The 69,700-nt window shown below is 53.1% G+C and overlaps 5 protein-coding genes across 5 annotated transcripts; 2 read left to right on the forward strand and 3 right to left on the reverse strand.

The window, feature by feature from the left end:
• Window positions 1-3,533: 3,533 nt before the first annotated feature.
• Window positions 3,534-4,466, reverse strand: LOC136569705 (olfactory receptor 14J1-like). The gene has a single exon (XM_066570066.1). The coding sequence runs from the start codon at window positions 4,464-4,466 to the stop codon at window positions 3,534-3,536; it is 933 nt and encodes a 310-aa protein (XP_066426163.1).
• A 5,874-nt stretch (window positions 4,467-10,340) lies between these two features.
• Window positions 10,341-48,251, reverse strand: LOC136569706 (zinc finger protein 420-like). Its single transcript, XM_066570067.1, has 3 exons — window positions 48,200-48,251; window positions 47,567-48,013; window positions 10,341-11,401 (listed from the first exon to the last, which is right to left on the reverse strand). The coding sequence occupies exons 1-3, from the start codon at window positions 48,249-48,251 to the stop codon at window positions 10,341-10,343; spliced, it is 1,560 nt and encodes a 519-aa protein (XP_066426164.1).
• On the forward strand, window positions 32,875-33,806 carry LOC136569678 (olfactory receptor 14J1-like). The gene is given in 2 exon segments (XM_066570046.1): window positions 32,875-33,667; window positions 33,670-33,806. Coding segments are annotated over 2 exon segments (930 nt in total).
• A 2,926-nt stretch (window positions 48,252-51,177) lies between the features above and the next one.
• LOC136569707 (zinc finger protein 239-like) lies at window positions 51,178-51,837 on the forward strand. Its single transcript, XM_066570068.1, has one exon. The coding sequence runs from the start codon at window positions 51,178-51,180 to the stop codon at window positions 51,835-51,837; it is 660 nt and encodes a 219-aa protein (XP_066426165.1).
• A 13,453-nt stretch (window positions 51,838-65,290) lies between these two features.
• Window positions 65,291-66,223, reverse strand: LOC136569708 (olfactory receptor 14J1-like). Its single transcript, XM_066570069.1, has one exon. It carries the CDS (start codon window positions 66,221-66,223, stop codon window positions 65,291-65,293), a length of 933 nt encoding a protein of 310 aa, XP_066426166.1.
• Window positions 66,224-69,700: the final 3,477 nt, after the last annotated feature.

The following is a 69,700-nucleotide window of genomic DNA, read 5'->3' on the forward strand; positions in this document are numbered from 1 at the left end:
CAGCTGCAGCAGTGGGCAAGCACAGGAGAAGCTCAGCTCCAGCAAGGCAGCCCAGCTCAGGACACACAGGCCAAGTGTGGAGCTGGGAGTGGAGGCTGCTTCAGGCCAGCCTGTGTATCAGGACTTCTTCAGGCCAGGCTGAAGTTGGTTTCATGGGGAGGAGAGGGACGAGGCTGCTTCCAATGGTTTCCATGGCAGCCAGCACTGGTTTGCTTGGTCACAGCTGGGTTCCAGCAGGAAATCTGGCTGACAAGAGCCTGCCTTGCAGGAGAGGAGTTCCTGCAGCCTTTGCTTTCTGACTGATAGGATTGTTCTCATGAAGGAGCAGGCTAGGAGTCATTAAAACCAAAGGTCACAGACAGAGACTATCTAACTAATTAAAGTTAGACAGTGGTGTGTTTATTAACACCGGCGGGAGGCACCAGAGCCGTCCCTAAAAGGTGTGACCGCGCTGTCCAAGGTTCTTTGCCCTCTCTTTATTGCCCAAGATCTTACATACGATACATCTGCACAACCCCAGCACCTCCCATCCGCCCTCTGTATTCAAATGAGGTCATTGGTCCTTCACACCACAAATGTCCTGGGCCCCCTCCCTGCTCTGTCCATGCCACCAAGGGCACAGAGCAGCCTCCTCTCTGGGGCACTTGCCTGTTTTCAATGCCTTGCACAGGCTCTGGGCCCTGCCCCACAAGGCCTGGCCTGAGTCCTGCCCCTGCACGCTCAGCCAGGCTGAGATGGACACTGATGGTTTCTGGGCCAGGCTCTCGGAGCCCAGCCCAGCTCCCTGCAAGCTCTGCCAGCTGCCCTGAGCTCTGGGCAGCACCAAGGGCCTCTCTGAGCCCAGCCCAGCCCAGCCAGCTCTGGCCCCACAGCTCTGCTCAGGCCAGGCTGCTCTGGGCACTGGCCCCACGGCCTCAGCCCCTGCCAAGGCCACAGCAGCAGCTGCAGCTGCCACAGGACTCAGCCCCAGCCATGGGGGAAGGTGCTTGGCCAAGGCCAAAGGAGGCTCCCTGGCTGCCCTGCTCCCCTCAGGCTGAGGTGCTGAGGGCTCTGCAGCCCCTGCTGCCATCCCATCTGCCCAGGGCAGCACAAGAGCCCCGGCCTTGGGGCCCTCAAGACCTGCTCCTGCTCCAGGCCCAGGGCCTATGCCAAAGCTGGGGCAGCCACAAAGCTATGCCCATTTCTGTTCATTGCTGCTCTCATGGGCATGGATCCTCAGCCATTTGGAGGTTGCTGATGAATTTAAATACTCCAGAGGCCTCTTCTTTCTTGAGCTGTTCAGTTCAGGAATTCAGTGAAAAAGGCTAATAAACACGTGTTCAAAACACCTGAACAAGAAAAGCCCGTGGGAATCATTTAAATGTTCAATTCTTCTGTGGTTAATTAAAGAGATTTCAGTAGTTTATTTAATGTGAATATATTGTATTTAAAACAATGCAGAGAGAACTGTTTTGTCCTGTTTTGTTTTCCTTATAGTTTGTATCAGCAATGTCCAATTGATATTGACCTCCAGCAACTTCTAATGCACTCTTAAGAGATATAAAGATCAAGACCCTTCATGGCTGGTAACACATGAAACTTTGTCCCCACCATTTCCCACATCCAACTGCTGGCACTCCTATGGATTAGGAATGGATTAGGAATGGCCAGCAGGAGCAGGGCAGGGATTCTTCCCCTGTGCTCATCATTGGTTGGGCAGCACCTCGAGTGCTGTGTCCAGTTCTTGGCTCCCCAATTTGGGAAGGACATGGAGGGGCTGGAGCATGTCCAGAGAAGGGCAACAAGGCTGGGGAGGGGTCTGGAACACAAGTCCTGTGAGGAGCAGCAGAGGCAGCTGGGGCTGTTTATCCTGGAGAAGAGGAGGCCCAGGGGACACAAGGCAATGTCAGGGCACAGGTTGGACTTGATGACCTCTAAGGCCTTTTCCAACCTTGCTGATTCTGGGATTCTCTGAAACCACCCTTGGAGCAGTTGCAGGAGGAGCCATGGGCCTCCTCTTCAGAAGCTCCAGCAGCCCAGGTCCCTCAGCTTCTCCTGGCAGCCCCAAAGCCCATCCTGTCAGTCCTGCAGAGCCTCTGCAGCTCCTCCTCATTGCACAGAACAGGGAGCCCCAGAGCCAGACAGAGCAGCCCAGATGTGCCCCCCTGGCCTGGGGTGCCTCTGACAAGGGTGCAGCAGCAGGCACTGCAGGAGACTGCAGACAATTCCTGCAGCACTTGTAGGATGATCCTGCTGCCCAAGGGACGTTCCCATGGTGCCAAGTCAGGAACTGCAATGGGGAGTGGGGCCAGAGAGGAAAGGGCAAACCGGGCTGGGCTGTTTGCATGGGAGGGAACAGGGCTGGGCAATAGGAAGAGATTTGTAGCAGGAAGAGTAAAGAAAGCAATGGTGCATCCAAGGAAATGCTGAGGGCAGTTTGGGGGTGGCTGCCAGGCAGCCCTGGCTCTGAGCAACAGCGTCTGCAGTGGCACAGGAAACTCCCAGCTGATGGGAACAAACTTTCTGGCTGACTGCAGAGGCCAGGACAAAGCTGAGTGGTTTCCCTGGTGTCCCCCAGGCCTTGCTGGCCCCAGGGGCTGGTGGCATTTGTGCTCCCTCAAGTTCTTGTCCCCACAGCAACAGCATGGGGGTGTTCCCCCTGCTGTGTGCAATGCAACCAGGGGATGCTGAGCCTGTGCTGCTGTGTCTGTGCCTGCAAGGATGGGGCACCTGTGTGAGCTGGGGGAGAGGCCAGGGCTGCAGAGGGGGGATGTTGTTGGCAGCTGCATGAGGACACTCTGGGACGCTGCCCTGGGCTGTGCAGCGCACTGGGGATGGATCAGCCCCTGCTCTGCTGCTCCTTCCCGTCTGCCCCAGGGCCCTTACAGAGCCCCAGCCATGCTGTTTGCCCCCAGCCTGCCCACGGCCAGCCTGGGGCTGCTCACGGGGGTTTCTGTGCTGAGCATTGGCCTGGCCGTGTTCTTGAGAGAGCCTGGGCAAGGAGCCTGGAGCCCCCAGGGCCTGGCCTGAGGCGTCAGCGCTGCCCCAGCAGTGCCCATGGCCTGTCCCTGCTGCAGCCCTGGCACTGCCACCCCCAGGGCTGTGCCCAGCCCCGAGAGCACTCAGGCCCTGCAGCATCACCAGGGCCACCAGGGCAGCGGGGCAGGGCCACGGCAGCAGCACTGGCAGCACCAAGTGCTGCTGCTGCTGCTGGGCACAGCTGCTGGGCCAGCACTGATCTCCCCCCAGCCCTGCACACAGACATTGCTGCTGCAGCTCCAGAGAAGGCAACAAAAGGGCATCTCTGCAGAAAACTCTGCTGGGAGATCCTTTAGTTCCTCTAAAGCCATTGAGAGCACAGCCCCTCATTGACACATTCTGTGGCCACAGGGAAGGAGGAGAGAAACAAAATTAGAAATGGCACAAAGATTGACATTTCTTTGTTGACAATATGAAAATACTAAAACAAAGGAAAAGAACCTCCAAAATTAAATCAACAAGACTGATCAAAGATGACTTTTATTACAAGTGATTTGCAGAAATTGGCCAACAGTTTAATGCTTCTGAAAGCATCTAGTCGTCAGTCTCCTCACTTCAGCCTTGAGCTCCTGGTTCCTCAGGCTGTAGATGAGGGGGTTCAGGGCTGGAGGCACCACCGAGTACAGAACTGACACCACCAGATCCAGGGATGGGGAGGACAGGGAGGGAGGCTTCAGATAGTAAAATATACCAGTGCTGAGGAACAGAGAGACCACGGCCAGGTGAGGGAGGCAGGTGGAAAAGGCTTTGTGCCGTCCCTGCTCAGAGGGGATCCTCAGCACAGCCCAGATGATCTGCACATAGGAGAAAACAATGAACACAAAACAGCCACAATATAAACAGACAGTAACAGCAAGAAGCCCAAGTTCCCTGAGATAGGATTTGGCACGGGAGAGCTTGAGGATCTGGGGCACTTCACAGAAGAACTGGCCCAGGGCATTACCATGGCACAGGGGCAGGGAAAATGTATTGGCTGTGTGCATGAGAGCAGTGAGAAAGGCACTGGCCCAGGCAGCTGCTGCCATGTGGGCACAAGCTCTGCTGCCCAGGAGAGTCCCGTAGTGCAGGGGTTTGCAGATGGACACGTAGCGGTCGTAGCACATGATGGTCAGGAGATAAAACTCTGATCCAAGGAAGAAGAAAATCAGAAAGACTTGGGCAGCACATGCAGTGTAGGAGATGTCCCTGGTGTCCCAGAGAGAATTGTGCATGGCTTTGGGGACAGTGGTGCAGATGGAGCCCAGGTCAGCGAGGGCCAGGTTGAGCAAGAAGAAGAACATGGGCGTGTGCAGGTGGTGGCCGCAGGCTACGGCGCTGATGATGAGGCCGTTGCCCAGGAGGGCAGCCAGGGAGATGCCTAGCAAGAGGCAGAAGTGCAGGAGCTGCAGCTGCCGCGTGTCTGCCATTGCCAGCAGGAGGAAGTGCCTGATGGAGCTGCTGTTGGACATTTGCTGGGACTGGCCTTGGGGAGCTGTTCATGGAGAAAAGTCAGTGACAGGTTAGGAGGAATTTTTTCCAGCAAAAACAAAGCCTTTTCCCATAGACCCTTCTCGTATAACCCTCTGACACCCTTTTGAATTTCCAGCAAATTTTCCTTCAACTCCAAGGGGGGTGCCCTGGCTGGTGCTGGCTGAGTGGGACATCAGGTTCAGGGCAGCTACACACAGGGTTTTTATAATTCAGCCCTGCTGTACAGATGTGGGAGGAGGACAGGGACCTGTTCTTGTGTTCCACTTTGAAACCTTGTTAATACAGATGGCCCCGTGAGCATGTGCACCCCCACTGCCAGAGAGCAGGAATGGTAAAATCTGTTTAAATCTTCTAGAGATTTTACAGCTCCTCTTCCCCCTCTCTTGCTGACTATTTTCAGATGTCAGAAACTCTCAGCATTTCTGCTGCCCTCAGGGAGAACAGAGTGAGTTCTCTGAGGCAAGGTGGTGAGTGGAGAGTGAGGGGAGGAGGTCTGTCTCCCAGTCCTGTTCCAGGATTCTCTGGGCTTTCATCATTCTTAGACAGAGGATGATCACCCTCCCATGTTTCCTTTAAAAAACATCCTGACACTGCTGAGAGCAGATGGATCCTCCACAGTCCACCAAATGTCCATTCCTTTCTCAAGGTCTCAGCCCCACATTTGTACCCAGGGACACACAGTGCTCATTTCACCAACCCAGCAGCATTTTCCCATCCTAGAACTTCTATGCCTCACCCTCAGGCTTTCAGATAACACAGAGATGTTACAGGACAGGTTTGCATCCTGGAGGGAAGCTCCCAGCTTGAGCTGAAATCTCAGGGAGACTTCCAAGTGTCCTTCTGATGGCATTGGATGAAGGGAGATGCAGCTCCTTCCCTGGCTGCACTGACAGCATTGCCCAGAGCCGGGCACTGAGGACAGCGTCACCCTGAGCCAGCTGTGCCCCTGCCAGAGCCCCCAGGGCTGGGCAGCTGCTCCCAGCCCTGTGCTCTGCAGAGGGAACTGGGCCCGGGGCTGCAGAGCTGCCCCACGGCTCTGCTGCAGCTCTGCCTGCACAGGAGGGGCTGCACGCCTTGGAGCCCCGGCCCTCAGGGCAGAGGCTTGGCTGGGGCACAGGAGGGAGGGGGCTTGTTCACAGGGAGGGGCTGCACTGCAGGGGCTCCTGTGGGCATCTCTAAACTCTCCCTGCCACAGCATTGCTGGGCTTTGTTTTCTCTCATTGCCTGATCTTCTCTCTGCTTCCTGCAGATTTCCCTCCTGCAGGTGTTTCCCTGTGCCTGATCTCTCCCTGCCAGCACTCACAGACCCCAAATCTCTGTGCACTCTCCTTGGCCCTACAGAACCCTGCCTGTTTGCAGGGCACTGGCTGGGGGCAGGTTCTGTTTTCAGCTTGGAGTAAGGACAGCTCAGACTGAGCCTGATGGCTCCAGCAAAGGTGATGCTGCTGCTGTCCATGGGCAGAGTGGCTGAAAGCACATTAGGGATCTCCTGTGAGCCTATTGATCACTAAAAATAAGAGTTCAGATGTCTCAGGCACTTGTCAAAATTAATAATAATAATTTTTAAGCAACCTTTAATATTTATCTCCTCTTGGCTGCCATTCTCCAATAGTAGGAAACTGAATACCTACCTAGTTTTTGGAAATTTCCTCATTTTTGTTAAATTCATTGTTTTGGAAATATTCCATGACTGACCAGAACCCCTCAGCATGTCAGAGCTTCATGAGCATTTCATCTCCCCTGCACCAGAAATACCTAGAGTTGTACTCACAGAGTCTGTAGGCATTGGGATGTTCCAGCTTGAGGAGATGGCTCCAGGAGCTGCAGCTGCATTGTCCTGCAGCCAGAGGTTCCTGTGCCAAGGGCTGGCAGTGACTGTGCCCCAGGCACTTCTCAGCCCCTTCCCAGCCCTGACTGATTGAAGCTCTCTGTGCCTCTGTGTTGTCCTAGGCTGTGTTGTCCTTCTCCAGCTAGATGGTTGATTGTCAATTCTGCCCTTGCCTCATTATTAGCATAGTCTGCTATTAATTGATTTAGTAAACACTTCCATCCCCCTTCCCACAGGGTGTATTCTGTAGTTGAAAACAATATGGTCATAATATATTTTAAATCATAGGGAGTTAAGACATGTGCTGCAAACATGTCCCTCATTAGGCCATTAAAACAAATTAAGTCCTTCCTATGGTCTTTAGCTGCCCTACACAGATCCTTGACTGCAGGAAAGAGTCCCACTGGTTCCACAACACCCCGCAGTGTCACAATGGTCTCCATAGGAAGGAAACAAGTGAACCCCAGTGGTGCAGGGGCAGATGAGAGGCAGCCACCAGAGGCCAAGGCTAGCCAGACTTGACTGTATGGGCAGATTTGTCTGGGAGTAACCCTTGGATATAGAGAATTTTAGACGCAGAATCTCAATTTTGGCCATGGGTGCCTAGACAAGAAAGACAGTTCTTTCCCATAGGAATAAAAGCACGGAGCCCCAGTGCTTCATGGTTAGATGGGAAGTGGCCCTTGACATGTCAAATTCAGTGGGACCTGTCAGACAGCCCCCAGGAGGCCAAACCAGGCAGACCTGTTCCATGTTCCATTGACTTCATGGGTCCCTACACTGTCACAATGGTCTCCTTGATTCCATGAGGTCTGGCAATGTCACCATGGCTTCTTGGTTTCATGAGCCCCAACAGAGTCACAAGGGTCCGTTGGCCCCACTCAGCCCCGCTGTGTCACAATGGCTCCTAATTTCTATGGGCCCCAATGTTTGATCACTGACCCTTGCTTCTCTAGGGCCCCTGAGTTGCACAATGGTCTCCTTGATTCTATGAGGTTCCATAGTGTCCTTGGACCTGCATTGTCACAACTGACCCATGGTTCCATGAGGTTCCGTAGTGTCACCGTGGTCGCTGTCAGAGGCTGGATGAGATCCATGTCCCGAGACACCTTGGGATGCTCGGAATGCCCATGTGGGGCCAGGGCCAGGTCAGGCCTTGGTTTGTGGTGGGACAGAGCCCCGCCCCCAGCCCTGGCCTGGCAGAGCTGTCAATCACACAGCAGGGACGGTACTAACCCAGCTCTGATTGTTTGAGCTGTCAATCAATCAATCAATCACACACAGCTGGTGCCTACCCTGGCTCTGATTGGGTGAGCAACTGGCAGTCCCACCCCATGGGCGGGGCCATGAAGGCCCAGGGGGTTAAAAGCCAGAGCATGAGGCCAGCCCAGGGTCTGGATCCTGCCTTCTGCTGGGGTTCCTCTGTTGGTGGTGCTGAAACCCCAGCAGTTGGTACCCATGTGCGTGTCTTTTTATGGATCTTCTGTCTTCCTCTTGTTCTCTATTTCTTCTCCTTCTAATCCTACTTATGTGGAACATTTTTGGGTAACTTCACATGTTAAAGTTAAAGGATTTTAGGTTAAATGTGTGGGAATCCAGGGTACAAGGAATATTTCTCTGTCTGCTCTGAGGGGTCCTGACTGCTTTTCAACTTCGCCCACAGAGAGAACATCCAAGATTTTGAGATAGATTAGAATTTACCAATGTGTGAAATAGGTAATAGAGAGTAGTGTAGTATGTCCTTTGCGTGAGAAATTTAGGTTTTGGGATTTTTAGTATGGTGTAGATAGGAAGCAAGATGGAGGACTTGGGGTGTAGTCCCTGTCTTCTTTGTCTGCTCCATTTTCTGCAGTGTTGGTGGCAGAGGGTCATTGGTCAAGGAAAGCACAGTGCAGAGGTTATGTGGACAGTCAAGGGATGAGTTATTGGTAAATAAGTAGAAATAATGTATGTTTTAAGAGCTAATGAGATGAGGCAACTTTTACAGACCTTGAAACCATACATTTGGGGGCCATTTTGCCGTGCTTTTCCAGCACGCTGATCCTGGTGTGGAAAGCAATGCCAAACTTTAGATAAGATAACAATAAAAAGAAGCTGAAGACTGAAAAAGTCCCATGCATCTCCTTTTACCTAGGACAGAACTTCTATAGGGGGGTTTCCCCCATCCAGGGAGCCCCCAGAAAGGCCCAACAGAAAACAAATATCAATGACTGGTGCCCTGGTTTGTCAGAAGTTGGCATTTTTTCATAAAGTTGTTTACTGAAGGGTGTTGTCTTAATTGGCCAATCATGTGAAATGTGTTGATTAAATGACCAATGAGATCCACCTGTAGAAAACCAAGATATAAAAGAAGAGGATTAAAAGAACAGGTGGCTTTTAGCCCTTAGCCTTCTGATCTGAGTCTCTGTGATCTCTGACTCAAAGGTGACATTTGGGGATCTGTGGGGGCTATTGGGGATCCTTTCTGTATTTTGTGGCCCAACAGGAGCTTCTCTAATAAACGTTGCCTGAAGCTCCCACTGTGGCCATGACAGGAACCCCTGTGAGTGTCTGGGACATCCTGGCTCTTTGGCAGCCTGGGGACTCCTGGGAAGTCACCGTGGAGCCCCCGTGAGTGCCTGTGACAGATCGGTGCCTTTGCAGCCCAAGGTGCCCTGGGATGTCACCATGGAATGGCTGTGACTGCCTCTGACCACAGGGCTCTTTACCATCCCAGAAAGCCCTGGGAGGTCTCCATGGAGCCCCTGTCTCTGCCTGTGACATTCCAGCTCTGGAACAGCCTGGAGACTCTTGGAAAGATCCCATGGAGCCCCTGTGAGCGCCTGTGACAAATCTGATCCTTAGCAGGCAACCATCACCAGCAACCCTGTTGCTATGGTCAGTTTCCATGGCAACCATCATCAGGCCCCTGTTGCTATGGTCAGTTTCCATGGCAACCATCACCAGACCCCTGTTGCTATGCTCAGTCCCTTGGCAGCTCCATGGAGACCCCATGCCAGGGGTGGTTGCCATGGACACCAGCTCAGGCCTGCAGCCTGGGCCTGTTGCCATGGCAACCATTGGCAGCCCCATCCCCAGGCTGATGGGATCCCAGAAGCACAGAATTGGCTGAGCTGGGTGGGACCCATCAGGATCCTCCAGTCCAACTGCTGGCCCTGCACAGGACACCCCAACAATGCCAGCCTGGGCCTGGCAGTGCTGGCCAAACGCTGCTGCAGCTAAGAGAGCCCTGGAGCTGGGACCCTTCCCTGGGGAGCCTGGCCAGGGCCCCAGCAGCCTCTGGGCAAAAACTTTTTCCTGACATCCAACCTGAGCCTGCCCAGACTCAGCTGCAGCCGTTCCCTCCACTCCTGTCCCTGGGCACCAGAGGGAAGAGGTTCCCACAGCCCCAGCCAGGGACCCGCTCCCAAGGCTGCTGCCATGGCCACCAGGGCTGGCACCAGCTGGGATGCTTGGTTTCCAAGGGCCGGGCTTCAGGAATGGGATTCCCCAATTTCCTGCTCCCGCTAAAACCGCGCTGCCCTCACTGCCCTCCGGCCTCCCGTGGAAAGCGGAAAAGGCAAAGATCCTGGGCTGGGAGAAGAACAATTTATTGGGAAGAGCAACGAGATAAGGAACAAACAGGAACAGAAACAATATTGATAACAGAAGGGATAAGTAAAATTATTTACAGAAAAAACTACAACATCAACAACTAGTTCTTCCTGGCAATGTATTTCCTCCTGCCTGGAAAGGACACCCTTCTCCTCAGGGGGAGAGAGAGAGAGAGAGTCCCTTTCCTGCCCCTGGCAATGACCTGAGGTGAGAACAAATGTAATGACAGGGCCATGGCCAGACCCTCATGTTCTCCAATCCCACATCTTGTCATTGGCAGGGGCAACAAAAGGTACAGGTGTCTTCCCAGCATGGATCACAGGGAACATGGATCACCAGGACTCTGACCAACGTGGGGTCTCCAATGGGGGATAAAGCTGGAGCAGTGCAAGAAGCTCTTCCTGCAGCTGGGGCATTGGCAGGGCTTCTCTTACCTGTGCCTCCGTTGGTGTCTGGTCAAGTGAGAGCTGCTGGTGAAGCTCTTCCCACACTGGGGACACTCGTAGGGTCTCTCCCCCGTGTGGATGCACCGGTGGGTGACGAGGGTGGAGTTGTGCTTGAAGCCCTTCCCGCAGTCAGGGCAGAGGAAGGGCCTGTCATCCGTGTGAATCCGCTGGTGCTGGAGGAGCTGAGAGCTGGTGTGAAACCTCTTCCCACACTCGGGGCACTTGTAGGGCCTCTCCCCTGTGTGGATCATTTGGTGGATGATCATTTGGGTCTTCCTACTAAAGGTCATCCCACATTCCCCACAGTTGTATGGCCTTTCCCCAGTGTGGATCCTCTGGTGGCAGATCAAGAGAGACTTCTGCCTAAAGGTCTTCCCATATTCCCCACATTCATAGGGCCGTTCCCTGGTGTGGGTCTTCTGGTGGGGGATCAGGTTAGAGTTCTGGCTGAAGCTCATCCCACATTCCCCACACTTGCAGGGCTTCTCCCGGGTGTGGATCCGCTGGTGCCTGATGCGCTTGAAGCCCATCCCACAGTCAGGGCAGCGGAAGGGCCTCTCATCCGTGTGAATCCGCTCATGCAGGAGGAGATCAGAGTTGGTGTAAAAGCTTTTCTGACACTCGGGACACTCGTAGGGCCTCTCCCTCTCCCCAGTGTGGATGCGCTGGTGGGTGATGAGGGTGGAGTTGTGCTTGAAGCCCTTCGCAGAGTCAGGGCAGCGGAAGGGCCTCTCCTCTGAGTGAATTCGCTCATGCAGGTGGAGACTGGAGCTGGTGTGAAACCTCTTCTGACACTGGGGACACTCGTAGGGCCTCTCCCCAGTGTGGATGCGTTGGTGGATGATGAGGGCAGAGCTGCAGCTGAAGCCCTTCCCACACTCCCCACACTCGCAGGGCCATTCCCCAGTGTGGATCATCTGGTGGCTGATCAGGGGGCTGCTCTTCCTGAAGCTGTTCCCACACTCCAAGCACTTGTAGGGCTTCTCCCCATTGTGAAGCTGCTCATGGGCCACCAGCTCCGAGCTCTGGCTGAAGCTCTGTCCACCTTCCTGGCTCAGGGTGGGTCTTTCCTCCTCAGAGCACACTGGGCTGGGTTTGGAGCCCCTCCTCCTGTGGGATCTCTGGGGATTTTCCTCCCCATTGGATTCCTGTGCCCTGGAGTCACGCAAAATGGCCTCTTCCATGAGGTCCTGCCCTGGGGATTTGTCCTCCCTGGTCTCCATCCTCAGCTCCTTCCCAGGGGGAGGAAGGACAAGGAGAGGATGGGATTTGCCTCCATGCCACAGGGAAGGGGAAGGAGATCCCCCCAGTGCATCCCTGGCAGGACGAGGTTGACAGCAGGGTTGTCCTGCAGCCGGGGGCCGTGCTGGGCTGGGAGATGGAGCAGGAGAGAGGGGGGAAAGGGGCACTGACTTCCTCCTCACCTGCCTGCGTGTCCCGGGGCTCCTTCCTCCTCCTTGCAGCCTCCTCCTCCATCTGGCAAAGGTTTGGGGATGTGAAATCCTGTTTTGGAGGAAAGCAAGGGATGAGCACATTGAATTTTGTATTGGTTTCAAGGCAAACCTGGGGAGGGTCTAAGCGATAATTACAATTTAAAAAGAAAAGAAGATCAAGGCAATGATACAGAAACACTGCCTTAAACTGAGTCAGGATATAACCTGACACCCTGTTGCTGCTCAGGGTGGTGGCAGCAGTCCCATTAAATGGTGGCTGCAGTCCTGTTGGAGTGATGAACATGATTCTGTCCAAGCAGTGATCCTGTAGAAGGGTCTGCTCTTCCTCTGAAGGTCCAGTGGTGGTTCTGGAGCTCTTGTCCTCTGGGAGCCCAGTAGGCAAGCTGCTCCTGGTGTGGCAAGGCTCAGCTTATATCCAGGTAGGAATGCTTGGATCCTCCCCCTGGGCGGAGCATCCCACAATGGGATGATGGAATTTTATCAGTCCTGCAGTGACACTCAATGGCCCATTCACAGAAGATATCTCCCCTGCAGGGCGTTATCAGGGCTGAGTCATGGAAGAGATCAAGAACACTGCCCCGCCTGTTTATAGCAGTTGATGAAGATGGGGATTGAAAACATGCATTTGGTTCCATCTTACATTGCAGCCTGAAACAGTGGGGGAATCCCTGCTCAGGGGGTGAACACCACCACCCTTACCCAAACTGGCTCAGGTGTAAAACCCCCACCCCGGGAAGGCCACACACACAGGGAACAATGTCACACTTGCCCTGCCCCAGGGGAGGTCTCTGTCCCTGTCACTCCCTTGCTCTCCTCCCTTTTCACTCCCTTGCTCTCCTCCCTTTTCTCTTTCTTTCCATGTCTGTCTCTACCTCACATTTACTGTTTAATAAAATCCAGTTTGTATTTGGTCTTGTTAGCACCTTAATTGAGGCAGAGGCATCTCTCCGAAAATTTTCTTATCCAGATTGCGCGATTATTTTGGCACAGTGAGTTCAGGGCACTGTTGTCTGACCCAGAGTGCCTTTGACTACAGCATGGTTCCCTCCTCTGAGGAGGTTGTGGCTCTTTCAGGAAGAACTCTTGGAAACTCGGACACAGTCCCTCCTTCCTCCTGGGCAACTTATGGGAGAACTGATGAAGAAAAAGGCTGTTGTACATGGCCAGTGAAAAAGAAAATATTTTGTTGTCCTTCCTTGAAAAGTTTCTTAAAATCACTGGAGGAGAGGGAGCAAATGATATCAGACTGACTGATAAAGTTCATTTACTCCAAGGTGAGGAACACAGGGTTGCTAAAAGTCCCCCAAGTAGCCTAGCTCAAGTAGCTAAATTCCCAAATAACTCCAGCCAGGGGTGTCCGGGAGGATTTTTTTGGAGCGTGTTTGGAGCCGGCAGATCCCGGACTCGAGCCCCAGATATCTCCGGGCTCCCTAAGAGGAGCTTTTTCGGAGGCAGAGGAGCCGCGATCGCCCCTCAGGAGGGTCCCAGGGGGTCCACGTGGGGATGGCCCAGTACCGACGGGGCGGGACATTGGTTTTGGGGATCCCCGTGAGAGCCGGGGCTGTGGAATGGGGGACCCCTGGGGCGGGGAGAGGGGAAGGGGCAATACCGGAGCTGGGGCACCCCCGGCAGCCCAGAGATGAGGCAGGGACGGGACCCCCTGACCCTGACAGGGGCGCGTCCTGGGGTGACTTCATGATGCTCGTACCCCATCGGTCCGTTTAGCCCAGAAATGAGTTCTGCACCTTTAAGGCTGGTTCTGAGAGCCAAGGGGAGGAGGAAGAAGCTGCAGTTTGTTTTCAGACACTGCACTCACTCCTCCACATTCCGGCTCCTGGATGGACAGAGGGCCAGACAGAGCTCTCCTTTGCTTTTAGTTAGTTTTTAGCTCGCTGAGGCAGAGAAGTTCCCTAGACTGTTCTTTTTCTTTTTCTTTGGAGCTGTTTAAACCTGCTCTGGACTGAACACCCAGAACACCACCGGCAGCTCCCACCTGTGGCCCACCTGGCCAGACCTGGGCCACGGCATTTCTGGTACTGGAGGGACTGAAAAAAGATTGATAAGAGACTGATAAGAGACTGATAAGAGATTGAGTGAGCCGAGCTACAGCCCACAGAGGGACTTGTGGAGTTTGTCTTCTCTTTTGGAGCAGCAGGAGGTTTTATTGCTTAATATTGCTCAATTTTTGTGCTAGTGAACACTTTGCCTGTTAAATAAAGTTTTTTTCCACTTTTCTCCAAGGAAATATTTTCCCGAACTGGCTGAGGGTGGGGCTGCTGAATCTGCATTCTAGAGGAAACTCCTTTTGGGGTTTTTCAACCAAATTTGTCCTAAACCAGGACAGGCTGGTGGAAAGAAGGGGGAACCCCAAGTGCCTGGATTGAGGGGAGGCTGGAGAGGGGGACCCTGGGACTCCAAAATCTCCCAGAATCCCTAAGCAGGACCCTGGAGAGGGGGAATCCCCAGGATCCCCAGCAGCCCTGAGACGGGGGACCACCAGAAACCCCAGAGGGATGAGATTTGAAATGGGGAACTCCGGGTGGCTTTTTTTATTCACTCTAATTTTTGGACATCAGATGACTTCCAGAGATGGACTTGGGCAAGAGGAATCCCCAACCGAAGGCATTCACACCTTGTTTTTCCCCAAAACAGGATTTTCCCCAAACCTTCCCGCAGTGACATCCCCACTGTCCCGCTCTGGGTGAGCTCAGTCCAAAACCTGACCCTGATCCTGGTCTCAATCTCACTCCATGTTCAGACACACTCACAGTTTTGAATTTAATCCCATCCCAGTGCCAGACTCGTCTAGCCTCAGACCCAATCCCAACCCCAGCCCTAAAGCCAATCCCATGTCTAGCCTTAACCCCAATCCCAGCTCTAATCCAAATCTCAGCCCCAACTCCAAGCCCAGCCCCAATTCCAGCCCCTTCCTAAATCCTCAGCCCCAAACCAAATCCCAGGTTCAGCCCTTCTGGGGGTTTGGGGGTGTCTCTGTCCCTGTGACCCCGATGATGTTTGGGTGGGGTCCCAGCAGGGCTGAGAGGGACAGAGACCCCCCCAGCCTCCCCAGGGGTGAGAAGGTGGCAGAGCCCCCCCAGCCCCGAGCAGCCTCAGCGGTGAGAGGGACACAGAGCCCCTGGTGCCCAGCCCTGCACAGGCATTGCCTGAGGCCAGAGGGATGGAGACCCCCCAAGCATCCCCCAGGGCGAGGGGACAGAGAGCCCCGAGCATCCCCTGGGCTGAGAGGGACAGAGACTGCTCCGAGCACCCCCTGGCACAGGGGTGAGAGGGAGGGAGACCCCCCAGGCATTCCCTGGGGTGAGAATGATGGAGACCCCTGGGGAATGGCCTGGGGTGACAGGGACAGGGACACCCCTGGGGAATGGCCGGGGGTGACAGGGACAGGGACACCCCTGGGGAATGGCCTGGGGTGACAGGGACAGGGACAACCCCCCCAAGCCCCTCCCAAGCATCCCCCAGGATGAAGGCACAGAGACCCTTCAAGCATGCCCTGGACACTGCACAAAATAAACTTGGTAGAAATCCAACTAAACTCTGCATAAAATACTTTGATGAATACTTGATTTTCCCACAACTGACTTGTGATGAAAGTGCAAACAAATCCCAAATATGAATAAACTGACAATCCAAGCAGTGATGTGGCAATTCCAAGTTTCATTGGTTCCCGCACACCTCCAGCTCACCTGCTGGCAGTTTCTGATAAAAGAAAAGTGCAAATTTGGCCCCATACAGATATTATTAAAAGGAAGGGAAAGCTCTGGGTAGCTGTCACAAAAGTGACAGGGATGAAGAGAAAAATGATTCTCACATTTCACAAAGCCCCCAAGCCTGTGAATTTGGGACTTAATTGGGAATTTAGCTACTTGAGCTGGGCTTCTTGTGGGACTTTTAGCAGCCTTGTGTTCCTCACCTTGGAGTGAATGAACCTCGTCAGTCTCGCTGGTAACATTTGCTCCCTTTCCTCCAGTGACTTTAACAAACTTTTCAAGGAAGGACAACAAAATATTTTCTTTACACTCTGGACCCACAACAGCCATTTTCCTCATCAGTATTCCCATAGGTCGCTCAGAGGAAGCTGTGTGCAAGTTTCCAAGAGTTCTTCCAGAAAAAACCACAACCTCCTCAGTGGAGGGAACTATTCTATTGTCAAAGGCCCTTGGAGCCAGAAAATAGTGCCGGAACCCACTCTGTCAAAATATTGTCATAATCTGGTTAAGAAAATTGTGAGAGAGATTCCTCTGCCCCAATTAAGGTGCTAATGAGACCAAATCCAAAGTAGATTTTATTGAACAGTTAATGTGAGGTAGAGAGAGAGATGGAAAGAAAGAGAAAAGGGGGAAGAGCAAGGGAGTGACAGGGACAGAGACCTCCCCTGGGGCAGGGCAAGTGTGACATTGTTCCCTGTGTGTGTGGCCTTCCCGGGGTGGGGGTTTTACACCTGAGCCAGTTTGGGTAAGGGGGGTGGTGTTCACCCCCTGAGCAGGGATTCCCCCACTGTTTCAGGCTGCAATGTAAGATGGAACCAAATGCATGTTTTCAATCCCCATCTTCATCAACTGCTATAAACAGGCGGGGCAGTGTTCTTGATCTCTTCCATGACTCAGCCCTGATAACGCCCTGCAGGGGAGATATCTTCTGTGAATGGGCCATTGAGTGTCACTGCAGGACTGATAAAATTCCATCATCCCATTGTGGGATGCTCCACCCAGGGGGAGGATCCAAGCATTCCTACCTGGATATAAGCTGAGCCTTGCCACACCAGGAGCAGCTTGCCTACTGGATTCCCAGAGGACAAGAGCTCCAGAACCACCACTGGACCTTCAGAGGAAGAACAGACCCTTCTACAGGATCACTGCTTGGACAGAATCACGTTCATCACTCCAACAGGACTGCAGCCACCATTTAATGGGACTGCAGCCACCACCCTGAGCAGCAACAGGGTGTCAGGTTATATCCTGACTCTGTCAGTTTAAGGCCGCGCTTCTGTATCTTAGCCATGATCTAGATTTTCTTATTAAATTGTAATTCTGGTTTAGATTCTCCCCCAGGTTTGCCTTCAAACCAGTACAAAAAACAATGTGTGCACCACTTGTTTTCTTCCCAAAACAGGATTTCCCATCCCCAAACCTTTGTCAGATGGAAGAGGAGGCTGTGAGGAAGAGGAAAGAGCCCAAAGGCACCCAGGCAGGTGAGGAGGAAGTCAGTACCTCTTCCCCCCTCTCTCCTGCTCCATCTCCCAGCCCAGCACAGCCCCCGGCTGCAGGACAACCCTGCTGCCAACCCCATCCTGTAGAGAGCTTTTTGGATAATTGGTTAGCTGAGAAAGGCCATTTCGATGTGATACCGATGGATAAAGATAGAGGAAACAAGCTGGGGGTTATGTAACCAGTGTCCAATCACTGACAAAGGTCATAGTGACCTTCGCTGAAACGGGAAGACAGGGGAGAAAATTGCTTGCCAGAAAATGTAGATATCCTAGGTAGAGAAGCTAGAAGAATGCAAACATAGAAACAAAATAATCATTAGAGCATAGAAGTAGGTGTGGTTGATCTAAGTGTGCTTTAACCAATAATGAGCTCAGCTTTTGCAATATGTATAAGCTTCATTAACACCAATATAAATATGTGTGAGCTTTCAATAAACTTTGGGATTTGTCATCCACGCATAGTGTGTGAGGCATTTCTTCCGCCGTTCACGACAAATGGTGATCCCGGACGTTCTTCTTCAACGGTAGCCACGGTTGAGCGGCGTACAGGGTTCGGGTCCTATCACAGCTGAGGACGGCAAAAGCACCGCTGAAAAAGGGAAAGTGCAGTGCCCCGGGTGACCTCAAAGGAGAGCCTGGCCGAGACATGCTGCCGGAGTCTGGAAGGGCTGCAAGAAGCACGCTGTTATCTTTAACACAGATAAAGAAAGGCAAGCAGTATATGATTTATTTCCTAGCTTTTTATAAAAGCGTAAGGTTAAGGGTATAGATGTGGAGAAAGAGCTTCATGGGTTGTTAGCTCATGAGTATGCACAAAGACTGTTTTAAAATCCTCGCACAGTGCATAGGTTATCAGAGTGCCGTATATTTGGGGATTAGTTGTGGCAGGCAGTCATAGATGATGATAAAGCCGTGAGAAAGTTGGGAAATTTATGGCGGGTCGTGCATGCTGAATTGTTGAAATATCAGGCAGAGGAAAGAGCTGCCCAGCAGGCTAGTGCAGCCCATGAAAGAAACAGAGTTACGGAGACTGGTTTGGCCCCCTTCCTCGCCGACTTCGGTTCCTGCCTCATACGGCGGTCCCTTGCCGGCACCGGCATCTACGTTAAGTGGCGGCTCCCCGCTGACACTAGCTCCTGCTCTAAACAGCAGCTCCCTGCAGCTATCAGTTCCTGCTTCGGGCAGCAGCCCCCCCCGCGCATACTCCAGCAGTGCTGTCCGCGCCGCCTGCTCCGGTGTCGAACCCTACACTTCCTCCGCCTAGTAACGCGCCCATCCCCGGGTCAGAGAGTGACCTAGAAGGGGCCGTTGCACAGCAGCGAAGGGAGGCTCATGCCAGCCCCGGCCCTAAGCGACTTAGCAGCTGCAGCCCGCCGCCTCCCACTCCACTCCGCAGCCGCCCTGACCCCCGAGCTGAGGGGGGGGGCGGCAGGACGGGCCTCCCACCCCCCGTGGGGCAGCGGGCTCCGGGGGGTCCGCCCGGCCCGCGGCTGCCCGGTGCGGTTCTGCTTCCCGGCCACCAGCTCTCTGCGCCCGGACGACACAAATAGCAGCTGTCACCGCTTCAGCTCGACCTGCCTCCAGCCCGCCACCGCCGGGAGCCTGTGGGAGCCTTGCAACTGGGGTTGCCTGGTCCGGTTATGCTGCCAAGGGACTGGCCACTTTTGATTATTGATCTGAAGGACTGCTTCTTTACTATTGCTCTTCATCCTCGAGATACTGCAGCAGATATTGGACTGTGTTACACAAGGCAGTGTTCGGAGACGTGATCTTGATCTCCCTATACAGCTGACAGTTTGGTGTGGACCAAAATTTTTACTGCGTGCACTTACTCAGCATAACAGAAAAACGGGGGAGATATGGGCCTTGGAATGGATATCTCCTCCACTTCAACAACATAAAACCCTTCTTCAGAAAATTGAAATTTTAGCTGATTTGCTCAAAAAGGGTCGTGATAGGACAATGGGGTTGGATTCAATGCCCAAAAAGATCACTAAAGCCCTTATCAGATGCTATAACTGTCTACACAGATGCAGGAAGAAAATCCAAAACTGCGGCAGTGACCTGGCGAGAAGAGGGACAATGGCATCATCACATACTCCAAGCTACTGAGTTGGACACTTTGCAAACGATGGAGCTATTGGCTGTTGTATAGGCCATGATGCATTTCTCTGGACTTCTTAACATTGTAACAGATTCTTTGTATGTTGCAGGCGTGTGTGAGCGAATAGAGGATGCCTCTATAAAAGAGGTTCAGAACAGGAGGTTACATGAACTGTTTATGCAGCTGCAGAGAGCGATTAAGCTAAGAAAGCATTCTTTTTGTGTTATCCATATCAGAAGTCACAAATGGGATATTGGTCTGGGAGAAGGTAACATGCGAGCAGATAAATTAGTCTCAATCACACAAGCAACTCCAATTCCCAAACAAACCATAGCCAGAGAGGCACACTCCATGTTCCATCAGAATGCAAAAGGCCTTTATAGAGAATTTCAGATATCTATGGAGGAGGCACAGGCAATAGTCAAAGCCTGTCCTATATGTAGTCATCATAATGGAGGCTGTGGTTTAGGTCTGGGAGTTAACCCAAGAGGGCTGAGCACAAACGAGACCTGGCAGATGGATGTCACACATGTGGCAGAGTTTGGGAGATTGAAGTATGTACATGTTACCATAGACACTTACAGTCATTTTATATGGGCCACAGTGCATCAAAACAGATAATGGGCCTGCTTACTGTAGCAAAAGAATAAAGCAGTTTCTGCAGATGTGGGGGATAGAACACAGAACAGCCCTCCCCAATTCTCCTACAGGGCAAGCGATCGTGGAGAGAGCAAATGGTACCTTGAAAAGATATCTGAGTAAATATATGGATACCAGAGAGCCACAAGAGAGATTGTTAAAGTGTTTGTTTGTTTTGAACCACCTGTGTGTTTTTGGGGAGAATAAGGTTCCTGCTGTGATTTGTCACTATGTACATGAAACAGATGGTGTAAAGAAAGATGTATGGGTGAGATACAGGGATCCCAAAACAGGACAATGGCAAGGTCCTTCTAAGGTGTTATATTGGGGCCGCGGATATCTTTGTGTTTCTACCCCTACGGGATCTCTGTGGGTACCTGCTAAATGGACCCGAGCAGCTGTGTTTGATGGAAACTTTATATTATTACTTTATTAGTTTTTGCTTCTTTTGTGGACAGTGTAGACCATCAGGCATGGGCCCCACCTCAGCCCAAGACTAACATATGGGTCACCCTGGCAAACTTGACTAAACAGGAGACTATTTGCCTGTCATTATCTTCTCCTGGCAATCCTTTCACAACTTGTTTGGTTGGATTACCAGCAGATCCCTGGCCGTGCCCTTCACATGTACCAACTTGTAAGGTCAGCAATGCTAGGACGAGTGTGGATAATTGGGATCAGTGGATTTCCCACTTTCCTATAGCACCACAGGAACCCCAAGAGTTGGAGTTGTTAGGGTCAGTGATGGCAGATGCATGCATTCATTTTAACCATAGAAGCCTGCTGTCAGTCAAGAACCATTCTAATGTTGTAACTTCCAGCATGGCTGTCTACCGCAATGCATCGGCTTGGTGCAATTATACAACAAAGAGAGTGTCAGTCTCATCCAATGACCCTATTCAATTGCCAGCAGGATATTTCCTGATATGTGGGGACCGTGCTTGGGCCGGTATCCCATCAATGCTGCACGGGGGACCATGTACACTTGGACGGCTATCTCTACTTACACCTAACATGTCCATGATACTAAACATGAGCCGCCGCCATCGTAGAGGCAAACGAATGGCTCATGCATTTCCAGCAGAGTGCCGGGACGATGTAAAGTTCTGGTCCCCAGCGGCCATAATCACAGCATCTTTCTTAGCTCCAGGGGTATCAGCATCACGTGCTCATGCTATTTTAAATAGGTTAGGGTGTTGGTTTGCTAAACAAACAAATGCAACTTCTTTAGCAATTTCTAGTCTTTTGCTTGATGTAGACTCTATTCGCCATGCGACACTTCAAAACAGAGCTGCTATCGATTTTCTTTTACTTGCACAAGGCCATGGCTGTGATGAATTTGAGGGCATGTGTTGCATGAATCTTTCTGATCATGCACAGTCTGTTCACTCACAGCTCTCTGAGTTATGGAGGTTAACTGGGAATTTACAGGTAGAATCAGGCCTTGGTATTGATGGATGGCTCAAATCTTTAAGCTTAGGGTCATGGTTACGCTCTGTTGTTAAGGTTGGCATTGTAGTAGCTATTGTAGCTTTGTTGTTAATACTAATTTTGCCATATTTTTGTATATGCTTACAGAATATGGTGCGAAAGATGATAACTACCGCATTTAATCAAACCATGCTTGTTCAACAGAAAAACGGGGGAAATGTGGAGAGCTTTTTGGATAATTGGTTAGCTGAGAAAGGACATTTCGATGTGATACCGATGGATAAGGATAGAGGAAACAAGCTGGGGGTTATGTAACCAGTGTCCAATCACTGACAAAGGTCATAGTGACCTTCGCTGAAACGGGAAGACAGGGGAGAAAATTGCTTGCCAGAAAATGTAGATATCCTAGGTAGAGAAGCTAGAAGAATGCAAACATAGAAACAAAATAATCATTAGAGCATAGAAGTAGGTGTGGTTGATCTAAGTGTGCTTTAACCAATAATGAGCTCAGCTTTTGCAATATGTATAAGCTTCATTAACACCAATATAAATATGTGTGAGCTTTCAATAAACTTTGGGATTTGTCATCCACGCATAGTGTGTGAGGCATTTCTTCCGCCGTTCACGACACCATCCTGCCGGGGACGCACTGGGGGGATCTCCTTCCCCTTCCCTCTGGGACGGAGGCAAATCCCATCCTCTCCTTGTCCTTCCTCCCCCAGGGAAGAAGCTGAGGATGGAGACCAGGAAGGACAAATCCCCAATGCAGAACCTCATGGAAGAGGCTGTTTTGAGTGGCTCCACACTGCAGAATTCCAACAGGGAGGACAAGTCCCAGAGATCCCACAGGGGAATGGGCTCCAAACCCAGCCCAGGGGGCTCTGAGGAGGAAAGACCCACCCTGGGCCTGCAGCTCCGCCCTCATCATCCACCAACGCATCCACACTGGGGAGAGGCCCTACGAGTGTCCCCAGTGTCAAAAGAGGTTTCACACCAGCTCCAGTCTCTACCTGCATGAGTGAATTCACTCAGAGGAGAGGCCCTTCCACTGCCCTGACTGTGGGAAGGGCTTCAAGCAGAAATCCCACCTCACCAGGCACCAGCGCGTCCACACTGGGGAGAGGCTCTACGAGTCTCCCAATTTTCAGAAGAGGTTTCCCACCAGCTTTCAGCTCCTCCAACACCAGCGGATTCACACCAAGGAGAGGCCCTTCTTTGCCCCAACTGTGGGAAGGGCTTCAAGCACAACTCGACGCTCATCACCCACCAGCGCATCCACACTGGGGAGAGGCCCTAGAGTGTCCCCAGTGTGGGAAGAGCTTCACCAGCAGCTCTCACTTGACCAGACACCAACGGAGTCACAGGTAAGAGAAGCTCTGCAAATGCTCCGATTCCGGGAACAGCTTCATGCACCGCTCCAGCTTCATCCCCCATGGGAGAAGCCACATTGGGAAGAGCCTTGGTGATCCATGTTCCCTGTGATCCATGCTGGGTAGACACCTGTCCCTTTTCCTGCCCCTGCGAATGACCTGATGTGGGATGGAAGAACATGATGGTCTGGCCATGGCTGTGACATTACATTCACTCCCACCTCAGGTCATTGCCAGGGGCAGGAAAGGGACTCTCTCACTCTCTCTCCCTGAGGAGAAGGGTGTCCTTTCCAGACAGGAGAAACTGTGGCCAGGCAGACCCAGTGAGTTGTGTTTTAGTTTTTCCTGTAAATAGTTACATTTATCCCTTCTGTTATCAATATCGTTTCTGCTCCTGTTTGTTTCCTTATCATGTTTCTGTTCCCAATAAATTGTTCTTATCCCAGCCCGGGATCTTTGCCTTTTGTGCTTTCCATGGGAGGCGGGAGGGCAGCGAGGGCAGCGTAGTTTTAAGCGGGAGCAGGAAATTGGGGAATCCCATTCCCGAAGCCCGGCCCGTGGAAACCGAGCATCCCAGCTGGTGCCAGCCCTGGTGGCCATGGCAGCAGCCTTGGGAGCGGGTCCCTGGCTGGGGCTGTGGGAACCTCTTCCCTCTGGTGCCCAGGGACAGGAGTGGAGGGAATGGCTGCAGCTGAGTCGGGGCAGGCTCAGGTTGGATGTCAGGAAAAGGTTTTTGCCCAGAGGCTGCTGGGGCCCTGGCCAGGCTCCCCAGGGAAGGGTCCCAACTCCAGGGCTCTCTTAGCTGCAGCAGTGTTTGGCCAGCGCTGCCAGCCCCAGGCTGGCGTTGTTGGGGTGTCCTGTGCAGGGCCAGCAGTTGGACTGGAGGATCCTGATGGGTCTCTCCCAGCTCCGCCAATTCTGTGCTTCTGGGATCCCATCAGCCTGGGGATGGGGCTGCCAATGGTTGCTATGGCAACGGGCTCTGGCTGCAGGCCTGAGCTGGTGTCCATGGCAACCACCCCTGGCATGGGGTCTCCATGGAGCTGCCAAGGGACTGAGCATAGCAACAGGGGTCTGGTGATGGTTGCCATGGAAACTGACCATAGCAACAGGTGCCTGATGATGGTTGCCATGGAAACTGAGCATAGCAACAGGGGGCTGGGGATGGTTCCCATGGAATCTGACCATAGCAACAGGGTGACTGGTGATGGTTGCCATGGAAACTGACCATAGCAACAGCAGGCTGGTGATGGTTGCCTGATAAGGATCAGATTTGGCACAGGCCCTCAGAGGGGTTCCATGGGGGCTTTCCAAGAGTCTCCAGGCTGTTCCAGAGCTGGAATGTCACAGGCATAGACGGGGGCTCCATGGAGACCTCCCAGGGCTTTCTGGGATGGTAAAGAGCCCTGTGGTCAGAGGCAGTCACAGCCATTCCATGGTGACATCCCAGGGCACCTTGGGCTGCAAAGGCACCGATCTGTCACAGGCACTCACGGGGGCTCCACGGTGACATCCCAGGAGTCCCCAGGCTGCCAAAGAGCCAGGATGTTCCAGACACTCACAGGGGTTCTCATGGGCACAGTGGGAGCTTCAGGCAAAGTTGATTAGAGAAGCTCCTGTTGGGTCTTAAGGTTCAGAAAGGAGCCCCCACAAATCCCCAAATGTCACCTTTGAGTCAGAGATGACACAGATTCAGATCAGAAGGCTAAGGGCTAAAACCCACTCATTTTTGCAATCCTCTTCTTTTATATCTTGGTTTGCTACAGGTAGACTTCATTGGTCATTTAATCAACACATTTCACATGATTGGCTAAATGAGCCAACACCCTTCAGTAAACCACTTTATGGAAAAAAGCCAACTTCTGACAAACATTGTCAGGGCACCAGTCATTGATGTTTGTTTTCTCTTGGGTCTTTCTGGGGGCACCCTGGATGGGGGAAACCCTCTGTAGCAGTTTTGTGCCAGGTAAAAGGAGACGCATGAGACTTTTTGGTCTTCAGCTTCTTGTTTATTGTTATCTTATCTAAAGTTTGGCATTGCTGTCCACAACAGGCTCAGCACATTAGAAAAACTCTTCAAAATGTCCCCAAAATGTACGGTTTCAAGGTCTGTAAAAGTTGTCTCATCCAATTAACTCTTAAAATGCACAATATATCTACTTATCTACCAGTAACTCATCCCTCAACTGTCCCCATGACCTGTGTACTGTGCTTTCCTTGACCAATGACCCTGTGCCACCAACACTGCAGAAAATGGAGTAGATGAAGAAGACAGGGACTACACCCCAATTCCTCCATCTTGCTTCCTATCTATACCCTACTAAAACTCCCAAAACCTAAATTTCTCACATAGTATACTACCCTCTAATCTATTTCACACTTTGGTAAATTCCAATCTATCTCAAAGTCTTGGAAGTCCTCTCCATGGGCAAAGGTTAAAGGCAGTGTTTCTCTGGGAGTCAGGATTCCTCAGAGCAGACAGTGAAATATTCCCTGTGCCCTGGATTCCCACACATTTAACCTAAACATCTTTAACCCTTGACTCGTTAAGTTACCCAAAAATGTTCCAGGTAAGTAGAATTAGAAGGAGAAGAAATAGAGAACAACAGAAAGACAGAACACCCATAGAATGACACACACATGGGTACCAACTGCTGGGGTTCCAGCATCACCAACAGAGGAACCCCAGCAGAAGGCAGGATCCAGACCCTGGGCTGGCCTCGTGGTCCAGCTTTTGACCCCCTGGGCCTTCATGGCCCCGCCCCTGGGGTGGGACTGCCACTTGCTTGTCCAATTGGAGCCAGGGTAGCACCAGCTGCTGGTGTGTGATTGATTGACAGCTGGGCCACTCAGAGCTGGGTTAGCACTGTCCCTGCTGTGTGATTGACAGCTGTGCCAGGCCAGGGCTGGGGGCGGGGCTCTGTCCCACCACAAACCAAGGCCTGACCCGGCCCCGGCCCCACACGGGCATTCCGAGCATCCCAAGGTGTCTTGGGACATGGATCTCATCCAGCATCTGACAGCGACCATGGTGACACTACGGAACCTCATGGAACCATGGGTCAGTTGTGACAATGCAGGTCCAAGGACACTATGGAACCTCATAGAATCAAGGAGACCATTGTGCAACTCAGGGGCCCTATAGAAGCAAGGGTCAGTGATCAAACATTGGGGCCCATAGAAACAAGGAGCCATTGTGACACAGCGGGGCTGAGTGGGGCCAACGGACCCTTGTGACTCTGTTGGGGCTCATGAAACCAAGAAGCCATGGTGACATTGCCAGACCTCATGGAATCAAGGAGACCATTGTGACAGTGTGGGGACCCATGAAGTCAATGGAACATGGAACAGGTCTGCCTGGTTTGGCCTCCTGGGGGCTGTCTGACAGGTCCCACTGAATTTGACGTGTCAAGGGCCACTTCCCATCTGACCATGAAGCACTGGGGCTCCGTGCTTTTATTCCTATGGGAAAGAACTGTCTTTCTTGTCTAGGCACCCATGGCCAAAATTGAGATTCTGTGTCTAAAATTCTCTATATCCAAGGGTCACTCCCAGACAAAATCTGCCCATACAGTCAAGTCTGGCTAGCCTTGGCCTCTGGTGGCTGCCTCTCATCTGCCCCTGCACCACTGGGGCTCACTTGTTTTCTTCCTATGGAGACCATTGTGACACTGCGGGGCGTTGTGGAGCCAAAGAGCCATGGTGACACTGCAGGCCCTTGTGGAACCTGTTACACTGTAGGAACTTGTGGAACCAAGGGGAACATTTTGACCCTGCAGGGTACCATGGATCCAAGGGGCCACTGTGACATTGTGGGGCCTCATGGAACCAAGGACATCTTTGTGGCTCTGCTGGGCCACATGGTCCCAAAGGGCCAGTGTGAAGCAGCAGGGCTTTGTGGAACCAAGAGGCCATTGCTGCATTTCAGGGCCTTGTGGAGCCAAAGGGCTGTTGTGATCCTGCAGGGCACTGTGGATCCATGGAGACCATTGTGGCATTGCAAGGCCCCATGGAATTATGGAGACCATTGTGACCCTGCAGGGCCTCATGGAAGGAAGGGGCCATTGTGACACTATGGGAACTTGTGGACTCAAGGGAATCATTGTTGCACTACTGGGCCCCAATGGAACCAAGGGGCCATTGGACACAGCCAGGCTTCATGGAACCAATAGATCATTATGACTCTATGGGGCCTTGTGGAACCATGGAGACCATTGAGATCCTTAAGAACTTGTGTAATCAAGGGGCCATTATGACACCTGAGGGCATCATGGAATCAAGGAGCCATTGTGACTCTCCAGGGCCTGTGGAACCAAGGGAACATGAAATAGGTGTGGCTGCCTTGGAATGTGGAAGGCCACTCCCATCTGCCCCTTAAACACTGGGGCTCTGGGCTCTTCTTTTTATGGAAAAGAACTGTCCATTTTTTCCAGGCATCCATGGCCAAAATTAGGATTCCACCTCCAAATTTCTGTGTATCCAAGGATTGCTCCCAGACAAAAGCTGCCAGGACAGACAGGTCTGGCTGGTCTTTAACTCCTGAGTGCCAGAACTCACCAGTTTTCTAAACACTGGAAAGGGCTCTGTGCTTTTATTTGTATGGAAAAAAATCATCCTTCTCCAGGCAGAAATGTTTTAAATTAGGACTCTGCATTCATAATTTCAAATATCCATGGGTTGCTCCAAGCAAACCTGCCAGGACAGACAGGTCAGGCTTGCCTTGGCCTCTGGTGGCTGCTGTTCGTCAGCTTCTGAAGCATGAGGGCTCCATGGTTTCCTTCCTATGGAGACCAGTGTGACACTTGGGAGCCTTGTGAAATGAAGGGGCCATTGTGGCACTGCAGAGCACCATGGATCCAAGGCACCATTGTGACACTGTGGGGCCTCGTGGAACCAAGGACATCATTGTGGCTCTGTTGGGCCACATGGTCCCAAGGGACCAGAGCAAAGCAGTGGTGTGGGAGTTAGCCCGGCTGTAACTCAGAGTCAGACAGATCTTTTACCCTGGAAGAACTGGGCGTGAGTTTCAAGTCCTAGAAATCATTCGTTTAACTTAGGGTAGGGTGAGCTTGAGAGTTCCCCCATAAGCCTTTAGTGTTGTTATGATAACTCGTCCAAGTTCTCCTCCCCTATTGGTTACTTGTTTCTTCTATATGGTTATTGTTCTAGTTTTCTAGCCCCAAGTGTCTGTGTTGCTGCTTCCCCTTTGTCTCAGGTCTTAGGATCCTGCCCCTCATACTGTGCTCAACTTCTCCATGTTTATTGTTTTTCACCCTGTTATTAAAGTTCTTTTTGGGCAACTCCATCGAACCCGCTCCTTTTCATTTTTGCCCACCTTGCTCTTGAGTCAGGGAAACAGAAGAGTTTGTCACAGCCACCCTCATTGTGACATTTGGCGCCCAAAAAGGGACCATGACACTCAGGACTCCCTGTGTCAGTCACGTCAGCTGGGGTTAGCTGATGGATAGGCCAGCGCTCCCCGGGATTTTAGATTGTGCCGGGCCCGGCAGATTCATCGTTGGGACGTTGGCCAGGATCAGCAGGGACAACAACGGTTTCACCTGCATAGGATTGCAGGTGGGTTTGGGGAAATGCAAGACATTTATTGCCCATTTTGACACTGTGCTTTTGTAATATGCACCCATGTCCCATAATTTATTTGCGGTCTTTTAGTGGCTCTTCCCCATAAGGCAGAGAAAGAGAAAAATGGGCAGCCAGATGTCCAAAGTTGTAAGGAGCATATATGGATGCTTTAAGTTAATTCTCAGTGATCATGGCAAAATATTTTCAAAGAACAAATTAAAATCAATCATGAGGAGGATCATTAAAAATTTTCCAGATGCCTCTGTTGATGAAATCCATACCACTGAATTTTAGGACTCAGTGGGAGTTAAATGTACAACCTTTTAATCAAAAGGGACCTCGTTGCATCCCACATGTTCCCCATCTTCCACACCATCCTTGAGACCCTTCACCAGCAAGCAGCATGTCGAAAACTCGATCCGTTGGTCACTCCTAACTTGGGATCTCCCTTCAAACCTGCCTTTCTCAGACCTTCCACGATGGTCCAAGATGGCAATGACCACACTGTCTTGGAGCATCACTCCCTGGAGACTCAAGACAGAAGGAGCCTTTAGGTGGCTTGGGAGCCCGACCATCCTCCCTCCATCTTGGCTCCTCCACTCCCTGCTACCACAGCCTTCTCTTCCACCCTGAATGAACCTCCAGACTCCACCCCCACAACTGTGGGTCACGCCCCCACTGTCAATCATCCTCTCCACCCTGGGCCATGCCTCCAGTTAAGAAAGGAGACTGGCAAATAACCTTGAAACTCCTCATTGCCCCATTTGGTATGAAAGAAGGGGGCAGAATCCCAGATATCAGCCATTGGTTTATGGGGAAATCAAGGATCTGTGTAGGGCAGCTGAAGACCATAGGAAGGTCATACCTTGTTTTATTGGCCTAATGAGGGCCTTGTTTACAGCACATGTGTTAACTCTCTATGATTTAAAATATATTATGACCATGTTGTTGTCATCTACAGAATACACCTTGTGGGAAGGGGGATGGAAGTGTTTACTAAATCAATTAATAGCAGACTATGCTAATAATGAGGCAAGGGCAGAATTGACAATCAGCCATCTAGCTGGAGAAGGACAACACAGCCTAGCAGATGATCAAGCAGCAGGTATCCCCAGAGAAGTATTGGATGATATCAAAGAGATGGCTTTGAAAGCTTTAATCCAGGTATCAGATGGTAGCACCCCCAGTTTGGACCACCTTGGGTGGCTGCAGCTAAAGCTTTAGGACAATCACACCATCCTGGGTGCCTGTTAAGTAAGCAAACCAATGCTGCCTCCCTCACATTGAGTGGCTGCTCTCAGACACAGAGACCATCAGACACGCCACCTTGCAGAACAGTGATAGAGTTTTTACTCTGGGCACATGGGCATGGCTGTGTAGACTCTGAGGGCATGTGCTGCATGAACCTCTCCAGCCACAGCGAGTCAATCCACAAGAGCATTCAGGTACTGAAGGAAGGGTTCAAGAAGCTTCAAGTGGAAAACAAAGACTGGTTCAATAAACTCCTCCAATCCAAGGGACTAAAGGGTTGGATGATGTCTAGCTAAAACAGGACTATTAATTCTCTTAGTGGTTGTTGGTGTATTGTTAATTCTCCTGTGTTTGTTTGGATGCTTTTAGAAAGTCTTACAAAATGCTTTCAGTTCCATCTTTGTTGTAAAACAAAAATGGGGAAGATACCCAACACAGGATCCTCATGGACTCCTTAGAGGAGAGAATTGGAGGCCAGGATGGCACAAAAACCTCTTAGAGAATCAGTGTGGGAAGGAAAATCCTTGAAAGTGCCTAAAAGTATTCTTAAATCCATAAAGTACCTTAAAAACCTTGAGTATCTCAAGGCATTAATGAGCCCCACTGAGTGTCAGTACAAAGCTCTCCAGGGACTCATTAAAGCAGATAATTGGGGCCATGATTGCACAAACCTCTCACAGAGTCTCTATCAAAAGGGAAACACCAAGTACCTTAAGATAACTGAAGTACCCTGAAGCATTAATGAGCCCAGTGAGTGTTGTTACTGACAAAGCCTCTCCAGGGACTAATTACAGCAGATAATTGGAGGCCAGGATTGCACAAACCTCTCAGAGACTCCAAGGCAAAAGCCAAAGCCAAAGTCCTTTGAAAAAGCTGCAGTCCCTGCAGGGAGCATGAAGGAGCCCCCAGGGCCATTGCTGAGCAAGGCTCCCCAGGGACTCCTTGCAGCAGATCCTTGAGGCCACTGGGATGTGGGCTAGGGGGGGATGCTGAGGGCAGCACAAGGGGCTGACAGTGCCCAGCCTGGCTGAGGCTGTGCCAGGAGGCCCCAGGGCCTCAGGACAAGGTGTCTCCTCCCAGCCCTTGGTGGCACAGACCCTGCTGTGCCCCAGGGCACCAAGACTTGGCTTCTCTTTGTCCCCACCTGTCATCACTGCCTGCAGTTCTCTGCTCTGCCTGGGGCCTGGGGACACTTGCTCAGTCGTGTCCCTCAGTGGGACCCATTAAAAATCCAAGAAACTTTGGAGTGTGATTCAAAGAAAGTTTGGAGTGTTCTGGAGAGGTTTCTTCATCTCCCTCTCAGGGACTGATGTTCAGGGCCTGAGCACAAAGCCCCAGAGGCTCATTAAAGTCCTTGTGCTGTGTCTGTGCTGCTGAGCTGGGCTGGGCTCCTGGCACAGAGGCAGCTCCTGGTCCCCAAGAAGAGCTTCAAAAGCACATTTCTCTTGATGAGCAGCTCTTCTGCCAGCCCAGCAGGGCTGGGGCACTGCCTGCAGCCAGCCTGGGCACAGCACAGAGGCACAGAGAGCTTCAATCAGTCAGGGCTGGGAAGGGGCTGAGAAGTGCCTGGGGCACAATCACTGCCAGCCCTTGGCACAGGAACCTCTGGCTGCAGGACAATGCAGCTGCAGCTCCTGGAGCCATCTCCTCAAGCTGGAACATCCCAATGCCTACAGACTCTGTGAGTACAACTCTAGGTATTTCTGGTGCAGGGGAGGTGAAACGCTCATGGAGCTCTGACATGCTGAGGGGTTCTGAACAGTCATAGAATATTTCCAAGAAAGGGTTTTTGACAAAAATATGGAAACTTCCTAAGACTTTGTATTCAGTTTCCAACTATTGGAGAATGGCAGGAAGGGAGGGTTAAATATTAAAGATAGTATGAATTATTACTTATGAATTTTGTCATGTGCCTGAGGTACCTAAACTGTAATTTATTGGCTCACAGGAAATCCCTAATGTGCTTTCAGCCACTCTGCCCTTGGACAGCAGCAGCATCACCTTTGCTGGAGCCATCAGGCTCAGTCTGAGCTGTCTTTTCTCCAAGCTGCAAACAGAACCTGCCCCCAGCCCATGCCCTGCAAACAGGCAGGGTTCTGTAGGGCCAAGGAGAGTGCACAGAGATTTGGGGTCTGTGAGTGCTGGCAGGGAGAGATCAGGCACAGGGAAACACCTGCAGGAGGGAAATCTGCAGGAAGCAGAGAGAAGATCAGGCAATGAGAGAAAACAAAGCCCAGCAATGCTGTGGCAGGGAGAGTTTAGAGATGCCCACAGGAGCCCCTGCAGTGCAGCCCCTCCCTGTGAACAAGCCCCCTCCCTCCTGTGCCCCAGCCAAGCCTCTGCCCTGAGGGCCGGGGCTCCAAGGCGTGCAGCCCCTCCTGTGCAGGCAGAGCTGCAGCAGAGCCGTGGGGCAGCTCTGCAGCCCCGGGCCCAGTTCCCTCTGCAGAGCACAGGGCTGGTAGCAGCTGCCCGGCCCTGGGGGCTCTGGCAGGGGCACAGCTGGCTCAGGGTGACACTGTCCCCAGTGCCCGGCTCTGGGCAATGCTGTCAGTGCAGCCAGGGAAGGAGCTGCGTCTCCCTTCATCCAATGCCATCAGAAGGACACTTGGAAGTCTCCCTGAGATTTCAGCTCAAGCTGGGAGCTTCCCTCCAGGATGCAAACCTGTCCTGTAACATCTCTGTGTTATCTGAAAGCCTGAGGGTGAGGCATAGAAGTTCTAGGATGGGAAAATGCTGCTGGGTTGGTGAAATGAGCACTGTGTGTCCCTGGGTACAAATGTGGGGCTGAGACCTTGAGAAAGGAATGGACATTTGGTGGACTGTGGAGGATCCATCTGCTCTCAGCAGTGTCAGGATGTTTTTTAAAGGAAACATGGGAGGGTGATCATCCTCTGTCTAAGAATGATGAAAGCCCAGAGAATCCTGGAACAGGACTGGGAGACAGACCTCCTCCCCTCACTCTCCACTCACCACCTTGTCTCAGAGAACTCACTCTGTTCTCCCTGAGGGCAGCAGAAATGCTGAGAGTTTCTGACATCTGAAAATAGTCAGCAAGAGAGGGGGAAGAGGAGCTGTAAAATCTCTAGAAGATTTAAACAGATTTTACCATTCCTGCTCTCTGGCAGTGGGGGTGCACATGCTCACGGGGCCATCTGTATTAACAAGGTTTCAAAGTGGAACACAAGGACAGGTCCCTGTCCTCCTCCCACATCTGTACAGCAGGGCTGAATTATAAAAACCCTGTGTGTAGCTGCCCTGAACCTGATGTCCCACTCAGCCAGCACCAGCCAGGGCACCCCCCTTGGAGTTGAAGGAAAATTTGCTGGAAATTCAAAAGGGTGTCAGAGGGTTATACGAGAAGGGTCTATGGGAAAAGGCTTTGTTTTTGCTGGAAAAAATTCCTCCTAACCTGTCACTGACTTTTCTCCATGAACAGCTCCCCAAGGCCAGTCCCAGCAAATGTCCAACAGCAGCTCCATCAGGCACTTCCTCCTGCTGGCAATGGCAGACACGCGGCAGCTGCAGCTCCTGCACTTCTGCCTCTTGCTGGGCATCTCCCTGGCTGCCCTCCTGGGCAACGGCCTCATCATCAGCGCCGTAGCCTGCGGCCACCACCTGCACACGCCCATGTTCTTCTTCTTGCTCAACCTGGCCCTTGCTGACCTGGGCTCCATCTGCACCACTGTCCCCAAAGCCATGCACAATTCCTTCTGGGCCACCAGGAACATCTCCTACACAGCATGTGCTGCCCAAGTTTTTTTTTTTGTTTTCTGTGCTATAACAGAGTATTTCCTCCTGACCATCATGTGCTACGACCGCTACGTGTCCATCTGCAAACCCCTGCACTATGGGACTCTCCTGGGCAGCAGAGCTTGTGCCCACATGGCAGCAGCTGCCTGGGCCAGTGCCTTTCTCACTGCTCTCATGCACACGGCCAATACATTTTCCCTGCCCCTGTGCCATGGCAATGCCCTGGGCCAGTTCTTCTGTGAAGTCCCACAGATCCTCAAGCTCTCCTGCTCCAAATCCTATCTCAGGGAATTTGGGCTTCTTTCTGTTACTGTGTGTTTAAATTTCAGTTGTTTTGTGTTCATTGTTTTCTCCTATGTGCAGATCATCTGGGCTGTGCTGAGGATCCCCTCTGAGCAGGGACGGTACAAAGCCTTTTCCACCTGCCTCCCTCACCTGGCTGTGGTCACCCTGTTCATCAGCACTGGCATGATTGCCTACCTGAAGCCTCCCTCCATGTCCTCCCATCCCTGGATCTGGCCCTGTCAGTTCTGTACTCGGTGGTGCCTCCAGTCCTGAACCCCCTCATCTACAGCCTGAGGAACCAGGAGCTCAAGGCTGCAGTGAGGAGACTGATGACTGGATGGCTTCAGAAACGCTAAACTGCTTGGCAATCTCTGCCAATCACTAGAAATAAAAGTCATCTTTGATACTTCTTGGTGGTTTGGTTTTGCAGGATTTTTTTTCTTTGTTTTATTTTTTAAATATTTCCAACAAATAAATGTAATTGTTCGTGCTATTTCCCATTTTGTTTCTCTCCACCTTCCTTGTGACCACAGACTGTGGCAATGAGGGGCTGTTCTCTTGGTGACATTAAGGGAACTGAAGGATTTCCTGGCAAATTTTTCTGCAAAGATGCCCTTTTGTTGCCTTCTCTGGAGCTGCAGCAGCAATGTCTGTGTGCAGAGCTGGGGCAGATCAGCGCTGGCCCAGCAGCTGTGCCCAGCAGCAGCAGCAGCACTTGGTGTTGCCAGTGCTGCTGCCATGGCCCTGCCCCGCTGCCCTGGTGGCCCTGGTGTTGCTGCAGGGCCTGAGTGCTCTGGGGGCCGGGCACAGCCCTGGGGGTGGCAGTGCCGGGGCTGCAGCAGGGACAGGCCATGGGCACTGCTGGGGCAGCGCTGACGCCCCAGGCCAGGCCCTGGGGGCTCCAGGCTCCTTGCCCAGGCTCTCTCAAGAACACGGCCAGGCCAATGCTCAGCACAGAAACCCCCGTGAGCAGCCTCAGGCTGGCCGTGGGCAGGCTGGGGGCAAACAGCATGGCTGGGGCTCTGTAAGGGCCCTGGGGCAGACGGGAAGGAGCAGCAGAGCAGGGGCTGATCCATCCCCAGTGCGCTGCACAGCCCAGGGCAGCGTCCCAGAGTGTCCTCATGCAGCTGCCAACAACATCCCCCCTCTGCAGCCCTGGCCTCTCCCCCAGCTCACACAGGTGCCCCATCCTTGCAGGCACAGACACAGCAGCACAGGCTCAGCAGCCCCTGGTTGCATTGCACACAGCAGGGGGAACACCCCCATGCTGTTGCTGTGGGGACAAGAACTTGAGGGAGCACAAATGCCACCGGCCCCTGGGGCCAGCAAGGCCTGGGGGACACCAGGGAAACCACTCAGCTTTGTCCTGGCCTCTGCAGTCAGCCAGAAAGTTTGTTCCCATCAGCTGGGAGTTTCCTGTGCCACTGCAGACGCTGTTGCTCAGAGCCAGGGCTGCCTGGCAGCCACCCCCAAACTGCCCTCAGCATTCCCTCTGCTTCACCTTTGCTTTCTTTACACCTCTGGTACAAATTTCTTCCAATTGCCCATTCCTGCTCCCTCCCCTGCAAACAGCCCATCCCTGTTTGGCCTTTCCTCTCTGGCCCCACTCCCCATTGCAGTTCCTGACTTGGCACCATGGGAATATCCCCCAGTCTTCATGGCCACCTGGGCACACTGCTGCCTCATGTCCAGCCTGCTGTCCATCAGTCCCTGCAGGTCCCTTTCTGCCTGGCTGCTCTCCAGCCACTCTGTCCCCAGCCTGTAGTGCTGCAGGGGTTGTTGTGGCCAATGTACAGGATCCGGCACTGGGACTTGTGAAACCTCACCCTGTTGGATTTGGGCCCTGGATCCAGCCTGTCCAGGGCCCTGTGCAGAGACCTCCTGCCCTCCAGCAGATCCACACTCCCAGACAACTTGGTGTCACCACGGTTCCATGAGGCCCCAGAATGCCACAATGGTCTCCATCACTCCATGAGGCCTGCCAGTGTCACAATGTCCCTTTGGTTCCATGGGACCCCTTGGTGTCACAAGGTCCCTTGGATCCTTGGGCCCTGCAGTGTCACAATGGATCCTTGGTTCCATGAGGTCTGGCAGTGCAGCAATGTTCTCCTTGTTTCTACAGTGTTACAATTGCCTCTTGGTCTCAAGGGCCACCACAGTGTCAAACATGTTTCCTTCATTCCAGGAGTCCCTGAGGAGCAGCCCTGGCCCCTTGGTTCCATGGGGCCCTGCAGTGTCACGATGGCCCTATCATGACACCAGGTCCTGCTCTGTCACAATGCTCTGCATGGTTCCAAAAGGCCCTGCAGGGTCACAGTGGCCTCTTGGTTCCATGAGGCCTCAGAGTGCCACCATGAATTCCTTGGTGCTGCAGTGTCACAATGGAGCCCTGGTGACACAAGATCCTGCAGTGTCCCCAGGGACCCTTGGTTCCATGGGGCACCAAAGTGTCACAATTGTTCCCTCAGTTCCCCGAGTCCTTGCAATGGAGCAATGGTGCCTTGATTCCATTGTCCCCAGGCTCTCCCAAGGGTCTCCTTGGTTCCGCACTGTCACAATGGCCTCTTGGTTCCACAAGGCCCCACAGTGTCACAGTGGCCTCTGTGGTTCCAGCAGGACCCAGACTGTCACCATGGACTCCTTGCTTCCATTCAGCCCCACAATGTCACAATGGCCCCGTGGCTCTGTGCTGCCATGTCGTACACAGTGTCACCATGGTCCTCTTAGTGCCACCAGGCCCCGCAGTGTCACAATGGCCCCTTGCTTCCCCAGGACCCTGCAGGGTCACAATCATCAGAGAAACAACCAGGCTGGGAAAGACCTTGGAGAGCATCAAGTCTAACCTGGCACCCAACACCATCTTGTCACCCCAACCATGGCACTGAGTGCCACATCCAGTCTTTCCTTAAGCACTTCCAGGGATGGTGACTCACCCACCTCCCTGGGCAGCCCATTCCAATGCCAAATCACCCTTTGTGTGGAGAATATTTCCTAATGTCCAGCCTAAATGCCCCTGGTGCAGCTGAAGGCTGTGTCCTCTTGTCCTGTCGCTGTTCCCTGGGAAAAAAGCCCAACACACACCTGGCTGCACCCTCCTGTCAGGGAGTTGTAGAGAGTGATGAAGTCTCCCCTGATCCTCCTCTTCTCCAGGATAAACAACCCCAGCTCCCTCAGACACTCCTCACAGGACTTGTGCTCCAGACCCCTCCCCAGCCTTGTTGCCCTTCTCTGGACACGCTCCAGCCCCTTCATGGCCTTCCTAAATTGGGGGCCCCGAACTGGACACAGCACTCGAGGAGCTGCCCAACCAGTGCTGAGCACAGGGCAAGAACCACTACCCTGTCCCTGCTGGCCACACCATTCCTGATCCATAGGAGTGCCAGGGGCTGGATAGGGGAAATGGCGGGGAGAGGGGGGAGGACAAAGTGTTATTGATTGTCAGCCATGAAGGGTCTTGATTTTTATATCTCTTCACACAGCATTAGGAGGTGCTGGGGGTCAATATCAATTGGACATAGATTATACCAAAGCCTAAACAGGAAAAGAATACTGGATAAAACAGTTCTCTTCCCTTTTTTTTTCAATACAGCAGATTCACACTGAAAACACTTCTGAAATTTGTCTAACTAACCACAGAAGAATTGAAAACTTCGATTATTCCTCAGGGCTGTTCTTGTTCAGGTGTTTTAAACAAATGTTTATGAGCCTTTTTCACTGAATTCCTGAACTGAAGAGTTCAAGAAAGAGGCCTCTGGAGTAATAAAATTCATTAGCAACCTCCAAAAGTGCTGAGGATCCATGCCCATGAGAGCAGCAATGAACAGAAATGGGCACAGCTTTGTGGCTGCCCCAGCTCTGGCATGGGCCCTGGGCCTGGAGCAGGAGCAGCTCTTGAGGGCCCCAAGGCCGGGGCTCTTGTGCTGCCCTGGGCAGATGGGATGGCAGCAGGGGCTGCAGAGCCCTCAGCACCTCAGCCCGAGGGGAGCAGGGCAGCCAGGGAGCCTCCTTTGGCCTTGGCCAAGCACCTTCCCCCATGGCTGGGGCTGAGTCCTGTGGCAGCTGCAGCTGCTGCTGTGGCCTTGGCAGGGGCTGAGGCCGTGGGGCCAGTGCCCAGAGCAGCCTGGCCTGAGCAGAGCTGTGGGGCCAGAGCTGGCTGGGCTGGGCTGGGCTCAGAGAGGCCCTTGGTGCTGCCCAGAGCTCAGGGCAGATGGCAGAGCTTGCAGGGAGCTGGGCTGGGCTCCGAGAGCCTGGCCCAGAAACCATCAGTGTCCATCTCAGCCTGGCTGAGCGTGCAGGGGCAGGACTCAGGCCAGGCCTTGTGGGGCAGGGCCAGCGCCTGTGCAAGGCATTGCAAACAGGCAAGTGGCCCAGAGAGGAGGCTGCTCTGTGCCCTTGGTGGCATGGACAGAGCAGGGAGGGGGACCAGGACATTTGTCAGAGCCAGCCTCTGTGCCCAGCCCTTGGCAGCCCTGGCTGCTGAGCCCAGCTTTGGCCTGGGCTGAGTTTGGCTGTGGCCCAGCTCCATCCACCTGCGGGGCTCAGGGCCTGTTCCCGGCCATGGCCAGCCCTGGCTGCCTCTCTGCTGGTCCAGAGGCCAGCAGAGCCTGGGGCAGGGCTGTCTGTGCAGCCCCACAGGTGCCATGGGCTCTGCAGGAGCTGGCAGAGGCTGTCCAGCAGGGAGGCCATGGGGCACAGAGCCCCAAGGCTGCTGTGGGCACCACGGCACAGGGGCCGTTCCCAGCCGCAATGCTCCTGGCCTGGCCTGGGCCTGCACAGGGGCTGGGCCACCATGGCTGGGCCAGCACAGGGCCACAAAGGGGCCACGCAGCCGCTGCCGGGGCTGACAGCAAGGCCAGGCACACACAAGCAATTGCTGAGCGTGGCCTGCGCTGGCCAGGCCTGACTGTGCCAAAGGCAGAGCTCAGCTGCCCTTGGGGGCTGCAGCAACACTCCAGAGCCCAAAGAGCCTCCATGGCTGGGCTGGAGACCAAGGCTGCAGGAGGGAAATGCAGGGCTGCTGCGGGATGGGGAGGCCATTGAATTCCAGCACACACCTCAGCTCTCTGATGATCCCAGCACCATGCTGGGCCCTGTTTCAGACTGGAGCAGAGCAGATGTTGATGGGACAGGAGCCCTGTGGGGCTGTCAGGGACCTGCAGCTTGCAACGTGCTCTGCTCTCCCTCAGGTGCTCTGGGAGAGATCCAATCCCAGCTGGGCACCTCAGGGCACAAGTGTCACTGCCTGTTCATGGACACACAACTGATGTCTCCCTGGAAAGGGTCACAGGTGTTAACACCTGTTAGTTTGATAATTATACAAGTAAATCTTTTTTATGTGGGTCATTTGAGTACGTTTGAGATATGGCAATATTTTCCCAGCAGGAACACGAATTTCCTGGATCTACTGGATTCTTCTACTGATGGCAGGAGAAGAAAAACTGATCTTCTCTTCTACCTTTGCCACCAACATTCAGTTGAATATTTCATGAACCTCTTCCTTCATATGTTTTCAGCTGTCCTGTTTAAATGGCTGTGTTTAAGGACATCTCTTCATTTAGAGTTGCTGGATCTTTGTCCTTTCCTTTGCTCCCAGACTTCCTCCTGCAGCTCTTCTCAGGTCATTCCAATGCATCTCCCTTGACTGGCTTCATGCTTTGAGCTTCAGGGAGTTGTCTAATCTTTCAGAAGTTAAAATAACACCTTAGTCAGCATTTTAGTTGTATTTTTATCTTTTATATCACCTCTTCTTATGTCTCTGTCTAAAATCTTTCCTGTATGGCAATCCCTTGAGGGTGGTGAACATGTCAGATGTTGCTGTGATATCACATGGAGCTGAGGGAAGGGTTTTGAGGTTTCCTAAATTTTATCATGTTCACATTTTTTATGCTGGCCATGAAGAGAAAACTTTCTGTGCGTCTGAGCCTCACCAGTTCCTGCTCCCTCAAAGGACACAAACCTGATGAGTTGTGGTTCCCACTCCAGTGGCTGCACTTGGACCTCCCTCCATAGCCAGAAACTCCCTGGAAATGCAGGGACGAAGGAAACAGGACAGGCTGTGGGGATTAGGTGCAGGGCAGAGCCAGGGAGAAGGATGACTCTGGCATTTGATGGAGCTGTGCTTTCCCTTGGCTTTGTTGGCTGACAAGAAATGAACATCCCTCTGTGTCTCAGGCAGCTCCTTCTCCAAGGAAAGCAGGTGGGAGTTGGAGCCAAGGAGCTGAAAGCTGCAGGTGCAGTTGGGCTGGAGGGAGCTCAGATTTGCACAAGGCTGCTCTGAGTGCCAGGGCTTGGATGGGGGAAATGGTGGGGTGGGGGTAGGGACAGAGTCTGATTGATTGTCAGCCAGGAAGGGTCTTGATTTTCATATCTATTCCAACTGCATGAGGAGGTGCTTGGATTCAGTGTCAATTGGAGGTTGCACATATCAGTGAATTAACAGGGGAAAAAAACCTAAACAGGACCTAAAAAATATTTTCTCACTGTCTTTTTAAATATATTGCATTCACTGTGGATATACTACTGAGATCTGTCTAATTAACCACAAATGATTTGAAAATTAAAATCAAATGATTCCCAGAGGCTTGGCTTGTTAAGGTGTTCTGAATGTTCATGAGCCCGGGGACACTGAATTCCTGCACTGAAGAGCTGAAGGCTGAACAAGCCTCTGGAGCAGTGAAATTCAGCAGCAGCCTCCAAGTTGCTGAGGATGTCAGCAGCCCCCACTGAGGCCATCTCTGCCCAGAGACCGTGGGGGAATGGGCAGACAAGGAGAGCGTCCCTGGGGCTGGGGCAGCACAACTCAGAGGCACCAGGGGCTCCAGCTGGGCAATGGAGTGTGGAATGTGGCTGGGAAAGCCCTGCCTGGGCTGGGCCAAGCAGCACAGACAAGCCCTGACCCCCATCTCCCAAACAACTCTCTCAAGGAGACATTTAAAAGGAATTACAATTGTTTGTGTCCTCTGAGTTGCACGCACTGGAGAAATACTGACAGGAAATCCTCAAGAGCTCAAAACAACAAAACAGTCTTTACTGGCAACTTCAGAAAATAAAAGAAACTTGGCAAATGGTTTAATGCCACATTCAATCAGCAGAAAACACTTCTCAAAGTATTAATTTGGCCCATTCAATTTCATAAACTCTAAGCCTGTTCAATTTTAAGTTATTCAAAATTTGCAAGAGGACAGAAATAGAAGAAGACACAGAGAGACCAAAAGACAGAAAAGATACAGAGAAGCACACACACACAGCTACAAAGCCCTGGATTGCAGCATTGTTCAGATGGAAATTCCAAGAGGAGGTAGAGGCAAGATGTGTGCTTGCCTTGTGGTCAGCCTTCAATACCCCTTGGTCTTCCTGGGCCCTTCCCCCAGGTGGGATTTGGGCTCATTTGGTCCCTCAGGAGCTGGGCTGGGGGCTGCAGAGGTGGCTGTGGAGCATTGCCTGTGCTGTGCCAGGGACTGGCAGCCACTGCTGGGCTGGGATAGAGGCTCTGGGGGGATTGGGGTTCCAGGGCAGGGCTGGGGTTCCAGGGCAGGGCAGGGCTGGACCTGCACCTTCCTCTCCCATGCATGAAATGTTTCCAGCCAAGAATCTCCTCCAGTCTCTCGCAACAGGGAATGTTGGCTGTGGAACCCTAATTCTGTCCATGGACACCTGGATGAGAAGGACAGTTCGTTTCCATAGGAAGTTAACCATGGAGCCCCAGTGTTTGGAAGGCAGGTGAGAGCCTCACTAGGCCAAGGCCATTCAGACTTGTCAGGAATGGCAGATTTTGTCTGGGATCAGTGTTTGGATTAAGGGAATTTGGAGGTGGAAACCCAATCTCAGCCATGGGAACCTGGAGAAGCAGGACAGTTCTTTCCTATAGAAAGGAAAACACGGAGCCTTCCCCAGTGCTTTGGGGACAGATGGGAGCTGACCCTTATGAAACCATAGCCAGCCAGACTTATCCTGGCAATATTCCTATGTGAACAATCTTTGGATATAAGGAAATTTGGAGGTGAAACTCCAATTGTTGCCATGCGTGCCTGGAGAAGAAGGGCAGTTCTTTTCCATATGAAGGAAAGCACGGAGCCTCAGTGTTTCAGTAGAAGATGAGAAGAGACCCTCAACATGCCAAGGTCAGCTGGACCAGTCATGCAGCCCCTGGGAGGCCAAACCAGCCAGACCCGTTCTGTGTTCCCTTGCTTTTATGGGGCCCAATATTTTACAATGGCCCCAACAAATTCATGGGGCCCCTCAATGTTATCATGGTCCCAATGATTCCATGAGGCCTTGCAGTGTCACAATGGTCTCCGTGGTTCCCCAGGCCCCACAGTGTCACGTGATGCCTCTGTTCCATGACCCTGCTATGTCACAATGGACCTTTGGACCCTGGGGTTTTGCTGTGTCACAATGGTCTCCTTTGACTCCACAGTGTCACAATGGACCAATGGAGGCCCCTCTGTGTCACCCTGGAGCTTTGGTTCCATGGAGCCCTGCAGTGTCACAAAGGCCTCTTGGTTTCACGAGGCCCCGCAGTATCACAATGATCCTCTTGGATGTATGGGGATCCTCAGTGTCACAATGGTCTCACTGGTTCCATGAGGCCTCACAGTGTCACAATGCTTTGCTTATTCCATGGATCCTCATAGTGTCACAATGGTCTCCGTGATTCCATGAGTCCCCTCAGTGTCACTATGGTCTCCTTGGTTCCATGGAGCCCCACAGTGTCACAATGGCCCCGTGGTTCCATGAGGCTGCCATCTCTTAATGGTGTCTCTATTGTTACATGAGGCCCTGCAATATCAAAATGGACCTTTTTCCATGAGGCACTGTGGTGTTACAGTGGACCCTTGGTTTGATGGGGCCTCTCAGTGACACTACAGTCCCTACATTTTTATGAAGTCACACAGTGTCATTATTGTCCCCTTGGTTCCATGAGGCCCAGCAATGTCACAGTGCTCTCCATGATTCCCTGAGGCCCCACAGTGTCACAATGGTCCCTTGGTCTCACAGGGCCCCACAGTGTCACAATGGTCCCTTGGTTCCATGGCCCTGTGCTGCTGCATTCCCCCCTCCTTCTCAGGCTGCCCTGCCAGATGAGAAATGCTCCTTGGGCCTCAGCCTTGGCCAACAGTCCCTGGGCTCAGCTCCTCTGCAGCTCATCCCAAACACTGTCTGCCCCAGGCACTGCTGCTGCCCAACCAGCTCCTGCTTTCTGTAGGAGCAGCCCTGGGAACTGGTTTTGTTCCCTCAGTGGCACAACATCCCTGTTCTCACACTGCCAAAGAAAGCTGTTGGTGCCAAGTGTGGCCAGGATGAACCATTGCTGGGACTGAAGCTCCTCTCTTGGGGCCCTACAAACAGCGCTCCAAAAGGAGCCCTTGGAGCTCTCCTGGGCCAGCGACTCCCTCTGAGTGGGGCCTCTCCCAGCCGGGAACTCCCCCGTTTGCTGCACTCGGGGATCCCCAACAACAACGGAGCCTGGGCTGATCCCCCCACTCCTCCAGGCTCAACCGTTCACCCTCTGGGGAGATGCCAAAGGATCCACAAGGAGCATTTCCTGCCCTCAGGGGAATTTCTCTCAGGTGCTTTGCACTGACTCTTTGTGTCTGTGTGCACACAGGAGTGCCTGTGCTGGGAAAATGTGGCAGAAATGCTGCTCTCTGAGGGGTTTGAGTGCCTTGGATAGCTGAGTCAATCAGGTCTGTAGGTGAGGTTAAATCACAAGGTGTAAGCAAAGTTAAATGCTGCTAAGAGTTGTTCTTTTGCTAAGTTGTTTAATATAAGTAATAAGCGGACTTGAATACTGTTAAATGTTATTCCTCTGTTAAATTGCAAAGTCAAAGGTTTTAGGTTCTCTTAAACACTGTTAAGTGCTGTTCTTTTGCTAAATTGTGAAGTTGAAGGTATAAGTCAAGGTTAAGGTATAAGTTAAGTCCTGTTAAGTTTGAGCTCTGTTAAGTTTGTGGCCTGTATTCCTTTTATCCTTGCCCTCACTGTCCTTTTTTCACACACACACACAGGGACAGTTCTTGGCTCATTTCTGGTTTGATTGCCTGGGTTTGGTTTGGTTTTGTTGTTGCTTTGTTTCCTTGGTGTGCCTGAAGTGTCCAGTCAGGAGCAGAGTGACTCTTGCCAAGGAACTTTGTGCTGCTGTCCCTTAATATTCAATCTGGTTTTGGCTGCTCCCTTGCTGGGGATTTTTCCAGCACTCTCAAGGGCTCGTTGGTACCAGGGCGAAGGAGCCCTGGTCCAGGCTCTGGCCCTGGGGGACACGGGGATGCTGCCGGGGGGTCCCTGTCCCCCTGTGCCACCCCCAGGGCCCCGGCCCCCCGTCCCCGTGTCAGGCTCTGGGGTCGATCTCGTGGAACATCCTCTGGGGGAGGCTGTGGCACCGGAGGCGGGGGGACCCGGGGGGACAGGGGACCCCGCTGTGCACGAGCAGGGTTGGACTGCTCTGGGGGGAACTGTGAGGGGGGCCGGGGCAGAGTGACCTCCCCAGTGACCTCACACAGCCCCTGTGATGTCACACTGCCCCTGTGATGTCACACTGCCCCTGTGATGTCACACTGCCCCTGTGATCTCACACAGTCCCCTCTATGATGCTGTAGCTGCTCCGTGACCTCACACGACAAACTCTGTGATGTCATAGCCCAATCTGTGACCTCACACAGCCCACTCTGTGCTGTCACACAGCTCCTTGCTGACATCACAGCTGCTCTGTGCCTCCATGACACAGCCACAGAGGAGGTGCTGTGACACAGCTCCCTCTGGGACATGCCACAGCCCTTGCCAGTGCTGAGCCCCTGGGAGCTCTGTCTGTGCCCTGCTGGTGTCCCTGATGGGCCCTGGCAGTGCCCCAGCCCTGGTGGGCTGTGCACAGGAGCTGCTCCTGGCCAGAGCTGTCTCTCTGCAGCTCTGCTGCCCTTGCCAGGAGCTGCCTCTGTGCCAGGAGCCTGGCCCAGCTCAGCAGCACAGACACAGCACAGGGACTTTAATGACCCTCTGGGGCTTTGGTGATCTTTGCATCAGACTCAGTCCCTCAGAATGTGCTCAAAGAACTTCTCAGGGACTCAAAAAGAGGGTGAAACACTGAAGTATCTCATACTTTAAATAGAACCTTCTGAGGGACAGCACTGAGAAAGTGTCCCCAGGTTCCAGGTAGAGCAGAACACTGGTGGCAGTGATGACAGGTGGGGACAAGCAAGGCAAAGGTTTCTCTGGTGCTGAGCAAACCTGCGCCTCTGTCCCTGCAGGCTGTCGGCATCCCCCAGCTGCCCCACCTGGCTGGCCCCTTCCTTTGCTGACAGCTCTGCCTCCTGCCTGCCCCTGCCTGCCCACACAAAGCCTTGGGCTGCTCCAGGCTCCTGCTGGGGGACGTGCTGCACCACAGCCCTGCCCTGGCAGGGAAATTCCTTTCTCCTGGTGTCTACTCTGGGCCTCCCCAGCTGCCCTTGATGCTATTATGTCTTCGTCAGGCTCATTCCCACTAGGAAGAAAAGCTCCAGCCCCTCTGAAACCACCCTTCCATCCCTCCCAGGCTATTCCTGTTCTGTCCTCAGACTCCACACCACTGACCCCAGAGCCTGCAGACTCTCCCTTCTGGTTTTGTGATGAGGCCTCCAAACCTCATATTGCGAGATTTCTGGGTCCTCTCCAAGGTCTGTGAAAATGGAAAAATAGTGATCAAAGTTATTTTCTCCCACATCTTGCAGTGACAAAACAAGGGTCAATATCTCTAAACTGAATGAAGGCAGATTTACATTTGTTAGAAGAGGAAATATTTTGCAGTTATGAAAGTGACATGAAACTGCAACTGTTTTTCCAGAGAATTGGATGCCCCATCCCAGGAATTGTCCAAGAGCAGGAACTTTCTGCAACCTGACCCAGTGAAACCCCCTGCCCTCCCCAGTGACAGAATTCCTGCAGTGTGGGTTCTCTGCTGTGCTGGGTGCCCTCACAAGGCTTCTGGCCAGAATGTCTGCGGAGGGCAGCCAGGCTGCTGCAGGGGCAGTGCCCTCACAGCCATCACCATGGCAGCCCTGTCCCCTGGGCCTGGCTCTTCCCTTTCCTCTGCACCTGCCTTGGCTCTGCTGGCATGAAGAGTTTGTCATTAATATCTTGTCCACAAGGTGCTGGGGCCAATGGCTTCCCAGTCAGGCTCCTGGGGCAGAAGTGGCTTTTCAGAGCCCAGCCAGGAATGAGCCCTGAGGCAGCAGCTCTGCAGTGGTGGCCACCAGGCCGGGCTGCCAAGGGAGGCTTCTGGCCATGGCCTGCAAGCAGCTGCTGCTGCCAAGGTGCCTTTGGTGCCTCAGGCTCTCCCTGGCACAGCTCCCAGCACGGCACTCTGCCCTTGTGCCCAAGGCCTTCCCTGTGCTGGGGTTGGCCTGGGGCTCTTCCAGCAGCGGGACCTGCCCTGCTGATGGCACAGGAAATGCAGTTCCTGCTGGAGCAGGAGGCTCTGCCTGCAATGGCCTCCAACAACTCCAGCAAGGCCCTGCTGACTTCAAACTTCTGCCTATTGCACTATATTCTAATATTTGTTATAGCTCCTGTACTGTGGAGTAAATAACTCTGGTCAAGATCTTTCTGTCCGATCATTCCCAGAACGCCCTGGGAGGTCTCCATGGAGCCCCTGTCTATGCCTGTGACATTCCAGCTCTGGAACAGCCTGGAGACTCTTGGAAAGCCCCCATGGAACCCCTCTGAGGGCCTGTGCCAAATCTGATCCTTATCAGGCAACCATCACCAGCAACCCTGTTGCTATGGTCAGTTTCCATGGCAACCATCATCAGGCCCCTGTTGCTATGGTCAGTTTCCATGGGAACCATCCCCAGCCCCCTGTTGCTATGCTCAGTCCCTTGGCAGCTCCATGGAGACCCCATGCCAGGGGTGGTTGCCATGGACACCAGCTCAGGCCTGCAGCCAGAGCCTGTTGCCATGGCAACCATTGGCAGCGCCCATCCCCAGGTGCATGGGATCCCAGAAGCACAGAATTGGCTGAGCTGGGAGGGACCCATCAGTATCCTCCAGTCCAACTGCTGGCCCTGCACAGGACACCCCAACAATGCCAGCCTGGGCCTGGCAGCGCTGGCCAAACACTGCTGCAGCTAAGAGAGCCCTGGAGCTGGGACCCTTCCCTGGGGAGCCTGGCCAGGGCCCCAGCAGCCTCTGGGCAAAAACCTTTTCCTGACATCCAACCTGAGCCTGCCCAGACTCAGCTGCAGCCGTTCCCTCCACTCCTGTCCCTGGGCACCAGAGGGAAGAGGTTCCCACAGCCCCAGCCAGGGACCTGCTCCCAAGGCTGCTGCCATGGCCACCAGGGCTGGCACCAGCTGGGATGCTCGGTTTCCACGAGCCGGGCTTCAGGAATGGGATTCCCCAATTTCCTGCTCCCGCTAAAACCGCGCTGCCCTTGCTGCCCTCCTGCCTCCCATGGAAAGCACAAAAGGCAAAGATCCTGGGCTGGGATAAAAACAATTTATTGGGAACAGCAACCAGATAAGGAACAAACAGAACAAAAACAATATTGATAACCGAAGAGATAAATAAAACTATTTACAGGGAAAACTAAAACACAACTCACTGGGTTTGCCTGGCCACAGTTTCTCCTGTCTGGAAAGGACACCCTTCTCCTCAGGGAGAGAGAGAGTCCCTTTCCTGCCCCTGGCAATGGCCTGAGGTGGGAGTGAATGTAATGTCATAGCCATGGCCAGACCATCATGTTCTCCCATCCCACATCATGTCACTGGGAGGGGCAGGAAAAGGGACAGGTGTCTTCCCCACATGGATCACAGGGAACATGGATCACCGAGGCTCTTCCCAACGTGGGGCCTCCAATGGAGGATGAATTTGGAGCAGTGAACGAAGCACCTCCTGAAACTGGGGCATTGGCGGGGCTTCTCTTACCAGTGACTCTGTTGGTGTCTGGTCAAGTGAGAGCTGCTGGTGAAGCTCTTCCCACACTGGAGATACTCATAGGGCCTCTCCTCAGCGTGGATGCGCTGGTGCCTGATGAGGTGGGATTTCTGCTTGAAGCCCTTCCCACAGTCAGGGCAGTGGAAGGGCCTCTCCTCTGAGTGAATTCGCTCATGCAGGTGGAGACTGGAGCTGGTCCGAAACCTCTTCTGACACTCAGGACACTCGTAGGACCTCTCCCCAGTGTGGATGCGTTGGTGGATGATGAGGGAAGAGCTGCAGCTGAAGCCCTTCCCACACTCCCCACACTTGTAGGGCCATTCGCCGGTGTGGATCATCTGGTGGCTGATCAGCTGGTTACTCTTGCTGAAGCTCTTCCCACACTCCAAGCACTTGTGGGGCTTCTCCCCATTGTGAAGCTGCCCATGCACCACCAACTGTGAGCTCTGGCTGAAGCTCTGCCCACCTTCCTGGCTCAGGGTGGGTCTTTCCTCCTCAGAGCACACTGGGCTGGGTTTTGAGCCCCTCCTCCTGTGGGATCTCTGGGGCTTTTCCTCCACCCTGTTGGAATTCTGCACCGTGGAGCCACTTAAAATGGCCTCTTCCCCATGGTTTTGCTGTGGGGATTTGTCCTCCCTGGTCTCCATCCTCAGCTTCTTCCCTGGGGGAGGAAGGCCAAGGAGAGGATGGGATTTGCCTCCGTGCCAGAGGGAAGGGGAAGGAGATACCCCCAGTGCGTCCCCGGCAGGACGGGGTTGGCAGCAGGGTTGTCCTGCAGCCGGGGGCTGTGCTGGGCTGGGAGATGGAGCAGGAGAGAGGGGGAAAGGGGCACTGACTTCCTCCTCACCTGCCTGGGTCTCCCAGGGCTCCTTCCTCTTCCTCGCAGCCTCCTCCTCCATTGAGTCAAGGTTTGGGAATGGGAAATCCTGTTCTGGGAACCAAACAAAGGGGGCACACATCGTCTTTTTACAGGATTTAAGGGAAACCTGGGGGAGAGTCTAAATCAGAATTAGAGTTTAATAAGAAAATGAAGATCAAGGCAAAGATACTGCCTTAAACTGACAGAGTCAGGATATAACCTGACACCCTGTTGCTGCTCAGGGTGGTGGCAGCAGTCCCATTAAATGGTGGCTGCAGTCCTGTTGGAGTGATGAACGTGATTCTGTCCAAGCAGTGATCCTGTAGAAGGGTCTGGTCTTCCTCTGAAGGTCCAGTGGTGGTTCTGGAGCTCTTGTCCTCTGGGAATCCAGTAGGCAAGCTGCTCCTGGTGTGGCAAGGCTCAGCTTATATCCAGGTAGGAATGCTTGGATCCTCCCCCTGGGCGGAGCATCCCACAATGGGATGATGGAATTTTATCAGTCCTGCAGTGACACTCAATGGCCCATTCACAGAAGATATCTCCCCTGCAGGGCGTTATCAGGGCTGAGTCATGGAAGAAATCAAGAACACTGCTCCACCTGTTTATAGCCGTTGATGAAGATGGGGATTGAAAACATGCATTTGGTTCCATCTTACATTGCAACCTGAAACAGTGGGGTAATCCCTGCTCAGGGGGTAAACACCACCACCCTTACCCAAACTGGCTCAGGTGTAAAACCCCCACCCCGGGAAGGCCACACACACAGGGGACAATGTCACACTTGCCCTGCTCCATGGCAAATGGCATCTCTCTAATATTTTCTTAACCAGATATCAAAATTATTTTGGCACAGTGAGTTCAGGGCACTGTTCTTTGACCCCAGTTGCCTTTGACAACAGCATGGTTCCTTCCTCTGAGGAGGTTGTGGGTCTCTCTGAAGGAACTCTTGGAAACTTGGATGCAGCTTTGTCTGAGCGACCTATGGGAGAACTGATGAGGAAAATGGCTGTTGTGGGACTGGAGTGTAAAGAAAATACTTTGTTGTCCCTCCTTGAAAAGTTTGTTAAAATCACTGGAGGAAATGGAGCAAATGATACCAGCAAGACTGACAAGGTTCATTCACCACATGGTGAGGAACACATGGCTGCTGAAAGTCCCACAAGAAGCCCAGCTCAAGTAGCTAAATTCCCAAATAACTACTGAATTCCCAGGCTTGGGTCTTTTGCCAAATGTGAGAATCATTTTTCTCTTTATCCCTGTCAGCTTTGTGACAGCTACACAGAGCTTTCCCTTCCTTTTAATAATATCTGTATGGGGCCAAATTTGCACTTTTCTTTAATTGTAACCTGCCAGCAGCTGAGCTGGAGCTGTGCAGGAACCAAGGAAACTTGGAATTGCCACAGAATTGCTTCTATTGTCAGCTGGTGCTGCGGCAGCCGTGGGGCAGACGGGTGGGAAAGGGCGGTCTGGGGTGGCAGTGGAAGAAATCCCGGGCCCGGGGGCTGAGCACAGGGCTGAGCACACAGAGATGGTTTTGTTCTTGCTGAGCTCGCACTGAGCCAAGGCCTGTCCTGCCCCTCATTCAGCCACGCTGGGGAGGGGCTGAGGGTGTGGGGGAGGTTGGCAGGGGACACAGCCAGGACAGGAGATCCCAGCTGACCCCAGGGATACCCCAGACCATAGGACATCATGATCAGTGCATGAAGTGTGGGGAACAAGGAGGAAGGGGGCACATTTGCAGTGAGGGTTTTGTCTCCCCAGGTAACACTTAGGCAGGATTGGGCCCTGTTTCGCCAGTGGGCAGGGCCCGCACCTAAGACACAGACACCAACTTAACTTAAGGAACAGTGTAATTTAGATAATGCAAATTTGCAAAAAATTACAAAAATATTAGGTAGGCAAAGCAAATAATCATTAGTAAATAATTCCAAAAGAGAAGATGTTGAAATGAGTATCACACAACTGTCCATTTCTGGCTGCAGGCTCTGGAGATTCTATCTCTGCCTTCAATCAGGGTTGCATTCCCTAAAGAATCCTGGTACCAAATCCTGCTTTCCAAGGCTGGAACAGTGTCTCAGGTTTAGCTGGGTGTGTATTCAATTACCCTCTGTTAAAGGTGGGGCAATTATCATCTGTTAATTGAGCAGTTTACTTTATCTCTTCCACAGGAATCCTCCCTCCAGGGAGATATCTTCTGTTAATGGGCCATTGAGTGTCACTGATAAAAATTCCATCATCCCATTGTGAGAAGCTCTGCCCAGAGGGAGGAGCCAAGCATTCCTACCTGGATATAATCTGAGAATGTGAACAACAGAGTCAGCCTTCTCCCACAAGATTCCCAGAAGAGCAGCTTTCAGCTCCACTGGATCCCAGAGGAAGACCAGGCCAATCGACGCCACAATTGGACCTTCAGAGGAAAACTCCACCCTTCTACAGGATCGCTGCTCCAACAGAACAACACCTGTCCCTGCAGGAGCACTGCAGCCACCATTTAACAGGAGTGCTACCAACACTCTGACCCACAGGGTGTCAGGTCGTATTCTTACTCCGTAAGTAGTTTTTAGTACTACTGCATTTGTATTTTTAATTTTCCTTCTGAAGAACTGTTATTCCTATTCCCATAGACTTTGCTTGACAGCCCCTTGTTTTGAAAATTATAATTCCAAGTGAAGGGATTAACATTTTCCATTTCAAGGGAGTCTCCTGCCTTCCTTAGCAGACACCTGTCTTTTCAAACTGACACAATGCCCTGGGAGACCCAGGCAGGTGAGGAGGAAGTCAGTGCCCCTTTTCCCCTCTCTCCTGCTCCATCTCCCAGCCCAGCACGGCCCCCGGCTGCAGGACAACCCTGCTGCCAACCCCGTCCTGCCGGGGACGCACTGGGGGTATCTCCTTCCCCTTCCCTCTGGCACGGAGGCAAATCCCATCCTCTCCTTGGCCTTCCTCCCCCAGGGAAGAAGCTGAGGATGGAGACCAGGGAGGACAAATCCCCACAGCAAAACCATGGGGAAGAGGCCATTTTAAGTGGCTCCACGGTGCAGAATTCCAACAGGGTGGAGGAAAAGCCCCAGAGATCCCACAGGAGGAGGGGCTCAAAACCCAGCCCAGTGTGCTCTGAGGAGGAAAGACCCACCCTGAGCCAGGAAGGTGGGCAGAGCTTCAGCCAGAGCTCACAGTTGGTGGTGCATGGGCAGCTTCACAATGGGGAGAAGCCCCACAAGTGCTTGGAGTGTGGGAAGAGCTTCAGCAAGAGTAACCAGCTGATCAGCCACCAGATGATCCACACCGGCGAATGGCCCTACAAGTGTGGGGAGTGTGGGAAGGGCTTCAGCTGCAGCTCTTCCCTCATCATCCACCAACGCATCCACACTGGGGAGAGGTCCTACGAGTGTCCTGAGTGTCAGAAGAGGTTTCGGACCAGCTCCAGTCTCCACCTGCATGAGCGAATTCACTCAGAGGAGAGGCCCTTCCACTGCCCTGACTGTGGGAAGGGCTTCAAGCAAAACTCCTCCGTTGTCACCAACCGGCGCATCCACGCTGAGGAGAGGCCCTATGAGTATCTCCAGTGTGGGAAGAGCTTCACCAGCAGCTCTCACTTGACCAGACACCAACGGAGGCACCGGTAAGAGAAGCCCTGCCAATGCCCCAGCTGCAGGAACAGCTTCATGCACCGCTCCCTTTAGAGGACCCGTATTGGGAAGAGTCCTGGGGATCTGTTTTGCCCATGATCCATGCTGGGAAGACACCTGTCCCTTTTCCTGCCTGTGACATGGTGTGGGATTGAAGAACATGATGGTCTGGCCATGGCTATGACATTACATTCACTCCCACCTCAGGCCATTGCCAGGGGCAGGAAAGGGACTCTCTCTCTCTCTCCCTGAGGAGAAGGGTGACCTTTCCTGACAGGGGAAATTGTGGCTGGGAAGAGACAGTCAGTTGTGTTTTAGTTTTCCCTGTCAAAGTTTTATTTATCCCTTCTGCTATCAATATTGTTTCTGTTCCATTTTTTCCTTATCTCATTGCTGTTCCCATTAAATTGTTTTTATCCCAGGCTGGGATCTTTGCCTTTTCTGCTTTTCATGGGAGGCAGGAGGGCAGCGAGGGCAGTGCATTTTTAGCAGGAGCAGGAAATTGGGGAATCCCATTCCTGAAGCCCGGCTCGTGGAAACCGAGCATTCCAGCTGTTCCCAGCCCTGGTGTTCATGGCAACCACCCCTGGCATGGGGTCTCCATGGAGTTGCCAACGGACTGAACACAGCAACAGGGGGCTGCTGATGGTTGCCATGGAAACTGACCATAGCAACAGGGTTGCTGGTGATGGTTGCCTGCTAAGGATCAGATTTGGCACAGGCCCTCAGAGGGGTTCCATGGGATCTTTCCAAGAGTCTCCAGGCTGTTCCAGAGCTGGAATGTCACAGGCAGAGACAGGGGCTCCATGGAGACCTCCCAGGGCTTTCTGGGATGGTAAAGAGCCCTGTGGTCAGAGGCAGTCACAGCCATTCCATGGTGACATCCCAGGGCACCTTGGGCTGCAAAGGCACCGATATGTCACAGGCACTCACAGGGGCTCCACGGTGACATCCCAGGAGTCCCCAGGCTGCCAAAGAGCTGGGATGTCCCAGACACTCACAGGGGTTCCTGTCATGGCCACAGTGGGAGCTTCAGGCAGCGTTTATTAGAGAAGCTCCTGTTGGGTCACAAGGTGCAGAAACGATTCCCAATAGTCCCCACAGATCCCCAAATGTCACCATTGAATCAGAGATGACACAGACTCAGATCAGAAGGCTAAGGGCTAAAAGCCACCCATTTTTTCAATCCTCTTCCTTTTGACCTTGGTTTTCTACAGGTGGATCTCATTGGTCATTTAATCAACACATTTCACATGATTGGCTGATTAAGACAACCCCCTTCAGTAAACAACTTTATGGAAAAAACAACCTATTACAGACACCACCTGTCGATAATTTACAATTCTTTCTCTCCAGCTTCCTAATGGTTCCCAATCTAATTAATGGGAAAACTCTTGCTTTCTCTGTCTCTGACCAGACTCTCATATCCACAGAAAAATACCCCCAAGGACCTCCAGGCTTTGTAATCTCCTTCTGTGAGAGGAGCCTTGGAGCAGCTGGCTCCAATCTCAGCCTCAGACTTTTACAGAGTTCATGGGTAAAGAATTATCAAGGTGAAATTTAACCTTTAGCATTTGTCCCACAGGATTAAGGATGACAAAGCATATATATTTATAAAAAAATTATATTATCTATTATGGTAACGATTAGACAAAATTATCTTATCTTCATCAGAAATATTGAGTCCAAGGTATAAGAGCTGTACCATATTATATTATACTAATTTATAGAAAGCACTCAGAAGGGATTTCAAAGCAATTTTATTAAAGGAAAAGAAGCTGTTTTTAAGGAGAGATTGATGTCACTCCCACAGACCAATGACCATGGGCAAATCCCTTTGGCTCAGCCTGGAGCAGTGACCTTGAGGAGTGTCCCCACTACAGGAAGGAATCTCCACACCCCCCAAGAAGGGAAATGCCAGAGGATGCTGCCATTAAAATTTGGGATGGGGCTTTTCCAGTCTGAGGTGCTGCCCTGTCAGTCAGATGTGCGCAGGCTGGGCCAGCTCAGCAGCTCTGCAGAAGCTCTCAGTGGTGTCACTTGGTTGTTCCTTTCTCCAGGGATTTTCCAGCACTGTCACATCTTCATCTCCCTCTGAGGATGTTGAACTTTGGGATGGAGGAGTCAGGCTGGTTTCTGCATTATTCACCCCAAAAGCAGTGTGACCCCCCCTCCCCCTTCATTTCCCACTGGGGCCTTTGCAAACACGGTGTTGCTGGAGTTGTTGGAGCCCATTGCAGGCAGAGCCTCCGGCGCCAGCAGGAACTGCCTTTCCTGTGCCATCAGCAGGGCAGGTCCCACTGCAGGAAAAGCCCCAGGCCAGCCCCAGCACAGGGAAGGCCTCGGGCACAAGGCTGCCATGGTGATGGCTGTGAGGTCACTGCCCCTGCAGCAGCCTAGCTGCCCTCAGCAGACATTCTGGCCAGAAGTGTTGTGAGGGCACCCAGCACATCAGAGAACCCAAACTACAGGAATTCTATCACCGGGGATGAGAGGGTTTCACTGGGTCAGGTTGCACAAAGCTCCTGCTCTTGGACAATTCCTGTGATGGGGCATCCACTTCTCTGGAAATACAGTTGCAGTTTTGTGCCACTCTCATCCTTGAAAAATATTTTCTCTTCTAAAAAATGTTAATTTGCCCTCATTCAGTTTAAAGGTATTGACCCTTGTTTTGTCACTGCAAGATTTGGAAGAAAATAACTTTGATCACTATTTTTCCATTTTCACAGATCTTGGAGAGGACCCAGAAATCTCGCAATATGAGGTTTGGAGGCCTCATCACAAAACCAAAAGGGAGAGTCTGCAGGCTCTGGGGTCAGTGGTGTGGAGTCTGAGGACAGAACAGGAATAGCCTGGGAGGGATGGAAGGGTGGTTTCAGAGGGGCTGGAGCTTTTCTTCCTAGTGGGAATGAGCCTGACGAAGACATAATAGCACCAAGGGCAGCTGGGGAGGCCCAGAGTAGACACCAGGAGAAAGGAATTTCCCTGCCAGGGCAGGGCTGTGGTGCAGCACGTCCCCCAGCAGGAGCCTGGAGCAGCCCAAGGCTTTGTGTGGGCAGGCAGGGGCAGGCAGGAGGCAGAGCTGTCAGCAAAGGAAGGGGCCAGCCAGGTGGGGCAGCTGGGGGATGCCGACAGCCTGCAGGGACAGAGGCGCAGGTTTGCTCAGCACCAGAGAAACCTTTGCCTTGCTTGTCCCCACCTGTCATCACTGCCACCAGTGTTCTGCTCTACCTGGAACCTGGGGACACTTTCTCAGTTGTGTCTCTCAGAAAGATCTCTTTAAAGTATGAGAAACTTCCCTGTTTCAATATCACTTTGAGTCCTTAAGAAGTTCTTTGAGCACATTCTGAGGGACTGAGTCTGATGCAAAGATCACCAAAGCCCCAGAGGGTCATTAAAGTCCCTGTGCTGTGTCTGTGCTGCTGAGCTGGGCCAGGCTCCTGGCACAGAGGCAGCTCCTGGCAAGGGCAGCAGAGTTGCAGAGAGACAGCTCTGGCCAGGAGCAGCTCCTGTGCACAGCCCACCAGGGCTGGGGCACTGCCAGGGCCCATCAGGGACACCAGCAGGGCACAGACAGAGCTCCCAGGGGCTCAGCACTGGCAGGGGCTGTGGCATGTCCCAGAGGGGGCTGTACCACAGCAGCACCTCTGTGGCTGTGTCACAGAGGCACAGAGCAGCTGTGATGTCAGCAAGGGGCTGTGTGACAGCACAGAGTGGGCTGTGTGAGGTCACAGATTGGGCTATGACATCACAGAGTTTGTCGTGTGAGGTCACGGAGCAGCTACAGCATCATAGAGGGCACTGTGTGAGATCACAGGGGCAGTGTGACATCACAGGGGCTGTGTGAGGTCACTGGGGAGGTCACTCTGCCCCGGCCCCCCTCACAGTTCCCCCCAGAGCAGTCCAACCCTGCTCGTGCACAGCGGGGTCCCCTGTCCCCCCGGGTCCCCCCGCCTCCGGTGCCACAGCCTCCCCCAGAGGATGTTCCACGAGATCGACCCCAGAGCCTGACACGGGGACGGGGGGCCGGGGCCCTGGGGGTGGCACAGGGGGACAGGGACCCCCCGGCAGCATCCCCGTGTCCCCCAAGGCCAGAGCCTGGACCAGGGCTCCTTCGCCCTGGTACCAACGAGGCCTTGAGAGTGCTGGAAAAATCCCCAGCAAGGGAGCAGCCAAAACCAGATTGAATATTAAGGGACAGCAGCACAAAGTTCCTTGGCAAGAGTCACTCTGCTCCTGACTGGACACTTCAGGCACACCAAGGAAACAAAGCAACAACAAAACCAAACCAAATCCAGGCAATCAAACCAGGAATGAACCGAGAAATGTCTCTGTGTGTGTGTGACACAAGGACAGTGTGGGCAAGATTAAAAGGAATACAGCCCAAAGGTTTAACAAAGCTCAAGCTTAACAGGACTTAACCATAACTCATAGCTTAAAGGTCACAATTTAGGCAAAAAGAGCAGCTAACAGTATTTAATCTAACGTAGAACCTATGACTTTGCAATTTAACAGATGAATAACACTTAACAATATTTAATTAACTAATAATTAAACTTAACAATTTAGTAAAAGAACAACTCTTAGCAGCATTTAACTTGGTTTAGACCTTGTGACTTAACCTTACTGATATTTGGATAGCTGAGTCAGTCAAGGCACTCAAACCCCTCAGAGAGCAGCATTTCTGCCACATTTTCCCAGCACAGGCACTCCTGTGTGCACACAGACACAAAGAGTCAGTGCGAGGCACCTGAGAGAAATTCCCCTGAGGGCAGGAAATGCTCCTTGTGGATCCTTTGGCATCTCCCCAGTGGGTGAACGGTTGAGCCTGGAGGAGTGGGGGGATCGGCCCAGGCTCTGTCGTTGTTGGGGATCCCCGAGTGCAGCAAACGGGAGAGTTCCCGGCTGGGAGAGGCCCCACTCAGAGGGAGTCGCTGGCCCAGGAGAGCTCCAAGGGCTCCTTTTGGAGCGCTGTTTGTAGGGCCCCAAGAGAGGGGCTTCAGTCCCAGCAATGGTTCATCCTGGCCACACTTGGCACCAACAGCTTTCTTTGGCAGTGTGAGAACAGGGATGTTGTGCCACTGAGGGAACAAAACCAGTTCCCAGGGCTGCTCCTACAGAAAGCAGGAGCTGGTTGGGCAGCAGCAGTGCCTGGAGCAGACAGTGTTTGTGATGAGCTGCAGAGGAGCTGAGTCCAGGGGCTGCTGGCCAAGGCCGAGCCCCAAGGAGCATTTCTCATCTGGCAAAGCGGCCTGAGAAGGGGAGGGGGGAATGCAGCAGCACAGGGCCTCATGGAACCAAGGGCACCATAGTGACACTGGGGGGATCCATAGGACCAAAGGGACCATTGTGACAATGTGGGGCCTGTGGAACCACAGAGACCATTGTGACACTGCAGGGCCAATGGAACCAGGAGAACACAGCACAGGTGTGGCTTGTTTGACATCCCGGGGGCCACCTGACTGGTCCAGCTGACCGTGGCATGAGGAGGGTCTCTTCTCATCTGCTACTGAAAAACTGGAGATCTGTGCCTTCCTTCCAATGGAAAAGAACTGTCCTTCTCCTCCCGGTGCCCATGGACAGAATTGGGAGTTCCACCTCCAACATTCCCTGTTGTGACAGACTGGAGGAGATTGTTGGCTGGAAACATTTCATGCATGGGGGAGGAAGGTGCAGGTCCAGCCTTGTCCTGTCCTGGAAGCCCAGCCCTGCCCTGCCCTGCCCTGGAACCCCAATCCCCCCAGAGCCTCTATCCCAGCCCAGCAGTGGCTGCCAGTCCCTGGCACAGCACAGGCAATGCTCCACAGCCACCTCTGCAGCCCCCAGCCCAGCTCCTGAGGGACCAAATGAGCCCACGCCCCACCTGGGGGAAGGGCCCAGGGAGACCAAGGGGTATTGAAGGCTGACCACAAGGCAAGTACACATCTTGACCCTGCATCCTCGTGGAATTTCCATCTGAACTGTGCTGCAATCCAGAGCTTGGTAGCTGTGTGTGTGCTTCTCATTATCTTTTTTGTCTTTCACTCTCTCTGTGACTTCTTGTATTTGTGTCCTCTTGCAAATTTTGAGTAACTTAAAATTGTACAGGCTTAGAGTTTATGAAATTGAATGGGCCAAATTAATACTTTGAGAAGTGTTTTCTGCTGATTGAATGTGGCATTAAACCATTTGCCAAGTTTCTTTTATTTTCTGAAGTTGCCAGTAAAGACTGTTTTGTTGTTTTGAGCTCTTGAGGATTTCCTGTCAGTATTTCTCCAGTGCGTGCAACTCAGAGGACACAAACAATTGTAATTCCTTTTAAATGTCTCCTTGAGAGAGTTGTTTGGGAGATGGGGGTCAGGGCTTGTCTGTGCTGCTTGGCCCAGCCCAGGCAGGGCTTTCCCAGCCACATTCCACACTCCATTGCCCAGCTGGAGCCCCTGGTGCCTCTGAGTTGTGCTGCCCCAGCCCCAGGGACGCTCTCCTTGTCTGCCCATTCCCCCACGGTCTCTGGGCAGGGATGGCCTCACTGGGGGCTGCTGACATCCTCAGCAACTTGGAGGCTGCTGCTGAATTTCACTGCTCCAGAGGCTTGTTCAGCCTTCAGCTCTTCAGTGCAGGAATTCAGTGTCCCCGGGCTCATGAACATTCAGAACACCTTAACAAGCCAAGCCTCTGGGAATCATTTGATTTTAATTTTCAAATCATTTGTGGTTAAGTAGATCTCAGTAGTGTATTGAAACTGAATACATGATATTTAAAAAGACAGTGAGAAAATATTTTTTAGGTCCTGTTTATTTTTGTTTTCCTGTTAATTCACTGATATGTGCAACCTCCAATTGACACTGAATCCAAGTACCTCTTCATACAGTTTGAATGGATATGAAAATCAAGACCCTTCCTGGCTGACAATCAATCAGACTCTGTCCCTGCCCCCACTCCACCATTTCCCCCATCCAAGCCCTGGCACTCAGAGCAGCCTTGTGCAAATCTGAGCTCCCTCCAGCCCAGCACCTGCAGCTTTCAGCTCCTTGGCTCCAACTCCCACCTGCTTTCCTTGGAGAAGGAGCTGCCCGAGACACAGAGGGATGTTCATTTCTTGTCACCCAACAAAGCCAAGGGGAGGCACAGATCCATCAAATGCCAAAGTCATTCCTCTGCTGGATATTAAATCCACTTTGCACAGCAGACAGTCTCAGAGCAGTGGAAAACACCTTCTGTGCCCAGCACAGATCCCAAGGTCCCCCCAAACCCTCCCTGCCCCGATTCTGCCCAGATTTGCTCTTTGCACACACGAGTCACAGGCTGAAGTCAGGAGCTCCCTCCATGCCCAGAGGGAGGAAAAGAGAGAAAGGGGATGAAGAGCTCTCCTGTGCAGAGCCAAGGTCCAAGTGCAGCCCCTGCAGTGGGAACCACAACTCATCAGGTTTGTGTCCTTTGGGCCCAGGGCCTGGTGACACTCAGAGGCACAGAAAGGTTTCTTGCCAACAAACACAAGCTCAACATTTGAAGAGTTTAATAACCATCACAGCTCTTCCCTCAGCTCTCTGTGATGTCCCAGCAACATCCGACATGTTCCCCATCATCAAGGGATTTCTGTTTTGGAACAGTTTTAGATAAGGACATAAGAAAAGGTAATTCTGTGATAGATATAAACACAATGAAGGTGTTCACTAAGGTGATATTTATTTGAAGTTCAGAAAGATTGGGAAACACCCTGAAGTTCAAAGCAGGAGTCCAGTCATTTGAAAGGCACTTGAATGACCAGAGAGCACCTGGAGGAAGAAATCTGGGATCAATGGGAAGGACAAAGATCCAGTGTGTCTAGTGAAGCGATATACACAGAGATGGTCATTTAAACAGGAGAGATGGTAACACCCGAAGGAAAAGGGAGATGATATAATACACAGATTATTGGAGACTCAAGCAGAGGGGAAGATCAGTATTTCTTCTCCTGCCATCAGTACACTTCCAGGAAATTGCTGTTCCTGGTGGGAAAATTTTGCCATGTCTTAAGAGTACTCAAATGACCCAGATAATGAAAATGTGCTTGCATATTATGAAATTTACAAGTATTAAAACCTGTGCCCCTTTCCAGGCAGACATCACTTATGTGCCCAAGAACAGGCAGTGCCACTTGTGCCCTGAGGTGCCCAGCTGGGATTGGATCTCTCCCAGAGCACCTGAGGGAGAGCAGAGCACCTTGCAAGCTGCAGGTCCCTGACAGCCCCACAGGGCCCTTGTCCCATCAACATCTGCTCTGCTCCAGTCTGAAACAGGGCCCAGCATGGTGCCAGGATCATCAGAGAGCTGAGGTGTGTGCTGGAATTCAATGGCCTCCCAACCCCGCAGCAGCCCTGCATTTCCCTCCTGCAGCCTTGGTCTCCAGCCCAGCCATGGAGGCTCTTTGGGCTCTGGAGTGTTGCTGCAGCCCCCAAGGGCAGCTGAGCTCTGCCTTTGGCACAGTCAGGCCTGGCCAGCGCAGGCCACGCTCAGCAATTGCTTGTGTGTGCCTGGCCTTGCTGTCAGCCCCGGCAGCGGCTGCGTGGCCCCTTTGTGGCCCTGTGCTGGCCCAGCCATGGTGGCCCAGCCCCTGTGCAGGCCCAGGCCAGGCCAGGAGCATTGCGGCTGGGAACGGCCCCTGTGCCGTGGTGCCCACAGCAGCCTTGGGGCTCTGTGCCCCATGGCCTCCCTGCTGGACAGCCTCTGCCAGCTCCTGCAGAGCCCATGGCACCTGTGGGGCTGCACAGACAGCCCTGCCCCGGGCTCTGCTGGCCTCTGGGCCAGCAGAGAGGCAGCCAGGGCTGGCCATGGCTGGGAACAGGCCCTGAGCCCCGCAGGAGGATGGAGCTGGGCCACAGCCAAACTCAGCCCAGGCCAAAGCTGGGCTCAGCAGCCAGGGCTGCCAAGGGCTGGGCACAGAGGCTGGCTCTGACAAATGTCCTGGGCCCCCTCCCTGCTCTGTCCATGCCACCAAGGGCACAGAGCAGCCTCCTCTCTGGGCCACTTGCCTGTTTGCAATGCCTTGCACAGGCGCTGGCCCTGCCCCACAAGGCCTGGCCTGAGTCCTGCCCCTGCACGCTCAGCCAGGCTGAGATGGACACTGATGGTTTCTGGGCCAGGCTCTCGGAGCCCAGCCCAGCTCCCTGCAAGCTCTGCCATCTGCCCTGAGCTCTGGGCAGCACCAAGGGCCTCTCTGAGCCCAGCCCAGCCCAGCCAGCTCTGGTGCAACAGCTCTGCTCAGGCCAGGCTGCTCTGGGCACTGGCCCCACGGCCTCGGCCCCTGCCAAGGGCACAGCAGCAGCTGCAGCTGCCACAGGACTCAGCCCCAGCCATGGGGGAAGGTGCTTGGCCAAGGCCAAAGGAGGCTCCCTGGCTGCCCTGCTCCCCTCGGGCTGAGGTGCTGAGAGCTCTGCAGCCCCTGCTGCCATCCCATCTGCCCAGGGCAGCACAAGAGCCCTGGCCTTGGGGCCCTCAAGACCTGCTCCTGCTCCAGGCCCAGGGCCCATGCCAGAGCTGGGGCAGCCACAAAGCTGTGCCCATTTCTGTTCATTGCTGCTCTCATGGGCATGGATCCTCAGCACTTTTGGAGGTTGCTAATGAATTTTATTACTCCAGAGGCTTCTTTCTTGAGCTCTTCAGTTCAGGAATTCAGTGAAAAAGGCTCATAAACATTTGTTTAAAACACCTGAACAAGAACAGCCCAGAAGAATAATCAAGACCCTTCATGGCTGACAATCAATAACACTTTGTTCCCCCCTCTCCCCACCATTTCCCCTATCCAGCCCCTGGCACTCCTATGGATCAGGAATGGTGTGGCCAGCAGGGACAGGGTAGTGGTTCTTGCCCTGTGCTCAGCACTGGTTGGGCAGCTCCTCGAGTGCTGTGTCCAGTTCGGGGCCCCCAATTTAGGAAGGACATGGAGGGGCTGGAGCGTGTCCAGAGAAGGGCAACAAGGCTGGGGAGGGGTCTGGAGCACAAGTCCTGTGAGGAGTGTCTGAGGGAGCTGGGGTTGTTTATCCTGGAGAAGAGGAGAATCAGGGGAGACTTCATCACTCTCTACAACTCCCTGACAGGAGGGTGCAGCCAGGTGGGGGTCGGGCTCTTTTCCCAGGGAACAGCGACAGGACAAGAGGACACAGCCTTCAGCTGCACCAGGGGCATTTAGGCTGGACATTAGGAAATATTCTCCACACAAAGGGTGATTGGGCATTGGAATGGGCTGCCCAGGGAGGTGGGTGAGTCACCATCCCTGGAAGTGCTTTAAGGAAAGACTGGATGTGGCACTCAGTGCCATGGTTGGGGTGACAAGATGGTGTTGGGTCCCATGTTAGCCTTGATGCTCTCCAAAGTCTTTTCCAGCCTGGCTGATTCTCTGATGATTGTGACACTGCAGGGCCCTGGGGAAGCAAGGGGGACATTGTGACACTGCGGGGCCTGGTGGCACTAAGAGGACCATGGTGACACTGTGTATGACATGGCAGCACAGAGCCAAGGGGCCATTGTGACACTGTGGGGCTGAATGGAAGCAAGGAGTCCATGGTGACAGTCTGGGTCCTGGTGGAACCACCGAGGCCACTGTGACACTGCAGGGCCTTGTGGAACCAAGGGGCCATTGTGGCACTGTGGAACCAAGGAGACCCTTGGGAGAGCCTGGGGACAATGGAATCAAGGTGCCATTGTTCTATTGCAAGGACTCTGGGAATTGAGGGAACAATTGTGACACTGTGGTGCCCCATGGAACCAAGGGTCCCTGGTAACACTGCAGGATCTTGTATCACCAGGGCTCCATTGTGAAACAGCAGCCCCAAGGAATTCATGGTGGCACTCTGCGGCCTCATGGAACCAAGAAGCCACTGTGACCCTGCAGGGCCTTTTGGAACCATGCAGAGCATTGTGACAGAGCAGGACCTGGTGTCATGATGGGGCCATCGTGACACTGCGGGGCCCCATGGAACCAAGGGGCCAGGGCTGCTCCTCAGGGACTCCTGGAATGAAGGAAACATGTTTGACACACCGTGGTGGCCCTTGAGACCAAGAGGCCATTGTGACACTGTGGAACCAAGGAGAGCATTGCTGCACGGCCAGACCTCATGGAACTAAGGGTCCATTGTGACACTGCAGGGCCTTGGGGGACCACGGTGCCATTGTGACGCTGTGGGGCCCAAGGATCCAAGGGACTTTGTGACACCAAGGGGGCCCATGGAACCAAAGGCACATTGTGACACTGGCAGGCCTCATGAATCATGGACACCATTGGGACACTCTGGGGCCTCATGGAACCATGGTGACCCCAAGTTGGCTGGGAGTGTGGACCTGCTGGAGGGCAGGGGAGCACTGCACAGGGCCCTGGACAGGCTGGATCCAGGGCCCAAATCCAACAAGGTGAGGTTGAACAAGTCCCAGTGCTGGGTCCTGCACTTTGGCCACAACAACCCCTGCAGCACTACAGGCTGGGGACAGAGTGGCTGGAGAGAAGCCAGGCAGAAAGGGACCTGCAGGAACTGATGGACAGAAGGTTGGACATGAGCCAGCAGTGTGCCCAGGTGGCCAAGAAGGCCAATGGCTCCTGGGCTGGATCAGGAATGGTGTGGCCAGCAGGAGCAGGGCAGGGATTCTTCCCCTGTGCTCAGCACTGGTTGGGCAGCACCTCGAGTGCTGTGTCCAGATCTGGGCCCCCAATTTAAGAAGGACACGGAGGGGCTGGAGCGTATCATGAGAAGGGCAACAAGGCTGGGGAGGGGTCTGGAACACAAGTCCTGTGAGGAGTAGCTGAGGGAACTACTGGGGTTGTTTCTCCTGGAGAAGAGGAGGCTCAGGGGAGACAAGGCAGTGTCAGGGCACAGGTTGGACTTGATGATCTCCAAGGCCTTTTCCAGCCTTGCTGATTCTGGGATTCTCTGAAACCACCCTTGGAGCAGTTGCAGGATGAGCCCTGGGCCTCCTCTTCAGAAGCTCCAGCAGCCCAGGTCCCTCAGCTTCTCCTGGCAGCCCCAGAGCCCATCCTGTCAGTCCTGCAGAGCCTCTGCAGCTCCTCCTCATTGCCCAGAACAGGGAGCCCCAGAGCCAGACACAGCAGCCCAGATGTGCCCCCCTGGCCTGGGGTGCCTCTGGCAAGGGAGCAGCACCAGGCACTGCAGGAGCCTGCAGACAATTCCTGCAGCACTTGTAGGATGATCCTGCTGCCCAAGGGACCTTCCCATGGTGCCAAGTCAGGAACTGCAATGGGGAGTGGGGCCAGAGAGGAAAGGGCAAACCGGGATGGGCTGTTTGCAGGGGAGGGAACAGGGCTGGGCAAGAGGAAGCAATTTGTATAAGGGAAGAGTAAAAAGCCTAGGAAATGCTGAGGGCAGTTTGGGGGTGGCTGCCAGGCAGCCCTGGCTCTGAGCAACAGCGTCTGCAGTGGCACAGGAAACTCCCAGCTGATGGGAACAAACTTTCTGGCTGACTGCAGAGGCCAGGACAAAGCTGAGTGGTTTCCCTGGTGTCCCCCAGGCCTTGCTGGCCCCAGGGGCTGATGGCATTTGTGCTCCCTCAGGTTCATGTCCCCACAGCAACAGCATGGGGGTGCTCCCGCCTGCTGTGTGCAATGCAAACAGGGGCTGCTGAGCCAGTGCTGCCGTGTCTGTGCCTGCAAGGATGGGGCACCTGTGTGAGCTGGGGCAGAGGCCAGGGCTGCAGAGGGGGGATGTTGTTGGCAGCTGCATGAGGACACTCTGGGACGCTGCCCTGGGCTGTGCAGCGCACTGGGGATGGATCAGCCCCTGCTCTGCTGCTCCTTCCTGTCTGCCCCAGGGCCCTTGCAGAGCCCCAGCCATGCTGTTTGCCCCCAGCCTGCCCACGGCCAGCCTGGGGCTGCTCACGGGGGTTTCTGTGCTGAGCATTGGCCTGGCCGTGTTCTTGAGAGAGCCTGGGCAAGGAGCCTGGAGCCCCCAGGGCCTGGCCTGAGGCGTCAGCGCTGCCCCAGCAGTGCCCATGGCCTGTCCCTGCTGCAGCCCCGGCACTGCCACCCCCAGGGCTGTGCCCGGCCCCCAGAGCACTCAGGCCCTGCAGCAACACCAGGGCCACCAGGGCAGCGGGGCAGGGCCACGGCAGCAGCACTGGCAACACCAAATGCTGCTGCTGCTGCTGGGCACAGCTGCTGGGCCAGCGCTGATCTGCCCCAGCTCTGCACACAGACATTGCTGCTGCAGCTTCAGAGAAGGGAACAAAAGGGCATCTCTCCAGAAAACTCTGCTGGGAGATCCTTTACTTCTTTTAAAGCCACCTAGAGTACAGCCCCTCATTGACACAGTCTGTGGTCACAGGGAAGGTGGAGAGAAACAAATGAGAAATGGCAAAACCAATCATATTTCTTTGTTGACAATATGAAAAAAAGTAAAACAAAGAAAAGCAACCCCCAAAATAAAAACTTCAAGAAGTATCAAATATGACTTTTATTACAAGAGATTTGCAGTAATTGGCCACAAGCTTAATGCTTCTGAAGCCATCCAGTCATCAGTCTCCTCACTGCAGCCTTGAGCTCCTGGTTCCTCAGGCTGTAGATGAGGGAGTTCAGGGCTGGAGGCACCACCGAGTACAGAACTGACAGGGCCAGATCCAGGGATGGCGAGGACATGGAGGGGGGCTTCAAGTTGGAAAATGTGCCAGTGCTGAGGAACAGGGAGACCACAGCCAGGTGAGGGAGGCAGGTGGAAAAGGCTTTGTGCCGTCCCTTCTCAGAGGGGATCCTCAGCACAGCCCTAAAAATCTGCACATAGGAGAAAACAATGAACACAAAACAACCAAGTACCAAACAGACACTAACAGCAATGAGCCCCAGTTCCCTGAGGTGGGATTTGGAGCAGGAGAGCTTGAGGATCTGTGGGATTTCACAGAAGAACTGGCCCAGGGCATTGCCATGGCACAGGGGCAGGGAAAATGTATTGGCCGCGTGCAGCAGTGAATAGAGAAAGGCACTGGCCCAGGCAGCTGCTGCCATGTGGGCACAAGCTCTGCTGCCCAGGAGGGTCCCGTAGTGCAGGGGTCTGCAGATGGACACGTAGCGGTCGTAGCACATGATGGTCAGGAGGAAATACTCTGCTGTAGCGCAGAAAACAAAGAAAAAGAGCTGTGCAGCACATCCAGTGTAGGAGATGTTCCTGGTGTCCCAGAGGGAATTGTGCATGGCTTTGGGGACAGTGGTGCAGATGGAGCCCAGGTCGCTGAGGGCCAGGTTGAGCAGGAAGAAGAACATGGGCGTGTGCAGGTGGTGGCCGCAGGCTACGGCGCTGATGATGAGGCCGTTGCCCAGGAGGGCAGCCAGGGAGATGCCCAGCAAGAGGCAGAAGTGCAGGAGCTGCAGCTGCCGCGTGTCTGCCAATGCCAGCAGGAGGAAGTGCCTGATGGAGCTGCTGTTGGACATTTGGTGTGCATTGGCATGGGGATCTGTAAGAAAAGTAATCATAGAATAGTTGGGTTTGGAGAGGACTTGAAATATCCCAGCACAGCCTGGGGGCACTTTCCCCCCACTGCCTGCCCAGGGCGCTGCTGCCTGGAGCTGTCCCTGCCAGCAGCTGCTTCCCTGTGCCCAGGGCTGGGCCCTGCCAGTGCTGCCAGAGCCCAGCCCAGCCCTGGGGGCTCAGCTCTGCCCTGCAGAGCCCTCCCAGCTCAGGCACTGCCCAGGGGCAGCTCTGGCTCTGCAGGCTCTGATGGCAATGTCAGAGCAACACTGAGGAGGTTCTAAAAGTGACACTGATGCTGCCTCTAAGGGGTCCTGTGGTGATATCTGTTGCTGCATGGTTTGCTCAGATCAGAGAATATATTTTTATTTTTCTCAGCCTGAACTGAGAGATGAATATCAATGTGCAATTTCCAACCCAGAGCAGTAGATTAAAAAAGCAGGACTTGAACTTTTATGCAGCCCCTGCCTTGCTGTGCTCCCTGTATAATCTACTTGGAAATATTCTGCAGTTCAATGCCATGCTGGGAGCAGTCCTGAACAATGCAGCATCCTCCCCACACAAGGAGAACACTTCCAAGCCTCACCAGCTGTCTCCTGCCACCCAGATCTTGTCCCCCAGTGCTGGGAGCAGCTCCCTGGGCTGGCTGAGAGCTGTCCCTGGCAGGCAGCAGAGTCCCTGCCCCAGCACAGCACCCTGGGCTGCAGGACCCTGCTCTGCAGGACAGCCCTGGGCACCCCTGGCTGCTCTGCACAAGAGACAATCAGAGAATGTACTCACAGGCTCTGCAGGCATTGGCATGTTCCAGCTTCAGGAGATGGCTCCAGGAGCTGCAGCTGCATTGTCCTGCAGCCAGAGGTTCCTGTGCCAAGGGCTGGCAGTGATTGTGCCCCAGGCACTTCTCAGCCCCTTCCCAGCCCTGACTGATTGAAGCTCTCTGTGCCTCTGTGCTGTGCCCGGGCTGGCTGCAGGCAGTGCCCCAGCCCTGCTGGGCTGGCAGAAGAGCTGCTCATCAAGAGAAATGTGCTTTTGAAGCTCTTCTTGGGGACCAGGAACTGCCTCTGTGCCAGGAGCCCAGCCCAGCTCAGCAGCACAGACACAGCACCAGGACTTTAATGAGCCTCTGGGGCTTTGTGCTCAGGCCCTGAACATCAGTCCCTGAGAGGGAGATGAAGAAACCTCTGCAGAACTCCAAGGCAGAATCCAACTCCAAAGTTTCTTGGACTTTTAATGGGTCCCAGAGAGGGACACGACTGAGCAAGTGTCCCCAGGCCCCAGGCAGAGCAGAGAACTGCAGGCAGTGATGACCGGTGGGGACAAAGAGAAGCCAAGTCTTGGTGCCCTGGGCCACAGCAGGGTCCGTGAGGAGACACCTTGTCCTGAGGCCCTGGGGCCTCCTGGCACAGCCCCAGCCAGGCTGGGCACTGTCAGCCCCTTGTGCTGCCCTCAGCATCCCCCCCTAGCCCACATCCCAGTGGCCCCAAGGATCTGCTGCAAGGACTCCCTGGGGAGCCTTGCTCAGCAATGGCCCTGGGGGCTCCTTCATGCTCCCTGCAGGGACTGCAGGTTTTTCAAAGGACTTTGGGTTTGGCTTTTGCCTTTGAGTCTCTGAGAGGTTTGTGCAATCATGGCCTCCAATTATCTGCTGTAATTAGTCCCTGGAGAGGCTCTGTCAGTAACAACACTCAGTGGGGCTCATTAATGCTTCAGGGTACTTCAGTTATTTGAATGTACTTGGTGCTTCCCTTTTGATAGAGACTCTGTGAGAGGTTTGTGCAATCATGGCCCCAATTATCTGCTTTAATGAGTCCCTGGAGAGCTTTGTACTGACACTCAGTGGGGCTCAGTAATGCTTTGAGCTTCTCAATTTTTTTTAAGGTAGTTTGGAATTTTCTGTCCACACTGACACTCTGAGAGGTTTTTGGTCAATCCTGGCCGCCAATTCTCTCCTCCAAGGAGTCCATGAGGAGCCTGTGTTGGGGATGGACCTCATTGCGACCCATTCATGCTTTGAGACACTTTGGGATTTTCTTCTGACTTTGACTCCTGGAAAGGTTTGTGCAATCTCCTCTCAGGCCCTGAGGTTCCAGGGCTCAGCTCCAAATGCACCACAGGGCTCATTGGGATGCAGCAAGTCCTGACAAACCATGGCTCTGCCTTGATTTCCCTCTGCTCTCGCGCAGTTCAGCAGGATGATTTCCTTTTACAGTTATGGAGAAATATTTCAAAGAGCTTCTAAGAAATATGTAAACCTATTGTAAAGGGTGTCTTTTATTGCTGTTCTTATTGTACAAGATGTAATTGTTGCATTCTGTGATAATTTTAATCCAGGGTTTCTCCTAAGGAGGTCTGGCCAGGTCAGTGAAGTTTTACCTTGAGAGCTGACCCAACCTTGCCCCACATTCCCCAACCCCATGTGAGAAATGATTTTTACTTTCAAAAATTTAAATGCCTTATTAAGACCTTATCAAGACCTTATCAAACACAACAGAAGACTGAATAAAGAAAACAATACAGAATCAGAAGCAAAGGATTCAGTCACCATGTGCTCATCTACAAAATGGATGTTCTGTCTTTTATACCTCCAGCCCTTCCCAATGTCTTGTCAATCGACTCCTTCTTCACTGTCCACTGGTGGAGATCACTGTCTCACACCTTGATTGGAGGTCAGGTGCTGCCATAGGAACAAGCCAACCCTCCCAAATGCCCCAGCTACTGAGGCCATCCTGTGATAGCACTGCAAGGGGGAGGGGAAGGATAACTGTACATCTACAAAACTTCTCTTAACATATATTTAATATTCACCCCCTAATTGTGAGAGTCAACCATAGGATTACTCATCTATAACATGCCCCCCTTTTCTTTTTCTGTAAGTCATTTTGCATGAACAATTAAGTAAAAAAATTTTCCTGTCTCTTGAATGAGTCATACCAGCATCTGTTGATGTGGGCAAGGACAGTGGGAACAGGAAAAAAAATCTCAGGTTTTCCTTAGACACACTTATTTGGAATGGGCAAAAGGGCATCCCAGAGGTCCAGTATGGCTTTGACTCCCATCTACCGTGCCTATGTGGCTGCTGCCCATAGTTGGTGCATCTTAGGGGTGAGTACAGAGGCCAACTCGATCCTGCCCTCCAGTCTCTGTTGTATGAAAAGAAAACTGAGGAATTACAGAGGTCTGGAATGGCCTTTTGTCCCTACCTTACCATGCGTACCGAGTAACTACCCACAGCAGGGCTATGGAGCCTTCTTGGTAGCAAACAAAGGGGCCAACCCGGCCTTGCCCTCCTTCCTTTGTCTTATTTTCTTGAAGAAGCTGTCCCATTACTTTTTACAGTCCCTTGTGCACTTCTCCTCAGCAGATGCTGGTAATTCTCACCCATGAAAACAGGAAGACAGTTCTCGAGCTGGTTGGTGGAAGTTTGACTCTGCTTTTTGGGC

This window comes from Molothrus aeneus, unplaced genomic scaffold, assembly GCF_037042795.1.
Source record: "Molothrus aeneus isolate 106 unplaced genomic scaffold, BPBGC_Maene_1.0 scaffold_19a, whole genome shotgun sequence".
In the NCBI taxonomy this organism is placed as follows: Eukaryota; Metazoa; Chordata; class Aves; order Passeriformes; family Icteridae; genus Molothrus; species Molothrus aeneus.

Coding starts and splice junctions, on each gene's coding strand:
- LOC136569708 (XM_066570069.1), bottom strand. CDS start 66,223: ATGTCCAACAGCAGCTCCATCAGGCACTTCCTCCTGCTGGCATTGGCA.
- LOC136569705 (XM_066570066.1), bottom strand. CDS start 4,466: ATGTCCAACAGCAGCTCCATCAGGCACTTCCTCCTGCTGGCAATGGCA.
- LOC136569706 (XM_066570067.1), bottom strand. CDS start 48,251: ATGGAGGAGGAGGCTGCGAGGAAGAGGAAGGAGCCCTGGGAGACCCAG. Junction 48,014..48,199: donor GCCCTGGGAGACCCAGGCAG/GTGAGGAGGAAG, acceptor TTCCTCCCCCAG/GGAAGAAGCTGAGGATGGAG. Junction 11,402..47,566: donor GTCCTACGAGTGTCCTGAGT/GTCAGAAGAGGT, acceptor TGAGCCAGGAAG/GTGGACAGAGCTTCAGCCAG.
- LOC136569707 (XM_066570068.1), top strand. CDS start 51,178: ATGGAGACCAGGGAGGACAAATCCCCACAGCAAAACCATGGGGAAGAG.